The sequence below is a fragment of the Cornus florida genome, unplaced genomic scaffold, assembly GCF_030987335.1.
Source record: "Cornus florida cultivar Cherokee Brave unplaced genomic scaffold, ASM3098733v1 CherokeeBrave_3.0.0_Hap2_Chr01, whole genome shotgun sequence".
NCBI lineage: Eukaryota > Viridiplantae > Streptophyta > Magnoliopsida > Cornales > Cornaceae > Cornus > Cornus florida.
The window spans coordinates 101,902,847-101,974,652 of NW_026775571.1; the positions used below are offsets into that span (position 1 = coordinate 101,902,847).

The 71,806-nt window shown below is 35.5% G+C and overlaps 7 protein-coding genes across 10 annotated transcripts; 2 read left to right on the forward strand and 5 right to left on the reverse strand.

Annotated features, from left to right (window-relative positions):
- Nucleotides 1–4,462: 4,462 nt before the first annotated feature.
- Nucleotides 4,463–5,527, reverse strand: LOC132279176 (uncharacterized). The gene has a single exon (XM_059781113.1). It carries the CDS (start codon nucleotides 5,525–5,527, stop codon nucleotides 4,463–4,465), a length of 1,065 nt encoding a protein of 354 aa, XP_059637096.1.
- A 1,802-nt stretch (nucleotides 5,528–7,329) lies between these two features.
- Nucleotides 7,330–15,666, reverse strand: LOC132309811 (UBP1-associated protein 2C-like). 2 transcript variants are annotated; one of them, XM_059808089.1, is made up of 2 exons: nucleotides 14,358–15,666; nucleotides 7,330–7,778 (listed from the first exon to the last, which is right to left on the reverse strand). In XM_059808089.1, the coding sequence occupies exon 1, from the start codon at nucleotides 15,565–15,567 to the stop codon at nucleotides 14,359–14,361; it is 1,209 nt and encodes a 402-aa protein (XP_059664072.1). In that variant the 5' UTR covers nucleotides 15,568–15,666; the 3' UTR covers nucleotides 7,330–7,778; nucleotide 14,358. The 2 variants fall into 2 exon arrangements, with proteins under 2 accessions (XP_059664072.1, XP_059664069.1); XM_059808086.1 differs by lacking the exon at nucleotides 7,330–7,778 and adding an exon at nucleotides 11,089–11,369 and having other exon boundaries at nucleotides 14,358–15,664.
- A 5,111-nt stretch (nucleotides 15,667–20,777) lies between these two features.
- LOC132309827 (ubiquitin-like modifier-activating enzyme atg7) lies at nucleotides 20,778–27,623 on the reverse strand. Of its 3 annotated transcripts, XM_059808100.1 has the most exons (16): nucleotides 27,465–27,623; nucleotides 26,762–27,022; nucleotides 25,671–25,888; nucleotides 25,273–25,464; nucleotides 25,130–25,184; nucleotides 24,946–25,040; nucleotides 24,589–24,778; nucleotides 24,378–24,483; nucleotides 24,161–24,305; nucleotides 23,927–24,085; nucleotides 23,637–23,825; nucleotides 23,091–23,291; nucleotides 22,889–23,004; nucleotides 22,553–22,712; nucleotides 21,694–21,871; nucleotides 20,778–21,088 (listed from the first exon to the last, which is right to left on the reverse strand). In XM_059808100.1, the coding sequence occupies exons 2-15, from the start codon at nucleotides 26,895–26,897 to the stop codon at nucleotides 21,695–21,697; spliced, it is 2,139 nt and encodes a 712-aa protein (XP_059664083.1). In that variant the 5' UTR covers nucleotides 26,898–27,022; nucleotides 27,465–27,623; the 3' UTR covers nucleotides 20,778–21,088; nucleotide 21,694. The 3 variants fall into 3 exon arrangements, with proteins under 3 accessions (XP_059664083.1, XP_059664087.1, XP_059664079.1); XM_059808104.1 differs by lacking the exon at nucleotides 20,778–21,088 and having other exon boundaries at nucleotides 21,575–21,871; nucleotides 26,762–26,941; XM_059808096.1 differs by lacking the exon at nucleotides 20,778–21,088 and having other exon boundaries at nucleotides 21,575–21,871; nucleotides 26,762–27,013; nucleotides 27,465–27,622.
- Nucleotides 27,624–30,635: 3,012 nt separating this feature from the next.
- On the forward strand, nucleotides 30,636–31,346 carry LOC132279184 (uncharacterized). Its single transcript, XM_059781123.1, has one exon. The coding sequence runs from the start codon at nucleotides 30,636–30,638 to the stop codon at nucleotides 31,344–31,346; it is 711 nt and encodes a 236-aa protein (XP_059637106.1).
- A 6,926-nt stretch (nucleotides 31,347–38,272) lies between these two features.
- LOC132309846 (transcription factor bHLH106-like) lies at nucleotides 38,273–42,628 on the reverse strand. Its single transcript, XM_059808114.1, has 2 exons — nucleotides 41,777–42,628; nucleotides 38,273–39,028 (listed from the first exon to the last, which is right to left on the reverse strand). The coding sequence occupies exons 1-2, from the start codon at nucleotides 42,095–42,097 to the stop codon at nucleotides 38,546–38,548; spliced, it is 804 nt and encodes a 267-aa protein (XP_059664097.1). The 5' UTR covers nucleotides 42,098–42,628; the 3' UTR covers nucleotides 38,273–38,545.
- Nucleotides 42,629–57,307: 14,679 nt separating this feature from the next.
- On the reverse strand, nucleotides 57,308–62,567 carry LOC132279195 (uncharacterized). The gene is made up of 5 exons (XM_059781130.1): nucleotides 62,267–62,567; nucleotides 59,850–60,724; nucleotides 59,328–59,435; nucleotides 58,005–58,610; nucleotides 57,308–57,351 (listed from the first exon to the last, which is right to left on the reverse strand). Exons 2-5 carry the CDS (start codon nucleotides 60,718–60,720, stop codon nucleotides 57,308–57,310), a joined length of 1,629 nt encoding a protein of 542 aa, XP_059637113.1. The 5' UTR covers nucleotides 60,721–60,724; nucleotides 62,267–62,567.
- A 3,809-nt stretch (nucleotides 62,568–66,376) lies between these two features.
- On the forward strand, nucleotides 66,377–68,445 carry LOC132309855 (plant-specific TFIIB-related protein PTF2). The gene has a single exon (XM_059808119.1). It carries the CDS (start codon nucleotides 66,660–66,662, stop codon nucleotides 68,238–68,240), a length of 1,581 nt encoding a protein of 526 aa, XP_059664102.1. The 5' UTR covers nucleotides 66,377–66,659; the 3' UTR covers nucleotides 68,241–68,445.
- The last annotated feature ends 3,361 nt before the right edge of the window (nucleotides 68,446–71,806 follow it).

Sequence of the window (71,806 nt, forward strand, 5' to 3'; positions counted from 1 at the left end):
ATTTTCATTTAGTACAATTGCAAGTCTTTGTATTTTGAAGGCGATTACAATCATGTTTATCGAATTATAATAATAATTTTAAATAAGAAGAAAAGAAATAAAAAAAAAATAAGAAAAGAAAGTTACATACCACATAAGAAAGAAAAGTTAAAGAGAGAATTTTACAAATTAAAAATTTTTATATTTGTGTGTATATGTGTGTTGTAATGAATGTGTGTGTGTATATATAGTAATATTTGTTATAGAAAGTTTCACACACACACAGATAGAGAGAAAGTGAGACAGAGAGAGAACACGAGAGAGATAGAGAGAGAGGAAAGCTTTTTCATTCCAGTGTCCAAGTCTGTATATACACAATGCCTTTTTATAGGCATAAGATTCAGCTTTCTGTGTACGCCACTCATGCTGTCTTCTTTTGTAAGCTTCAATTGTGATCACATGGATGACTTACTAGATTTGAGAACCCCACATAATGACTTATATATATAACACTCCCCCTTAGGGTCCACAAAACTACACTAAGAATATGCCTCGTTAAAACATTACTAAGGAAAACCCAGTGGGACAAAACCCTAGTGAAGGAAAAATAGTACAGTATTCTTGTGTATGGTATTGTATAGATTAAAACTGCCTCATTAAAACCTTGCCAAGAAAACCCAGTGGGATAAAACCTGGAAGAAGGAAAAAGAGTACAGTATGTTAATACCTTTTTGATCAATTGCTCCCCCTCATTAGTTCAATCCTGAAGATCCTTTAGTTGACGCATTCAAATGTTGTCCACTAACTTCTTGAATGTTGTAGTTGGAAGCGGTTTAGTGAATAAATCTGCTCGATTATCACTAGAGCGTATCTGCCGAACATCGATATCACAGCTCTTCTGGAGCTCGTGTGTGGAAAAGAATTTTGGTGAAATGTGCTTAGTTCTGTCACTTTTTATATATCCTCCTCTTACTTGTGCAATACATGTTGTATTATCTTCATATAATATTGTTGAACTATCTTTGATTGAGGAGAGTCCACATGATTCTCGAATATGTTGTATAACAGATCTCAACCAAATACATTCTCTACCTGCTTCATGAATTGCGAGTATCTTAGAGTGATTTGAGGAACTTGCAGTCATGGTCTATTTCATAGATCGCCATGATATAGTGGTACCACCACAAGTAAACAAGTACCCTGTTTGTGATCAGGCTGTATGTGGGTCAGAAAGATAACCTGCATTTGCATATCCGATCAACTGGAGCTTTGATTTTCTTGAATAAAACAACCCCATATCAGTCGCTCCCCGAAGGTAACGCATAATGTGCTTGACTCCATTCCAATGTCTTCGAGTTAGTGCAAAACTATACCGTGCTAGTAAGTTGACTGCAAATACTATATCAGGTCTGGTACAATTTGCAAGGTACATTAGAGCACCGATTGCACTAAGATATGGTACTTCAGGACCAAGAACTTCTTCGCCTTCTTCCAGAGGACGAAAATGATCTTTCTTAACATCAAGTGATCGGACAATCATTGAAGAACTCAAGAAGTGAGCTTTATCTATATAAAAGCGTTTTAGGACTTTTTCGGTGTATGTTGACTGATAAATCAGAATTCCACTTGGTAAATGTTCGATCTGCAGGCCGAGACAAAATTTTGTTCTACCAAGATCTTTCGTTTCGAATTCTTTCTTTAAATAATTAGCAGTCGTGGTGAGCTCTTCAGGAGTTCCCACAAGATTTAGGTCGTCAACATATACAACTATAATGGCAAATCCAGATTTTGATTTCTTGATGAAAATGCATGGACAAACTTGATTATTCACATATCCTTCTTTTAGTAAATTAATGCTGAGTCGATTGTACCACATGCGTCCGGATTGTTTCAATCCGTACAAGGATCGTTGTAGTTTGATTGAATACATGGTATGTGGTTTCAAGCTATTTGCTTCAAGCATTTAAATCCTTCAAGGATTTTCATATATGTGCCACTATCTAGTGATCCATATAAATAAGCTGTAACCACGTCCATCAGACGCATATCCAGTGCTTCTAAGACTGTCAAATTGATTAAAAAACAAAATATGATTGCATCCATCACAGGAGAGTATGTCTTCTCATAATCAATACCAGGTCTCTGGGAAAAACCTTCGGCTACAAGTCGGACTTTGTATCTTACAATTTCATTTTTCTCATTATATTTCCTTACAAATACCCATTTGTACCCTACAGGCATGACATCTTCAGGTGTCTGGACTACAGGTCCAAATACTTCACGTTTTGCTAATGAGTTTAGCTCTGCCTGTATTGTTTCTTTCCATTTTGGCCAATCATTTCTACATGACACTCTTCGACGTTTTGAGATTCAGGATCCTCATTATCACCTGCAATATCAACAGCAACTACAAAGGAGAAAAAATTGTTAATAATAACTGTATTTCTATCCACAATTCTCTATAGTTTATTGAGATCTCATTATTTTCAGGTACCAGTGCCTCTTCCGGGGCTTGTGCCACTTCCGGGGCATGCATATCTTCTGGGGCTACTTGCTTATAAAATTTAGATTGATCAATCATTTTCGTTGTTCCTTTTGCAAGTGTGACCTCTTTAGGAGCTCCAATTTCTTTATTTGATTTCTCTTGTGCTTTCCTTTTCCGGAGATCAGTATCTTTTGCACCGACTGGTCTACCACGCTTCTGGCGTGTCTTAGATGCATTTGCAATAACACTGACAGACTGTCCTACATGGACATCAATTCTTGCTGGAATATTTGCAGCTGGTATATGTGATTTCATCACTTTCTTTGTGTCAGTGAATGCATCGAGTAATTGATTTGCAATACTTTGCAAATAAATGATCCTTTGAACTTCTAGTTCACATTGATTTGTGCGAGAATCGAAATGAGATAAAGTCGAGACATTCCAATTAATAACTCATTGTTTTTCTGGCTTTTTCTTTTCTCCCCCTAATGGAGGGAAAACAGACTCATCGAAATGACAATCAGCAAACCGCGCCTTAAACACATCACCTGTCATAGGTTCAAGATATCTAATAATAAATGGAGAATCAAAACCTACATAAATACCAAGTCGTCGTTGAGGACCCATTTTGGTGCGTTGTGGGGGTGCAATGGGAACATATACAGCGCAACCAAAAACTCGTAAGTGAGAGATACTTGGTTGTTGACCCATCACAAGTTGTAGTGGTGAAAAACTATGATATGCAGTTAGTCTAATACGAACTAGTGATGCTGCATGTAATATCGCATGTCCCCAAGCAGAAACAGGTAGTTTAGTTCTCATGAGTAATGGTCTAGCTATTAACTGAAGACGTTTGATAAAAGATTCTGCAAGACCATTTTGGGTGTGAGTGTGTGCAACAGGATGTTCAATAAGAATGCCAATTGACATGCAATAGTCATCAAATGATTGAGATGTAAATTCTCCGGCATTATCAAAACGGATAGTCTGGATTGGATAATCCGAAAATTGTGCTCGTATTCGGATTATTTGAGCAAGGAGTCGAGCAAATGCAACATTATGAGTAGAAAGTAAACTTACGTGTGACCACCGTGTTGATGCATCAATTAAGACCATAAAATACCGAAATGGTCCACACGCTGGAAGAATTGGTCCACATATATCCCCTTGAATTCGTTGTAAAAATGGTAAGCATTCAACGACGACCTTGGAAGGTGGTCTGACTATTAATTTACCATGTGAACAAGCGATACAAGGATAATCATTTGCTAAAAGAATCTTCTAGTTCTTTAATGGATGACCATGTGAATTTTCAATGATTCGGCGCATCATTGTTGATCGAGGATGATCAAAGCGATTATGCCAAAGTATAAAAATATTTAGGTCGGAGCACTTCTTGTGCGTCACTGCATGTGACTTAATTACTCTTATATTTGTATAATATAATCCAGAAGATAAAGCAGGGAGTTTTTCTAATACATGCTTCTGGCATGTAATACAGAGATATTCAACGCCCCCTTCATTTATAGTCTCAATATGATAACCGTTGAGACATATATCTTTAAAACTTAATAAATTTCTTTCGGATTTGGTAGAGTATAGAGCATCATCAATATTCAATTGTGTTCCACATTGTAACACAATGATAGCTCTTCCGGAGCCTTCAATTAGATCTGCTGGACCTGATATTGTATTGACACGAGCTTCAACTAATGTTATACACGAAAAGTATTTTCTATTTCGAGTATAGTGTGCATTGTTGCACTGTCTGCCAGACATATATCTTCATCATTTATCTTGGGTACAGTCAATGCCTTAGTCAGATCCATGCTTCTTCATATACACAAAATATATATTTCATTACTTCAAACTTGAAATACAAACTAGATTTACATGCAAGATAGCCAAAATAAAAACATACTAGTACAACCTAGATAGAGACATATTGATACAGATAAGCTAAAACACACAAGGGATAACATGTTAGAGAAGGACACATTAATTGGTATGGACATTTCCATCACCAATCAAATGATTAATACTATCACTAGGATCAGCAAAGAAGTCAGAAACATCAAGGTGAGTAATATCAACAGGCAAGTCGTCATCCATAAAATTTATTTCAATTTCCTTTCTTTTTCCTTTATCATTCATTGAGGCACGGTAAAGATCAACTAGATGTTTGGGCGTACGACAGGTACGCGACCAATGACCTTTCATTCGACATCTATAGCAAGGCTTGTCATCATATATCTCATGAGCTTTGTTCTGCAAAGCTTTTTCTTTTGCCTGCTTGGTCGCATTTGAATTCCACTTCTGGTGGGACGGTGTAGAGTTCCTTCTGGGAACCAATGAGAAATTATGACTACCATGATTATTATAATTATTTCTATTGCAACCATATCCACGACCACCACGACGTTTGCGTCCACGTTCACGTCCATGGCCGTGAAATGATGACATATTCGCTTCTGGGAATGGTACAGATCCAGTGGGACGGGACTGATGGTTTTGCATCAAAAGCTCATTATTCTGTTCAGCCACCAACAAACAAGAAATCAGCTCAGAATATTTGGTAAATCTGCGCTCTCTATATTGCTGCTGCAGGAGCACATTTGAGGCATGAAATGTGGAGTATGTTTTTTCCAACATATCATCATCAGTGATTTTTCCTCCACATAATTTCAATTGTGAGCTGATTTTAAATAAGGCTGAATTGTATTCACTTACACCTTTAAAATCCTGCAATCGCAGGTGGATCCAGTCATAGCGAGCTTTTGGAAGAATCACAGTTTTCTGATGTTCATATCGTTCTTTCAGATTTTTCCACAGTGTAAGTGGATCCTTAACTGTGAGGTACTTTATTTTTAATTCCTCATGGAGGTGATGGCGAAGAAAGGTCATGGTTTTTGCACGGTCCTGCAGGGACACATTATTTTCTTCCTTAATTGTTTCACCGAGATTCATGACATCCAAGTGGATCTCAGCATCTAGGATCCATGACAAGTAGTTTTTTCCCGAGATATCAAGTGCCACAAATTCAAGTTTGGTAAGATTTGACATTATGAACTATAAATGGTAAAATAACATAGTTAGTATTATTTCACAAAAAGAATAATCAATTTGAGATTATAAAAATACTACAGTAACTATAATGTGATTTGTCAGTAAATAAATAATGTCAAAAGTTAATCATGTGCTTTCAGTAAACAAAACAATAACAAAAAGACAAAATATGTTTACACTAAAAGGCACATATAATTTATATTTCTACGTTTTACAAAACTTCAGGTTTGTAAGGGTACTCAGTGTAAATGACTTCAGGTCAAAGAATTTCAGATTCATTTGGACTTCAGGCCAACAAATTTTGTGAAACTTCGGGTTTGCAAAAAGTACCAAATATTTGTGAAACTTCAGGCTCACGAAGTGTATATTAATATATGCAAAACTTCGAGTTTGCAAATTAAATAATTTAGTATTTGCGAGACTTCGGGCTCAGCAATTTACTTTTCAAGAATGGAAAAAAATATTCTAATATAAATAAATAAATAAATAGTTGCGAGACTGCAGGCTTAACAATTTTAATAATATGTAAATTTTGAACAACAACAATTTAATATAAATAATTATTTTTTTTACTCTTTGAAGTGAGAAAGAAAAATAAAATTTTCTTCTCAGTTGATAGAGTCTCGTGCTGATAACGTGTAATGAATATGTGTGTTTATATATATAGTAATATTTGTTATAGAAAGTTTCACACACAGATAAAGAGTGACTGTGAGACCGAGAGAGAGAGAGAGAGAGTGTGTATATATATGTTGTTACCATAATATGTCGTCTGACCAAATCTTCTCAAGCCGATATGACTCCCAAACAATTTGCAATTACTTTTGCCTCATTTTAAAGTTATTATTTTTCAGCAAAAGTTATAGTCTGACAGTGTTTGTATAGGTGATAAAAAATAATAAATATAAAAATAATGGATGGTCCTTCTTTTAATTGGTTTATGTTGTAGATCTCCACACCCATTATCCAAAAGTGTGATAAAAATTTGAAACGTATACGGACACACTGAATGATTTTTTTATCAGAACTCCTAAAATAAATTAATTATTATATATCATATCATATATTCTTAAAAGTTAAAAGGATGATATAACCGAACGTTCTATGATACTTTTAGGAAATGACTAACTTAAATTTTTTTCGTTAATACTTGAAAAATATGTTTAAAAAATATAAACTTGATTAATTAGTAGGGATGCAAGCTCATGCAGAATTAACCCTAAATACGATGGTTCTGATTGACCTAATCTGGAATGGCTTAAATAAATTTCCGCCACGCTACATATCATTTTAAATTGCCAAAATTGTTGTAACACAATGGTTGGATACAAGACATGAAATCTAAAAAGGATGGGAGTTCCAATTGACCAATTTAACCATTCGATTAGAATATTATACTTGATTCTCATTGATAATTTCGTTATATTTTCGTTGTAAATTTTAAGCTCAACATAAATTACCTCTTCTTTTTTTTCTACCTTCTTTCATTTTTTTGTGCTAACTACCCTAAAATAAATAAATAAATTGCTCTTCAATTTAAAATTACTTTGTCAAATCGCCTATGTTAATTAATTAGTCCAAATTAATACAATTGTTTGTTTATTACAGCAATATAAAAGATGAGCTCCCCATAATAATTTTGATAACCATGGCAAGCAATTTACGATTTCATAGACCAAAAATGTTCAGATAAATTTGATAAAATCTTAGAAATTGCAGACTAAATGTTGGACATCAGGTGTGAAGTGAAAACCCATGTACATGAAATTAAGGCAAATATAATAATAACAATGACATGCTTGCAAGCCCTCAAAAATGACCATGAGTGTCACATACCATCACTTCTATCAAATGTAACACTTTCTCCAAAGCATAATTTGGACAAACACAAAAGTTGTTTGCATCATTTCAATTGAATAATGTTCATCAACAAATTAGCTCCAACTTAAGTTGCACAATTCCTCTAATAGAGTGGCGCACACACTCCAGCTCTCATGTTCTATGCGTGCTTGCAATCTTGTTTCTATTCTATGGAGCACACAATCTTGTTTCTCCAGCTCTCATGTTCTACGTGCGCTTGCAATCTTGTTTCTCTTCTATGGAGCACACAATCCTGTTTCTTCCATTCTGTGCTCCACGGGAACTTCCATAGTTTCTAATATGTGCAACTTAATTTTGCTGCTCTCGCGCTTCCGTTCCAGCACTCTCGAATGCTTGGACTCCAACAAGCAGCCACTGTTTTACATTGCTACAATACATCAACAATGCAAATTAATTAACCAGCTTATATATTTCTGTAACATCATCCCACCCAATTTAGTTCTCCCTTTTCCGTCCACCACTAACAATACTTTTTATTGTCCTATACCAAGTCAATCTCGTCGTTTTCATTATTTCGGTAAAATTTTAATGTTGACGAGGCTTCATGCTTGTTTGGGGCCGGGAGCGACCGAAGTTGAAAAATGTTATGATCCACCGAGAGATCATTTTGATTTTTCCTTTTCCTTTTGATAAAAAGGAGAGCACAACGCTGTCAAATATTGAAAAGGAAAATGGCAAGAAAGAGATGCAACCACAATAACAAAATTGTTACAATATTCCTGGTTTATTCAAACTAAATAAACATATACATATATATACCCTCTTGTCAAAAAAAAAAAAAAAAACTTCATAATTGAAAGCCTGTAAATTTAATAATTAAAAAGGCTGCAAACACCCTTCCATTTCCAGTAAATTAGAAATACAAAAACTTGGTTCTCACGGACCCATCATATTTAGGATTTATTTTAGACTACAATGAGAGTGACTAACAACTATGAAAAGGGTAAAACACAACAAAAAGAAGATTTAAGGATGTAACTTCACAAAAACGACAAGTGACAAACAAATTACATTATCCATGAAATAAACTCACAAAGCCAAAAACAAATAGACCTAACATTATCACAAGCTGATAGAAAACCGGTCTCAAATTTAATAGTACAATTAAGTTGCCAGGAAGACAGAGATCCATGTATTTAAGAGGAACCATACAACATGGCATCAATAATTTACCTCCACAATCTAAAATATGGAAAACACCAAATCAGACACCAAATCAGATGGTTTATTGTATACAACTGAAGTGCAAGACTATAGGTCATGGTCATGGGAAATAGATGTGACACCTCCATAGATGAATAGAACAAAGATAGATGGATGGATATATATATAATATAAGCACACATTACTGAGACTTCTCTCCACCCACTCCGGTTCTTTTGACAAAAACCACCTTGTATCCAACTTATATTTTCTAGCGAATTTAATAATAACATCCAAGGTATTTTAGATTACATGTTGGGCTGTCCAAGGAGGGCTGTCCAAGTGTGTAAAATCATCATTGATTTTGCAGCAAAAATTATTAAAATTTACTTTCTCATTGCCGGCAAATCAGATATGTTCCCTACACATGACCAGAAATTTCAAGGAAATTTCAAATATCTGACACCAGCATGTATCCACGACAAAAGCATCCATGCTCCTAAGGGAAAGCACAAAGGCGTATATTTGAACTAGAAAACTTAGATGGTCTTTAGAACGAGGGGGAAGGCACCTCTCTCCAATATATAGAAGAAACCTTAATTCCATTCGCCCGTGCTGAAAGGGCGCCAACAAAACCATAACCCCCTAGAATTTTGAACATTTGGCCTTGATAAAATCCCAAGACCATTTAACCAATAGGGGGGGAAAGTGAATAAATAAAGAAAAAAAAAAAAAAAAAAGGCACAAACACATACACATTGTATTTTAGCAAATTATTATACGTGCAACCATGACTGAGATATACCACCAAATGGCCAGGAGCACACACCGCTCCAGCAAGGTGTGACAAAATTAAAACTACAACCAAGGTGTCTTGTTCGTGCCAAACACATATCAGACACTTCAAACTCTCACATTGCTCGTGCCAATTTGCCAAACACATATCAGACACTTCAAGACAATGTGTACAACTCAAACAATTTACATACTTTCATGTTGCAGCATGAATACAAGCGAGTAAAGGGAAAAGGAAATACAACCTAAATAAAATCAGAGATGGGTAAAAATAGATGCAAAAAGGAAAAGGTTCACCTACCATAGATAATCATCCAAATAGCAAACATGCATATTCCAAAGACAAAAATATCCATAGATCCAAAGAGCAAAACTAATAACACTCAAAAGTCAAGAAATTCAGGGCCCCTTTGAATCCACTGCAACTACAGATTGAAGTAAATAAAGAGAATTCAGGTTGAATGCATCAATAGCCAACTGTAAATACAGCTAAACAGAACAGTGGGAAAAAAAATCAGGTTCAACAACCCTTAAAAAACAGAAAATTCCAGCCTTGCAAAATAGCCCTTGAAAAATCAGATTCAGACATCTGATTTGTCAGAAGGAAGACAGAAATAGAGAGAGAGAAGAGACAAGAAATAGAGAGAGAGCTTTAAAGAGAAGGAGGATGAGAAAACAGAGAAGCTTCTGAAGAGAGAGAGAGAGGGGAGGGGGGCTGTCTTTACTCGCCTCTGTAGGTACTAGAAAGGCACAAAGGCTGTGCCTGAGGCACCTACCACCCAGCACCTTTTAGGCACACCTTTAGCAACTATGGACCCTTCAGCCCATTGACTTCGATATTCCTCTTTTTCTTTGTTTTGCATCTAATATGGAACACTGTATTATAGCTACTGTTATATAAATTTTATTTCTTTATACTAATATAGTTTTATTTTATTGTGTGACGGTTTATGTGCTGGCTATCAGGCGAGGTTTTGGAAGTTTAAAGTACTCAAAAGTAATTGCCTTAATTTTTCTATCTTTTTCAATTAGTTTTGAGGCTTGTTCATGTTGTAATTTAAGAATTCTTAATATGCTAATTCTTTCTCATTCTGTATAATCTTATTATTCGCAATCCAATCCTAACGACCTCTACGATCCAACGTAGGATCCCAGTCTCAACAACCTTGATGTATGTGTGTGTATAATATACCAAAAGAATAAATAATTAGCCTACATATAATGAGGGGTAAGGTAATTTACAGACTTGAAAATTTTCAGTGCATATTTCCAAGAAATTAGCATATATATAAAGATATATATTTTCTCCCCGAGAAATCGTAGTAGCTGTGAAGCCTCAATTTTTATAACATAGACAAGTGCACATGGATTGAAGAATGTAAACACGAAGCAATGTTCCAGCTATACACAAACAGAGACTGGTACGTGCACCAATTCTTGTCAAGGAAACAACAATTGCAAAACAGTTGCCAGAAAATGTAATCTGCCTCATTATCAAGTTATAGCCACAACAATTATTTCTCAAAGAGAATTCATGCATGAAAAAAAATGACAAATAGAAAGAAATGCTTACTCATTTAACATAATATAATTATTAATGAAGCAACAAAGACCCATGTAACTGAAAGCAATGTTCTTCAGTTACACACATTCAAAGACTCGTACGCCTCACTAATCCTTGTCATGGAAACAATAATTGCAAAGAACAAATAATAAATAAAAAGAAATACTTACTCATGTAACATAACATATAATTACTATTCACGTAAATATCAATAGGAATTATATTAAAGAACAAAGATAGTTATCAAAATACCACAATCATATTTAAGTAAATTTAAACTAACTCTAGGAAACTTTAAATAACAGCCGTCACAAAAACCACAATTTAGAGGGGCAGATAGAGTGAAGCAGCAACAAGTATACAGCAGTCCATTTATCAACCAAAGATTTCAATGTCTGCAATCACCAAATCACCACAACCATTTAAAGCATTTGCGCCCAAGAATCTCTCATACACCTGAACCAAATACCCATTTAGAACTCAATCCATAATTCAACATCCAAACAAACAAAACAAGTTCATGCTAACAAAAAGTAAGATAGTAACCCAACTGTTGTATAATACGAGTGTAGGCCTGATTCCAACAAATCTATCATGGCAAATGGGAAGCAAGCACCCGATTTAATTAACTCAAATAATCACAAATAAATAAATAAACATAAATTCAATATAATCATGAAGTTTTACAAAAGACAAGTTGAGCCAAGCAAATTGAAAAACATTATATTATATTGTAAAGAAAGGCAATGACAAACATATAAGAAGTAAACTAGGTGGGGGCAAAACGTATCTTACACTCCCCAATAAAACTTGCAGAAGACATGTAGAATTGGCAAACCCAAGTACAACCTCAAAAGCACCAAATCTGACTATGATTGCAATTTGCATGTATTCAAAGACAACCACCTTGAAGCCATAAATGTATTTCATGAAGAGAGAGCAAAAGGATAACACTAATGTTGACTTTACAAACATACCAAAAGTAAAAATTAAAATATACTACAATCTATTTTGAATAACAATATGCACATATCAGTTGAAAAACGATTGCTAATGTAGATTACAACGCTCAACCAACAGAACAAAACTGACGTATTACCAATAGGCACAATGGCAGAATTATCGGAAAAAGAATGTAATACTTAGCAAACAATAAATTAGTTAATGAATTTAATTCTTTACAGCCCAGTTAATAATTAAGCAGCTATATTCGACACCCCCCTTAACACCCCCCCCCCCCCCCCCCCCACAACCAAAAAAAAAAAAATTGAAGTACTGTTACACCCCAGTTAATAATTGAGCAGCTCCATCCACTAGCAACACCCACCCAAACTCCATCCTATAATTCAGTCAGTTGAATGTGTCACAGCCTGATCTTAATATAACCAATCTTACAACAAACCTTACACATTACTTATCGGAAAAGTCTTATTAATTACATTATGATTATCACTTAAATTTCAACTAATAATTAGCCCTTAAATTTCAGTACTTAATTTTCATTTTTATCAAACAGCAACTAAGTTGTCACTAAAGCATGAACAAAAATAAGAAAAGGTAATAGACATGGTCAGATGCTACCCTTTTCAATGCCTAACCAAACCAATTAAGTACTAACGGAGTCGCTAATATTCTCTTCTTAAAGCAGACCTATTTACCAAAAGAAAAAAGTAAGATGCTACCAATCACAAACTAAATAGCAACACTGGAGACCCATAAACAACAAGGTTAACAAGGCACAAAGACATAAATACATACATAAGTACCACAGTAGATCAAGATGGGTGAGAATTTATTAACAATTGGTATTATTTGACATCAAAAAAATCCCTCCTATTTTTAATAATTATTTTGCAATACCAAGAGAATTATCTAAAGTAAAACAGATATCTTCATGCTAAGATTGGATTCATAGGTTAAAGAGTTCCATTCGGTGAACAGTGAAACAAAAGAAGTTGGCTTACAAGCAAGACACAAAGACTAACCTTTGCATATGTGATCAATGTTACGCAATACATTATCACATTAACCCATGAAAAAAATATATATATCAAACTGTATTTCAGGTCTTGATGTGTAGTTCCACTAAATCATCAAAGAGGCAACAAAAGTAAACATTATGAACCACTACACGGTCCCATGTCAATCTAAACCAACAAAAATGAAAAACATAAAAGGAGTTGCATGTCCACTAAAATACCGCCATGATCACAAATACAACATAAAAGATAGCTAGCCCTGCCATCTCTCCACTCTCCCACCACTAAACCCATCCAAAATAAGTATGTTAACATTGTGAATACACTACAATAGAGAAAAAAATAAAGGAAAAACCCCAAATTGTTACGTGCCAATACAAAATAGTACCAACATAATTTTATGTCATGTCCCAAAGCTCATATAAACGTCCTAGCTTGTATCCGTTTAAGCATACCCACCCCTAGTTAAAAGCTCTCTCAACTTTCAAACTTAAAGTAGATAATACAAACAATGTCCAAACAACAAACAACAGAAGTCTCTTGTCAAATAATTAGCAAAGTGGCCACAATTTATCAAATTTGAATGTATGAAGCAAGTCAAAAAGTCTAAATGGAAAGAATTCAGTGAGGGCAAGAAGCAACATCAAAGAAACCTTCTGAGACTGGCAGAAACACAGAACAACAAAACAAAGACACGTCAAATTAACTCTTTCAGTGACGGCAAGAAGCAACATCAAAGAAACCTTCTGAGACTGGCAGAGACACAGCACAACAAAACAAAGACACATCAATTTAACAAAGAGTTAACAGTGACAGAACAACAAAACAAAGACCCATCAAATTAAGCAAGAGTTAACAGTGGCAGAAAAGGTCCCACTAAGGAGTTACATCATGGTCAAACCAGATTTTTCAGATTGGATTTTATTTAGAGGGTTAGGCCCAAAATACTAAACAATAAGAAACCACTTCAACCAATAAAGCAAGAAACATGATCGAAGCAATGACACCATTGGAAACAAGGGGAAAGAGTAAGGGAATGACCAACGGGCAATGGCACATGATAGGATGAGGAAAGACAACAAATAATGGAATGACCAAGGAGATATATTGTGTAAAACAACATAAATTGGGATCAATTAAAGCCCATTAAAAAAAAATTAAAAAACCAACAACGATGTGCCCCAAGTAGCATAATCTTGGATACCTTAAATTCATTACAAATACAAGCATTCAGGAAACAATTCAGAAAATATTGAAAAACCAGAAGTTCAGAAAACAGCATTAAGGTAAAAGTAAAACAAACAATTTGATCAACCACGATCCTGTTATCAATGCAAACAGGAAATGGTGGGAAAAAGGAAGGGAACTTAAGATACAAACAGGAACAAAATTTTATACTTAAATTCAATTTGTAAAGGGAAGAAAATGCAAAAAATGTTTTCTAAAGAAGGAGCAAAATTTTTACCTTAGTAATAGGGTGGCATGCCCTGATACATCCCACCAGGTGGACCCCTAGGACCTTGCGATGGCTGGTGCACCTGGGTTGGATAGGCAGACGATGCTAAACCATAGTTTCCACTACCTGGGTATCCCCCAGAAGGCATTCCAGTGGAACTTGAAGGCAACCTATACATAGAAGACCCTGTATTGTTCAACCCTCCATACTCACCAGAAGCAGACCCACCAAACTGTGAACCGCCATATGCCCCAGCGCCATACCCACCACCAACTGGCCCATGGCTCCCGTACCCAGTACCACCAATCGACTGGGGATTTTGATGGGCCAGCGCCGGTGGGCCACCAGAGAACCCTCCATACGAAGCTAACCCACCTGGTACGCCGTAATTCGAACCTGGCACCGCCCCAGGAGGTGGCACACCAAGTCTATCGGCACCACCTATATCACCCCCCATATTCGGGCCACCTGGCTTCCCTCTCTTCCCGTCGGCAGCCAGTTTACAAATCACCTGTTGCCCATCAATCACCTTCATTTGATCGACGAGTGAAGCCCTAGCCCCTTCTTCGGTCTTATAAACAAAAAAGGCGAAGCCTTTTAACTTTCCCGGCTGTTTATCGAACCCTAACGGTCCCTCCTCAATCTCTCCGTAGATTGAAAAATAATCCAACAATCTCTCTGACGAAATCTCAAACGGCACATTCCCAACATAAATCTTTCGCAGTGAGACATCCACAACATTACCTGCATTCGCACCCGAATGCCCCAACGAAGCGAGCTGCGTCACGGTCATTCGGCCGTCGATCTTCTTGCTCGGCTCTTTTAGGGCCAACGCAGCGCCGTCGACGTGCCGGAACGTGACGAAGCCGTAGCCCTTGGGTTTCCCCGTGTTCTTGTCTGTGATCACAATAGCCTCTTCGAGCTCGCCGAAAGAGGAGAAGACTTCACGGAGCTTCTCGGTGGTGGTATCGCCCCCGAGGCCGCGTACAAAAAGCTTGCGCTTGGCGGGATCGGCGTCAGCGATGGATCGGACGGCGTCGAGCACGTCGCGGTGTTGGACGGCGGCGAATTTGAGGATGTCGAGGAGCTGGTCTCTGTTGAAGTCTCCCATGATTTTTAGGGCGACTTCCGGAGAGAGAACGTTCGATGGCGGAGTGGTGTCGTTGACGGCGTATGCGCTGCCGTTCTCGTCGGTCTTCCGCTTCTTGGAAGGATCCATGTTTGTTAAAACTGTCAGTGTGTGTCTTGTATGTGTTTAATAATTGAGAGAGAAGAGTAAGGGGCTGGTTTTAACAAAACCCTAAACCTAGAAGTACAGAGGACTACACATCCGGAGCGACCAACTAGGTTAACGCAAATCTGGGCCGCGATCCATAAGTTATGGGCCTTCTCCCCCAATCCATCGGACCTTTTTTGTGTTGTAGCACTTTCTCTCCAGGGTCTCTCTCTCCGAGGCCGTGTTTGGTAACCATTAAGAGCGTTTTCAATAGTTACTAAATTTAGTTGGTTTGAATGTGACTAGAATTTGAAACTATTAAAACTACTTTCTAAATAGAGAGGTTAAATATTTTAAGTAATTTTTTTTCATTAATCAATTTTATCCTTTTTTATTTTGTATAAAAACAATTGCACTCCGTTTCCGTAATAAAGTTATTATTATCAAATTTGGTATCATTCTATTAAATGATATTATTCTAAAATTTGCAATATAAATTGTTACAAAATAATTTAATTATAAAAACACTTCTTATAATGTGTCACTAAACAACTAACATATATTTTCTCTCTAGGGTCTCTCTCCAAGGCCGTATTTGGTAACCATTAAGAGCGCTTTCAATAGTTACTAAATTTAGTTTGTTTTAATGAAGCTAAATTTTGAAACTTTTAAAACTACTTTATGAATAGAAGTTGAATATTTTAAATAATTCTTTTTTATTAGTCAATTATGTCTTTTTTTATTTTGTATAAAAACAATTGCATTCCGTTCCTTAATAAAGTTGCTATTATCAAATGTGGTAATATCCTATTAAATGATATTATTCTAAAATTACCAATATAAATATTTAAAAAAATATTGTTATAAAATAAAATTAAAAAATAATTTAATTATAAAAAATACTTCTTATAACATGTCACCAAACAACTAACATGTTTTTTACTAATCACAATTTTTTGACATCTTTATTGATAAAATGTTTTTTTATTCCAACAGCAATTCCAAATGGGCTCTCCATTGGTAATAATATTATATACTTTGGAAACATTTTTTTTTTTTCCTATCAAAGAGAAATTTTATTAATAATTAAGCATTTAAACAACATTAGGGTTTATTTGAAATTATTTATAAAGTTTAGTGGAAATTTTATTTCTCTGGTAACACTTCCTGATGGAGTTTTCTAGCAGGCATGAGAGTGAGCGTATGGATCTCAACTCTCTAGGTGTATGTGGAAAGATGGGTCCAACAAGGTTACACTCTCGTACGTTAAACAAAACAAATTTGTCCAACGAAAAAATGCAATTAATGGAAACGGTATAACTATAACCCACTTGTGAAAACAGTTTCATATGTTATTGTCACACGCAATGCTTCAAATGTTTTAAGCTCTCTCTATGCTCATTTGTCATACCCAAAAATTTATCACTGCCACCATATTGATTATGTGGCTGTGGGCTTCTCAAACTATGTTCGGGACACTTGATGGAAGATCCATGTTGGAGAGACACGAGCGATGAATGACTCGTCATGGACGTGTTTTAGAATATTTAAGGACAAAACGGAGTTTATAGAATCATTCAAAAGGCGCTAGCAATCGCCCTTACAAGTACATACCAAACTAATGAAGAATTCTGAGTCTCCCACAACATATTCAAAATTTTGTTGAATTCAAGATACCAAAATGTGTCTGCAGTCCCATCTAACCTCAATTGGAGGAAGAAAGGGGCTGTGACCCCAATTGATTATTAATACAATTCACCTTTTTCAAATTTACCATTAATTACAATTTTCGCACCAATCAGCATTTACAAATAGAATCTCTCCAAAAGGGTAGGTTGAGTGTTTGAGCCTTGTTAGTGACAATATTGTGTCACTAGACCACTGGTGCTTTGGCTGGAGCACTAGGGCTGCTAAGTCTTGATATGCTTCAACCTGAGCTCATCGGCTAATATTTCCTTGCTTGTACACAAAATTCTCATTAGAAAAATATAAAAATAAAACGAGTTCAATTCAGAAGCATTTTTATTTTACCTTGCGCTATATTTATAATTTGCCAACTTTATTTGATATTCAACCCAATTTCTTTTTATCAAAATGGACATGGATAAAATTAAGGATGTGATAGTAGGACTCAAGACACTTCCTTCTTGACTCTAAAAATAAAAAAACAATGGAGCTCAAGACACATTTTTTTTTTTAGGGAGTTCCTAGTTTCATTTCCCGGGAAAAATTATTAAGCAAAAACCAACTTCTAGTAAGTTGAAAACAGCAAAGGAGAAGTGTGTCCAACTCCTAGATCCAATGTCTCGAAGTAGTAAAGCGGATGACTTGTTTGAATCTTTCCGTTTTCATTCAATATAATGATCATTAAGAATATACATGACATTGTTGGCCTAAGGATTTTATCTAAAGGTCAATCTTATGTTTTGATGATTACAAACCATTAATGATGTTTATGTACTAATGTTTTCATTTGAGTGATATATAGTTGATCAATATTCAATCCTCAATGTTGAGCTAGAAGATCCATTCCAAGCATTACAAATACTCAAGCTATAGATTCAAGGAAGCCTTAAAAGTTGCAAAAGATCAAAGGCATATTCAATCAAAGAAAAACTCGAACTTCAAAGATCATTCAAGCATTTCAAAGAAAGAAAACAAGTCTTCATCAAGCCTAAACGATCATGGTCAAGAATGAAGAAAAGGGGTAGATAAGATGGTGAGAGCTTAAGATTTAATGTCAAAGTATTTTTGAATTCATTTGAAACTCATCTCTATAAGACCATGCATATCATACATCATATGCTCCTACATCATTAGCAATAGACTTTGAACTTCAATACACATATATTTAACATATGGAGTCTTTGCTAAGAATGAGTTAGTTCAAGCTTGCATAAGCATTGAAAGAACTCAACTTAAGCTAAAAATGCTAGGACCATGCACATTAATCACAATACTTATTTTGGTCTCTAAAAAGAAAAGGAAAAGGCATTGAATTAATTTTTCATCTTTAAAGCCTTTGTTGCCAAAATTTGGTAAATAACTCTTGGACACAATGCACTTGAAATTTATCATCTTCATATGTCCCAAGACTCTTAGAAATAGGCCTTGAACTTAATTGAATCATTCATCAAAGTCCTAGGTGCTAGAAAGATGGATATCTCAAAAGAAGCTATTTTCAGCTTAGAAAATTTCAGACCAGCTTGCACTAAAACTGCTATAACTATTTGTGTAGTTGGAATTTTTACACAAGGTCAGTGGCATTGGAAAGCTGACTTCGAGCCCTTGAGTTTAGACTTAAATTTCACCTAAAAAGGATTTGAATTGAGAAAGATATAACCATCACAAGATGACTGATTCTGCTCTGCGAAAATTCTGACCAGGTTGCACTAAAATGGCCATAACCATTTCTGTGTTTAGAATTTTTGAGCAAGGCTAGTGGCATTAGAAAGCTTACTTCAAGGTAATAAATTTAGACTCAAATTTCACCTCATTTGGAGTTTTATGGACTGAGTTATGTCCATCTGAAGTCATGAACTTTTTCTGTCCAAACCAATTCAGCAGTAGCCTTCCTGAAGCAAGAGCCACCTCTATAAGAAATAGAGCCAGCTCTCTTAAGGCTAATAGAGCCTGCTCAATGAAAAATTAGAGAAGGCTCAATGAGATGGAGAAGGCTCCATGAAATAAAAGAGAAGGCTCAATGAGATGGAGAAGGCTCCATGAAATAAAAGAGAAGGCTCTTTTCAATTCCAGTAGGCTTTTTAACGAAGGACTAATGTTTCCAACCAAAGAGCAGGCTCCAAAGAAATATAGAGCAGGCTCTCAAAGCTAGGGAGCCGCCTCTCTTGTTTTACAGAGCAGGCTCTTTCTAAGGAATAAATGAACAAAGAGACGACTCACTTGTTTTAAGAGCAGGCTCTTTCTGGGTTTTGAACTGCAACGGAATTATTTTCATTAAATGTTTCCCAACAACCTGTAACAGCTATATTGAGTCTCAAAATTCTATAAATACAGAGGGCTAGCATGCTAAATAAACTACCATTGTTGAGAGACATTATATTGCATCAAAGAGAGCTGTTGTTCTCATATCTTCTCTTCTTCTCTCTCATTTCACGCTTATTCTATTTTGAGAGATTCAATCAAGCATTCAAAGGGCTTTTGCTCTTATTTGAATCCTTATAGAGTTTGTGCTTTATTATTCACTTGAGAGATTATCAGAGCTTATTTTCTTCACATATTTCATCTTCTCTCATTCATTTCATTCATAGAGTTTGAGCTTCATTTATATTCATCAATACTCTAGTTGTGAGCAAAAAATTGTACTACTGTCTTTAAGAGATTCATTATACACTTCATTTCTATTACAAGTTATTATAAAGGGTTGGTGTGACCCAAAAGGAAGCCTAGGAGAAGGGTGTTCTCCTACCAAGAAAGAGAAGCAAGGTCTTGCTTCAATTGAAGGTTTGCTCTCCACCATTAAGGAGAAGTTCTAAGGAATTTGGGAAGTCTCAAGAGGGATCTTGAGCCGAGGAGTAGGAGTTTCCGAACCTCGCAAAAATCGCCTTGTTATTGTTTGCAATTTCTCTTCCCTTATCTCTTTTACAAATGTGTTAAATTGATTACTTTCTTTACTTGATTATTACATAATTGATTATATTGTTGATTAAAAATTGTATTTTTATAATTTGCAAAAATTGACCATTGACTCTATTCACCCCCCCCTAGAGTCAATTCTTGGGTAACAGACATGATTGTTCTCTTGAATCTGGGATGATGCCAATTTTCAACAAGTAATCATACTTAGACCGATTTGTCAAACTTTTAGGTTTATATCTGGACGAGTTCAAATGTGAGTCTCATTTCCTACATCTACGGGATGCAAAGCATTCTGCTAGACAAATCGGTTTACGAATCATTATCCTTTTTCAATATACATGACATGCTTGTTCTACTGGGGCTAGCTTTACCCTCGTGTGAGTTTTAGGGGCAGTTGCTTGGCTTCTTCCTTCTAATGAATGTGCTGCAAATGCACTCAAGCCAGCATTGTGCTAGTCAAGAACTGAGTTCTAGTTCTTCCCTGAGGTGTGACCATACCATGCCAAAAACATAAGCCTTTCTGGTGTATTTCTGGTTCCATAACTATTCCATTGCATTATGATCTCAAAATGGGCCATCAAAAAATTACATCCACATTCACAAAACATAATATATGACGTCAGAACAAAAAAAAATTCAGCTGCCATTGCAGGGACGTAACGAAAGCCACTCGACTTGAACTGCACACATCACATGAAACTTTCATGCCTAATATTTTATAACACAATTTCAATCTGTACAAACCCATGTTGATCTGCTTAAAGTGCCATCTTAAGGCGGTTCTGTTCTCTAAGAAACATTTTCATTATTCTATATAGCAGAAACATGAACACAAATTATTATAGGATAACCAACACCTCAATTGTGTAAAGAATTTAGAACTTGCTCCATCTTGCAGTAATATCTTCCACTTTCTTGGAGAGCTCTACGGACAAAATTCTCTTATAGTTTCTATTAAACACGCAACATTATATTCCTAATTAAAGAAGATATGGTCCGGGTGAAGTTTTATTTAGAAAACTTTATTCACCATTCAAAGTTGTCAGAGAGAACTAATAGCATCTACTGTCACAACAAAGAAATATGAAGGAAAATTCCAATATTCTGGTATATTTTGTAGGGTATAATTGCAGGTATTAGCTATTAGCACCACTAAAAGGGTGGGCCTACCTCCTACAAGCTAACCTCAACTGATATCTCTTTTAGTATATTCAGATTCCTAACGATCAATTAGAGCAATGGCATTTAGAAAACTCATTTAATAACCTCATCACCACCTACTTTGTGGATTATAGTGATACAACCATATTAAAGCAATTGTCGGGCATTTAGATTCTAGAATAACACAGTTTATTAATTTAATTATCAAAACTCCCCGAACAATCCCTAAATTGAAGGTAAAACTGAAAAATAAAGAAAAGAAAGGATTTCATTCTAAACTTTAGTTTTTGTACAATTGGCAAAGGTATTGCAGCAGATGGAAATTCATAAAATTAGAAGGGCTGGGATTCGATAAATTGAAAATGTTACCTTAGATTTCAATACAATTGTCATCATCGTTATCATCTATCTCATTATCCCAGTCCAAATCAAAAGCGCTTGCTGACTTCATCAATTCAGTTAGTCCTGTGAGATCCTCTAAATAGGTAGGATGATTAATGGCTTGAAGGACAAAATCCATCCCTCTTTTTTGATATTCTGATACCACCTGGACAGTGTGAAAATTTATAAATATAACCGGAAAGAAAATAAAAAATACTAATAATAAGAAGAAAGATAAAACAATCCATCTATTACAACTTCACACTGGAAATCTAAATGTCAAAAGATCTTGAGAACGTCAATTATAATGCAATCTATGTTACATTATATACTAGATATGCTCAATGGAAGAGGACTGAACTTAAGTCCAAACCAAGTAGGAGAGCATTAATGAATTTATATAATTATTTTTGTTGTAATCGAAATTCCTGATAGCATAACAAAAAATTATTATTATGTGTTTCACCATTTTCTTTTCTGGATACTGTGATCAGTTTTGCCCCAAACATGGAAACACAGTTTTTGTGTTTTTAAATTCTCCCAGCAGAGAAAGGCCCAAGGGTATTTAACATTCAAAACCCTAACAATGTCGACATAGTGAGCCAGCTTCAACAGCACCCACACACATACCTATTTATTATTGACTACCAGATATTGGCTTAGAGATTACAGGTATTTGAACCACCAATGCAGATTTTGAATGAATAATTAAGTAGAAGAACCAAAGAGAACTGAAATCAAAATCAAGAAGACTAACGGGGGACTATAAGTCTATAGCACATTAGCTTGCAGAATAACACCTTCTCTTAATTTTTTCCTTAAGAGATTGCAATCAGCTGATACTTACAGTTGAACAACAAGCTGTGCAACTATTTGACGAGTGACCCACGAGCGTCATCTGTGAAAATTGTGAGAGGGAGCCTCGAATTTGATGCGGTAAAATACCAAGAGGTTGTTCAGTGCTCCCACTGGCAGTAGAGTTCGCAAACTCAGCTTTCGCAAATATCCTGCACATGTACAATTGAACCAGGATGTAGATAACATGGCAAGCAACCAAAAATATAATTTCTTTTAAGCTACTAACTCTCCGATAAATAAGTCCCCAATACTCCGTTAAATAAGTCCCCAATACTCAGAACTTAGCAAATAGCTGAGCTTAGTTCAAATAGTTTTCAAGATTTACCCATGAGGGTGATGCAGAATGCTGACTAAAAGTTCAACTGCGAGGGAAGAAGCAATGGGAGCAAGCCCTGGACGTGTAACCGTGCATTGCTGGTCCAAAGTGCGGTTGGCAGTTGACTGCATAAAGAACGGAAACGTCAATGCTGCGATTAATATAACTACCGCAAATATAATATCATATCAATTTCATTTTAGAATATTACATCAATTGGGGCAACCACATCATTGCAGAAGTAACAACCCAATCTCTGACTTCCTTCTCTGTCTGTCAGGGAAAAGTCTGCCACTTTAGCAGATAAAGCATTCACAGCTTCGGGTTTACCATCATCATTAGTGCTGATAGGACCAGCACCATGACGCATAACCAAGAAGCTATCGAACCCTAAAGCTGCAGTGATGGTAATCTGCAGATAAATTAATAAGAGCATATTAGTAAAAATTAATCAACAGAACTAAATCCAACTATTTTAGAGACAGAAACATGAAGCGAGATGGAGACCAAGTTTGACACAAGAATTAAATGCCAAAAAACAAAATACAAGGTATGGGACTATATTCCAAACTCAATTATGGGTGTAGGTGTGGTTGTGTGTCCAAGTGTTGGATTCCTCTACTTTGCAAAGATTGTCCATTTCTTTAAGCATCGTTTATGAATCTCATACCCACGGAAAATCAAGTCAACATGGTACCCTAGGTAAAGCAAAAGGCCTGGCCAGACAGGTATAGGTATGAGACAGAAGGAGATCAACCTTGTTAGCATTGGCACAAAGAAGTGTAGGGAGCCATCGACTTTCTCTAGTATCAGTCAGCAAGAAAATTGCATCATGAGAATCAATCAAATTATGTAGGCATCTGCAATCCTCAATCACACTATTCTCTTCTTGGCTAGGCACTGGGTGCCCAGGCATTGGTATAGCCATCACTACACCTTCTGCTTCCTGAGAACAAAAAGAACCCATGTCCATAATTTTTTTTTTTTTTTTTTTTTTTTTCTTTGTCTTGAATTCTGCATACACTTATAAGGGACAAAATAGATTACCACGGCTGGAAATATTCGCTTCAGACTACTAACTGCTGCTGTGGCTTTAAAATTACCACCATTGAGACAGTCATCCAATGTATATAGGGATTGCCTCAATGGATTAGACATGGCTACCTTGCCACTGTCAAGTAGTGTAATTTTACGGACACCCCAAGCCTGCAAATACAAATAATCTTTGTCATGACTAGAAGCAGAATAAGAGGTTTTAACCTTGAATTATCAAACACTCACCATAAGCATGCGTGCAACTTGGCAACCAAGTGTACCTGCTCCAAGGAGAAGGCACTTGGTAGAAGACAACATATTCAGGTTCAGAGATGGCAGAGCACGCCATCTCATTAGTCTTAAATTCAAATCCGCAGCAGATATGGCTAACCTGTCAGTCTATAAATGTTAAAGAGGAAGTTGAATAACTATAGACTATTGTGCGATAACCAGGACAACCTACCTAGTTGGATCCATGGATTTAGCAAGGGTAATACACCGTGGCACTTTCTTCCCTTTGTTAAGTTCCCATCCCACAGCATTAGGCACATGTTGATGATCTTTCCATCCTGTACAATTAAAAAATTCAGGAAAAGTAGTGCATGAAAACCACAGCAGTAAGGAAACAGGATGTATCAATCAGAAGAGCTGTTACCCATTTTCTGCCGCTCTACCTTGTGGAACTGATATCGAGGCTTCACCAACCAAAGACAACCCTAAATCAGCAAAACCACGGTTCTCACGATAGCATAAAAACCGCACCATTTCAAGACCCCATCTTGAACTAATAAACGCAAGGAAGTTGCGAAGAGGCCAACCGGGATTATTAGGAAGATGACAAGGATCGTAAAAACCAAATAGGAACTGCCAGAAACATGCAAGTATCTTAAACAGAGTCATCTGGAGCTTCTTCAATAATTTATAGCAGGTTCTAATCCACATTAACATTTAGATGGAAATGTTTTATTCATGTCAAATCAGTAAAAGCTAGTATAATTTTCCAAAGAGTCTGAAAAGGTATGTAAACAAACCTTATGACCATCACATTGACAGGATTCCCAGTCCTTCAGATGCCTAATAGTAGCACGTGAATTTGAAGCAATATCAACTAGAAAGAATGGCACATCTGCAACAGACACATATCCTTATGCTTTCATTTCAAAGTAATAATAACTTGTGAACTAATAATGTATGAGATGAGAACAGACACTGCACCTGCAGTTGAGTTTGAGTTACGCCAATCATTACAAGCTGCTGACAGGGATTCAGCCTACATGCCACATCAATAACGTTGATGTCAAAAATCATAACCAATAAGGTAACTGCCAAAATTCCAATAATATTCATATTCATAGCACCTCTTCCAGGCTGAACCACTGGGATGCTGACCTCAGATCCATTAAGGTTGCCGGAGGATCAAGCATTAGAGCAGGGAAAGCAAACCAGTAATGAAAGCTCCATTTCTTCAGGTCTGAGAATGAGATAAGAAGGAACCTTGAAAGCACTGCGCTGTCCTCCTGGGCTTTTCCGGAATGAATGTCCTCCCAAATCTAATATTGGACAATAATAAAACTTGAAATTCAGATCGCTTTTGGGCCGGTCACTCATTGTCTATTTACATTCTCAAGTTGCTTGGTCTATTAAATTGAAATAAATCCTTGACCAAGGTGAGAATCCATTGCTGAAGTTCTTAAGAAATAATAAGTGCATTTTACAACTCAAGAATATGACCTTTTTGAGTAAAAATGTTCAATACCTTCTTTGCTTCTGCCTTCAGCAAACTCTGTTTATCAAGGGCGTGGAAGCTCTCCAATGTATTTGTGTTGTAAAGAATGCCAGGGACAGAACATTTGTTCCTGTTTCCACGAGTTATTGCTGGTATTGACGTTTGTTCACTCCGTTCAGGAGGCAAAGATTCAGCAAGAAGAGTCAAATGATTTGACACTTGAGAGTGCGAACAAGGTGCATAGAAGCCTGCCCAAGATTATTTTACACCTCAGACCATTTAAAGTCTCCAAGTCAGCCGTCAAAAACATGTAATTTTAACTTATTTTCCATCAATGTAATTGTAAACAAAAAAAAAAGCCTGTTGTTACAGATCCCAAAGCTAAAGGACCAAAACCAGCAAACTTTCATTGCAACTATAAGGTGACAGCTATATAAATCAAATTATAATCAAGGTCTGTAATTAATTTCCACAAGCTCCCAGCATAATGTCACACCCATATGAATATATACCAAGTTAACGAGCCCAGATGGTTGCAGAGTTACAGGAGAAGGACTTGCCATGATCATAATGATCCTAGGCCGGCACCAGTTGGCAGGCATGGAAAATTAACATATTGGTTATGCACATTTAACTCAATTTCTCAAGCAACCTAGGAATGACCTGACACATGCATTGTGTTCAAAAACTCTCTCACTATTATATCCTACTTAATCTCCACATAGCTTCCTAATAAGAAAATCTAGTTTAAACAATAAAGTAAGAAAAAACAAAAGGAACTACGAATTTTTGCTAAGAAGCTGTGATGCTGATGCAAATCACACCTTAAATATTCAATTTTGAAGCACTTCTGTAAGTCTATCTCAATTTCAAAAATAAGAGAGTGCATCACCCGATATATGTGGCTAAGAAATACCAAACCGTTGGGATTATTTTGCATGAGGTGGCTAAGAAATAATACAAAAAATTGCTAAAAAAATGCTATCAAACGACATCATAACTGAGAACTTGAACTAATCTCGATCTGGCACACAATGGAGGAAGCAGTAACTCACAATCCAACCATAACAGAGCAATGCCACAAAACTCAAACATGAATATAGAATAATAAAGTCGCATACCCGTGATGGGAATTGGGGATTCATCAATTCCTAACTCATTGAGCTTCAATGAAGATAATCTGTGCCAGAAACCTTCATCTACATGACTCTGGAAAGGTGCAAACTGTAAAACAGATTTATTCTCATGCCCAGCCATAGTTGTGATGTAAAAGTCGCCTACTTTTTCTTCAGCTCTCAAATCTATTTTAAGCTAAGAAAAGCCCACTTCAGTTCCAGCTATTTGGTTGGCAAAGAAAAACTAGACAAGAAGTCCTGCACAAACTAGGTAACAATCAATTCATTACATGAGGTTTCTGCTCATACCCACAGCTATGTTCATTGGTAACCCATCTTGAAAAACAAAGAAAAAAAGTTTATTGCTAACCCCAGATGGATTATTAAAAACCCCAAAAAAAGTCAGAAATCAAATCTACTCAGCACAATATATATAAAGGCGTAACAAGAACCTCCCAGTTCAAGAAAAACAAGTGCGATGATACATAATAAATATGATAAATTTGATGAAATTACTCTGATATGAGCTATAAAGAATCAAATTCTATCCAAATTCGAAACACCCAGAAGAAAATTTTGAGAGAAGTCGATTAAAATTAATCAGAATCGCAGAATAAACCGAGTTCAAACTAATTTGACACAAGATAAGAACTAAATAAGAAGCGGAGACTACAATAAAGTCAAAAAATTAATTGAAGAAGAAACTCACCTTTCTTTGTTTGATCTGAAGAAGGGCTACAGAAAGAAATCAGTGTATGCTGAGGTCTCTGATCGTTTGGGTTTAAGTGCCTGGGAATAGATCCCGTATACGGCAGGACAACTCTACGTTAATGGTCTCTTCCAACCGACCAATAAAATATTGACGCGTCACCATGGAAGAGTTAGCAATTTAGTAATTTTTTAGGTAAAGGTTTGGTCAATATACACTACTTCACCCTTCTGATTGGAGGGATGGATGGATGAGAGGAGGGATAATAATTGTTTCATATTTGGTTGGAGAGAAGAGAAGATAGGGTTGGAGAGGAGGGAAGAAACAACCTGCTTTATCCCTCCATTTATTTTTTTCCTCGAAATTGGAGCGAAGAGGAAGAGAAAGAAGGTTATAATTACAAATATATAATTTACATTTTTAATTTTTTTAAAAGCTTGTTTGTTAAGCTCTATTACATTAATGATGGTAAATTGCTAAAAATAATATAAAAACTCATTTTTTCTTCCTTTTAATCAAATTAAAAAAAAAAATGTTACACATCTATTTTTTTTATTATCCATTTTATCTGACCAAATAAAAAGAATGAGGGAGGCATCTCCCTTCCCTAGGAATTAGACCTGTCAATGGAGCGAATCCTGATCCAAATTCGATCTGATTAGTCGGATATGGATTGAACAAAAAAATTCGATAACCCGATTAGTATTCGAATCCGATAATCCGTTAGCTTAACAAATCGGATATGAATTATACTGATCCGATTCGATCCAATTAAAATTATATATATAATTATTTATCAATAATTTTACATATATAAATAACAATAATCCTATTAGAATTGTATTAAAGTTAACCCAAAAATCCAAAAAAAAAAAAAAAAAAAAAATCATAATGTTATATATACAATAGTGTGGTGTTCTCATCCACATGCTAATAAATCTTTTAATATATGTGATACCCCTCGATTCTAAAGTCACGGGTAATCAAGTCCGAGCACAGAATACAAGGGATATCAAATAATTAATATTTAAACAAGCATTGGAATACAAGATGAATTAAGAATAAATAAATAAATTGAAAAGAAAACTAAATAAATAATTCTCAAATAAATAATAATTAAATAATCCCATAATAAAATCCTCTGATACCAGTAATTATTTAGACTATAACTCGGGAATCCATATTATGGACCCCTAATAAAACAAATTGAAAATAAATAAATAATCCAAATCCATAACTAAAAATATAAAGAGGAATCCTACGTAGAATCGGAAGATTGAATAGACTATCTCTGCTCAGCACGAACAACCTCTAGGTCTGGAACTGATGAACGCCTGAAAAATAATAGTGGATCAGGCCTACAAACAAGTTCTGATCTAGGACATCCCAAACAGAGACCTGATACACGTATACATCCTAATTAATTCAATAATAACTAAATAATCTATATATAGATATATACACACTAAAGGAACCTCAGTAGACCTACCAGGACATGCAAAACTACACATATAGTGGGTATGAGTACTTAAACCTACCAGGACACACAACTACACTATATCTAACTACACATCCCTGATAATATACGCACCCTAACCACTGATCCTGAGACTCAAGCTCATATCATGCATAGCGCATAATTATATATATATATATAATCCGTCCTATCCAATCATCAAAATAAACTATCTAATTGTTATTTTAATAATATATCATCCAACAGTTCCATTGACCTGACATGAATAAATAGGACTTAACACTATGGTTAATCCGTTCCCTTATTAAAAATAGGTAGAACTTAACTCTTAAGTTAATCTATCCCTAATATGCCCACATACCATAATGGTGCTTTAATCCATATGACAACCAAATAAAGGTTTCCAATCCAATGATAATGTAAATAATATTTACATCTAATAATCCAAATAAATATGATATAAATCATATATATACATCATTTGCATTTACTTGAGCAAAAATATCAATTCTAAGTAGCATGCATTTAATTTACATCACAAGAAATTGACATGCATCTCAACTAAATTGTACATCTCCATATTCTAATTAAATTAATTTAAATCTAAGCAATTGATTAAAATAATTTAATCCAACCATATTTAATTAATTTATTCTTTTAAAATTAATTAAATTCCATACTTAGCATGTAAACTTAAATCTTGCATTCCAATCCTTAATGAACCCTTTTTAAATCAATTAAAATATTTAACAATAGGTCCATTAAATTAATTAAACAATCTAGAGTTTAACATCCAAGATAATTAAATCAATTTAAAACTATTCAGTACAAAATCATCAAAACATGTAATCATAATTGAACAATCTAGAGTTTAACATCCAAGATAATTAAATCAATTTAATTATAACCCAGACCTCCCACCAACAATAATTAACTATATAATCATAATTGCAACACATAGACTACCATTCATGTACAAAATCATCAAAACACGTACTATTAACACAAACCCATTAATATATACATAAACTGTAAATTTAGATTTAATCATGCAAATAGGTTCAATTAATTTAATTAAATTACTAGAACTAATCTAAGTATGTATAGAACACAAGTCAAAGGCTATACATAAGTCAAAGGAGAAGAGTAAGAAAAGAAACTTGCCTTGAGGATTTTCAGATTGAAAACCCAATTATTTTCTCTGCTTTCTCCCCTAAATCTGGCGACACCCAATTCTTTTCTTTTTCTCTGTTTCCTCGCTCCTCACGTTGTCTGCTAATGGGTTTTTTGCCAACCCTTAGTAGACTCATATACATATATATATTTATATACAATTCCTAATCAAACCACAAGTCCTATTTCCTCGTAGAAAAAGAAAAAGAAAAGGAAAAGAAAACTATAGAAACTAACGTATACATATATAACTTATGTCAATCAACCCACGTGATAACATGTACATATATAATATTAAAATATTAATAACCTATGTCACTAACTATTACATAAAATGGGACTTCATCCTAAGATGTCTCACTCTTGCAAACTTCCCAATTAAGTTTATCTCCCTCATTAAGGCCTGCATCTCCTCACCATCTTTCACCATTGCTCTAAATGGGGAATTTCAAGGGTACTTCAAAGGGAAAGGGGGCTTAAGACAAGGTGACCACATTTCACCATTCCTTTTTGTCATTGTAATGGATGCATTATCCTCTATCATCAATGATTATGTAAGAAGAGCTAAAACCTTCAAATTCCATTGGAGATGTGGACCTTTGAAGATCACACACATTTCATATGCAGATGACCTCATGTTATTCTGTCATGGAGACATTACATCTGTTTCAGTGCTAAAATTTGCCCTTGATCACTTCTGTTGCATGTCTGGATTGGATATTAATCTCTTTAAGAGCAGTGTTTACTTCTCTGGAACTGATCCTTATACAAAGATTACAATCACATCCATCTTTGGCATTGGGATTGGATCCCTCCCAGTCATATATCTAGGGGTTTCTCTCATCACTACTAACCTGAAATCATCTCACTGCAACCAACTAATTGAAAAGATCACAAATAGAATCTCACATTGGTCTTCGAGATCTCTTTCTTATGCAGGTAGACTCCAACTTATAAAAGCAGTGTTGGTTTCAACACAAGTCTATTGGTCAAATATCTTCATTCTCCCCAAAGCAGTCATCAATGAGCTCAATAAAATCTTCAGAGCATTCCTTTGGTCAAGGCCTGAAATGAAGACAAGTGGAGCCAAAGTGACTTGGAGTAAAGTTTGCTTGCCAAAAGAGCAAGGAGGCCTTGGCATTCCAAATTTGGAGCTGTCTAACAAAGTTGGCATTCTAAGGTACATTTGGGACCTCCACTCCAATGACACTGAAAGAATCTGGATCACTTGATGTAGAGTTCACCTCATTAAAGCAAGGAATTTTTGGACAATCAATTTTTCACATCCCTGCTCCTAGAGTTGGAGGAAAATCTTGCAGCTCAGACATCTTGCTAGGCTACTTCTCAAGCACAAAGTTGGCAATGGTTCAGAGATTTCATTCTGGTTTGACAACTGCCCATAGGAGGTCCTCTTTGCACTCGCTTTCCAAAAAAAATTCTTACCAATGCAGGATTCCATGAATCAATCACAGTGGGGAAACTCATCTTGGTCATTCCCCACGTGCCTCACTTCTGCAATCCCAGAGCTACTATTACTTCATCCCCCTTGTTCCTCAAAAAGTGATAGTAAGTATTGGATAGCATCACCAACTGGCAAGTTTAGCTTCAAGCATACAACATCATACCTCACAGAACACTCTCCAGTTGTTTATTGGCACAATTTAGTCTGGATATCCCTTACAATTCCTCGAATGAAGTTCAATCTATGGCTTACAATTCAGTCCAAGCTACCCACACTAGACAACAAATCTATGTCCAGCCATGATAACATATGTGCTTTATGCAACTCTCAACCAGAATTCCACCAGCACTTATTCCTCACTTGCTGTTTTGTTTCCCCAATTTCGTGCTTCATCAAACTCAAATGTCAATTCTACAATGCGATTACAAATTGGGATGACTTGATACACCTGCTCTCTACACATTGGAAACAAAATTCTCCAGTAAACCTCCTTCACAAATTATGTTTCTCATCAATGGTCTACCACACCTAGGAAGAATGGAATGATCGAATCTTCAAAGGGAAATCTTCTACCCAAAGAATGGTTCTCTTTATAATCATCTCCACCATCACTGCTATTCTCAAATTGGGGTTCCTTCGTGACTGCCCCTCTTCGAGACAAGTCCTCTCCGACTGGAATCTTCCTCCTGACTATTGTCGTCCACCACTAAAACCACCGGACTGAGTATTGCTCTGGCGTCCTCCTTTAGGTTACAAACTGGATTGTCCTCTAATAACTTCCATTAATGGCCAAATAGGTTGTTAATTGTTGTTATTAGGTTTGAAAGGTGGTCCTGGGCTCTCCTCAGTTAGGCCTCCATTTAGGCTTGTTACCTTTTTGGGTTGTATTTGGCCAAATGGCCCACCATTGTAATTATCCATATTTATATATTTATTTGCTTAAAATCCAAAAAAAAAAACTATCACATATGTATCTATATATCTATATATAGGTTTGTTAAAACTGACATATATATAAACTGTAATACCCCTAATTTCAAAAGGGATAAAAATGGAATTTAAATTTTATTTTTGTGCATTTTAAATTGATTTTGTATCTATATGCTTATGTGTCCAATTGTTTGTTTATTTTAATTCATTATGTTATTTTTTTTTAATTGTTTGTTTATTTTAATTAAGGGTGTAATTCTTTATTTGTTTGTTTATTTTAATTAATTGTTTTATTTATTTTATGTGTTTTAAGTGATTCGTTGCTTGCTTATTTGATTTAATTAATGGATTTTATTAAATTAATTATTTATTAAGTATTTAATTTTTGAATAGGGTAATTATGTAATTCCCATTAACTGGGGTTTTAGATACGTTTTAGTTAGGGTTTTTGGAGCCGTCTCATAAGTATCTGATATGTAACTAAACTGGGTTACTTTGTGGGCCGACGAAGTTAGGGCTCTGTGGATTAGGGTTTTAATCTTGCAATTATAAATACCTCAGTATATGTTAAACCTAGGGTTACATATTGTCGTAACTTTTACACGGAAAAGTCTGCCAAATAGAGAGAGTTACAGAGGGAGTTTTGGTGAGAACAGAGTAGTTTGTGAGAATTTCGATTGGGGTTCCAAGGTTTAACTAAGGAGAAAGAAGGAGCAGAGGTTCTAGGAAGTTAGACAAGTTCAGTGGATGTCGAAAAAAAAAACTGAGACCAACGGCAACAAGGGTTTGTTTACAAACCTATTCAGGCAAGTTCTATCTTCCTCTTTCCCTTTGAGCCGTGTTCTGTGCACCTAGATATGCTCTAGGGTTTTAAGGAAATTAACAACTAAATCATTCATGTATGTTATACATCAAATTAATCATATGTATGCTTTGAATTATTTCTGTGATGATTTCTGCAATATCTGTTATAGTGCATGCAGGTTGGTTTAGTTTTATGTCCTTTAAGCATGAGGGTTTTTGTCGTAGTTTTTGTCTCTGTTTTTATTTCAACTACTGTAAACTAAGTATGGAAAGACTACGGGAGTTATGTAAATCTCATAGGAAGGTTGTTATTTCTGTTTTAGATCTCTGTTGCATTTTGCTTCGTTGTAATCCATGCATGAGGTTTCAGTTTTTGCACAAGTTTACTTCTGTTAATTGATTTAAATTGCTATAATCAAACCTTGGGGATGCTATCAGGAGGGTGTTAGATCCTTTAGATCAGTTTAAGAAACAAGCAGAGGGGTAGGAATTGATCGGAGAAGGAGCAGATTGACGGAAACGGAGCAGGGATGAACTGGAGGCTCTCAAGAGGGAGAGAGCCGGCTCTAGGAAGTCAAGAGCCGGCTCCCCTTCAGCAAGAGCCGGCTCCTAGGGAATTGGAGCCGGCTCCAATGGGGGAAGAGCCGGCTACTCCATTCCAAGAGCCGGCTCCAATTTGTTTTACGTCCATAAAGTGTTTTCTAGGGCTCTGTTTGGTGTTTTGAGCACTGTTTGAGCTTCTGAGTGATTCTAATGAACTGTAGGGACTTAACAGAGGATTGCATAGTTTAAGTCTCTAAGACAAAGGATATAGCAGTGTAAAAATATACAACGGTGTATGCTACTAACAGAGAAAGGAACTAAATGGCTTGATTAAATTTTAGAAATTTAATGAGACTTTACGGAGGGATTAAATAGTTAATTTTTGGGTGTTATTAAGACCCTAAATTGATTTAAGGTTAATTCTAAATTAACGGACCAAACTGTATAACACTTATGTACATTGTATACGGTTAGTGGATAGATGAAGTTTTAAATACTTAAGCTTATTTTTAGGCATTCCAGTGGGATTTAATATATTTATAAAATGGTTTTAAATATATTATAGGGTCGTTGATGTGTTAGATGTGATCTATGCAGGCTCTGGATGTTAGTTGTTGATTTATTAAATCATCTCCTGCAACTATATGGTTAATTGTTTAGATTTAAATTGCTGAAACACTTAAAAATCTTCTGTAATTATTTGGATATTGGTTTTGGATTTTAAATTATTGTACTATTATTTATAGCCTGTAATTTACATGGTTTTGGATTTAAGTTATTGGAATACTAAATACTATTCTGCAATGATATGGATGGATGGTTGGTTTTGGACTATAAGTTACGTGCTTATTATTTATGCCTTGTAATTTACCTGGAATTATGTATTGGAACATAATTGCTGAATTCTTATACTTAATTCGGTCAATTATTTGGAATCATATATTGGATTATAATTGCTGAATTCTTATATTAAATTTGACCAATTATTTGGAATTATGTATTGGATTTTAATTGCTGAATTCTCACATTAAAATTCTGTCAATTATCTGGGTTTAGTTTTGCATTGTAAATTACTTGCTTATCATTTGAATGTTGTAATTTACATGGATATGGAGGATGGTATGCACCGGTATGGGACGGTGGCAAACTAGGTATGGTTTAGCTCAAAATGCTAATTCCTACCTTATGGATTTTAATTGGTGAACAGTATGACTGGTTCTATCAATTATATGGACTTTGTGGATTGTATGCACCGGTATGGAACGGTGGCCTACTAGGGACAGACTGATTTAAAATACTCAGTCCTACCTATTTTGGAATAAGGCAACGGGTTGTTAAATAAATCCTCCTTATATATATATAAGTCGGTACGGTTGAATACGCCAAATGACTTATTGGATTTCTTGTGAATGGTTAGGAGCGGAGTTTAGATATATATGTTTATGGTACCACGAGTTGAGCTTGAGTCTCAAACTTATTGGTTAGGGTGCGTATGTGCAGTGGATGTGTAGCTGGTTATAGTAGGTTGGGTGTACCCTGTTAGGTCTAGGTACTCATGCCCACCTTTGGGTGTGTATTCGCATGTTGCCTTCTATTCAGGTTGAGATCCCTATTGTAGTTCAGTGAAGGTCCCATAGTGTGGATATATATATGTATAGACTAGATAGATATTGTGAGGTATCTATGGTGTATCTGCGTATCGGGTCACTGTATGGATTGCAGTTAGATTAGAACTTGCTCGTGGGCCTGACCCACCCTTTTATTATTTTTTTCAGGTGTTCGTCAGTTCTGGGCTGTAGAGCTTGATCGTGCTGAGCAGATACAGTTATTCACTCTACTGATGGCGTATGATTTTATTTCATGTTAAAACTTGGGTTTTGTTCCAGTCTTTGGAGTACCATTGGATATTTTAGGGGTCCACTAGATGGATTCCCGAGTTGTATAAATTGGAGAACGATTTCCATTCGTGGTGGATCAGTTGTATCAAAATAGTTTTAATTATCAATGAAATTATTTATTCTGAGGTTTTCAATTATTGGATTATCATTCTAGGTTCTTTTCAGCAAAATTTTATTCATTCTTATTTTCTATATTGTATTCTGTGTTCATTAAATTGCTAATTGTTTTGATATCCTCGGGTAATCGGGCGTGGGCCTGGCCAACCCGCATCCGGAAATCCGGGGGTATCACATAAACTAAACTTTAATAACCTTCTACAACTAACTATCCTTTTAATCAAAATACCATTAAATAAATAAAATTAAATAAAAATATTATAATAATAACAATCTTATCCTTATATATATATATATAAACTTATAATCCATGGGTAATCCTCCACTCCCATCAAGCCTCATATCCAAGTAGTCTATGTGACCCAATTGATTGGTCCATTACTACTATCCATATCCAATTCCTTAAAAAAAATAAAAATATAAAATAAAAATAAAACAATTAAATTCCTAAACAAATACACATCATCACATACAATTTAATTTAAACAAAGAAATCGAATACATGTTTTAGCACACAATTTAATTTAAACAAATAATTCAATTAACACATAAATAATTAAATCAATTAAACAAATAAACAATTAACCAAGAAATCAAATAAACAATTAAAATGCAATTAAAATAATTAAAATAATACTGAGACTATCCTTTTGAAATTAGGGGTATTACAATATACATACTAATAATATCATACTCTTTATTCATTAACAAAGAGTAAATAATTTTTTTTTTTCTTTCCTTCCATATTAGAGTAAATATATTTTTTTTCTTTTCCTTTCATATTTTATTTATCTCTTATTTTATATCTTTTTCTTATAATCACTGTTTTTTTATTCTCTTTTGAGATTAATTTATATATTTTTCTTTTTATTTAAAAAACCTACATTTTTATTGGATCGGATCGGATTATTGGATAGAATATCCGTTTATTAACAAATAGGATTCGGATTAACTTACAAAATATCCATCGGATTTTCGGATCAAATCGACTAAAATGCTTATCGGATTCAGATCGGATCAGGCCTAATCCGATCCGTTTACAGGTCCACTAGGGATGCCTCATCCATCCCTCCTCCTCTCCCTTCTATCCCTCCAACCAAACAGAATCCATTTTGGACGTAAAATATATTTTTTTATTTTTTATTTTCCTTTTTTAAGTAAAATAAATTTTTTCTTTTTCCTTTTTTCTTTTTTCTTTTTCGGTGTTTAGTAAAAATTTAGGTCGAAGTTGAGATTGAATTCATTAGCTGTGAAAAATAATGACATCAAATATAAATATATAAATTTTTTAAAAAATATTTTACATCCAAACAAACGAGATATCACTATATTATAATCTAACGTTAGAATATTTTTCTTTGGCACAATAAGATTTATCACCTATGCATTGCCCTAATAAAAATCTTCAAGTTTGTAAAAGAAGAGAAAAGAATTGTGAATGGCATAAAGTTGTGCATGACATAAAGTTGTGCATTGAATATTTGAATTGTGAATGACATTAAGTTGTGCATTGAATATTTGAATTGTGAGATACCCCTAGCAATCAGTGTTAAGAAATTTAAGTCGGTTGATGACAGATCTTATTGTCACAAAAATAAAAATAAAATAAAATAAAAAATAAATAAAATTATGAATTGATAGTTTGGAGTCAACTTATCTTGTAGCCTTCTAAATAGCTTATAACTATAACGTCAGGCTTGTCGTCTGAGGGCCCGTTTGGGTCGTTGTAACTTAGATTAATAATAAAAAAAAATATTTTTAAGTTACCCAAAAAATATATATAGATTTGTTTTTTGGTAACGTTATTTCTAAACTCTTTTCATATACTCCGTATTTCCCAGGCTTACTTGAAAAAAAAAAAAAAAAAAAAAAAAAAAAAACCTCTAATTTTTAGCTTTGACTAAAATTTTACTGATAAACTAAAAAGGTTTCCTTATCAAAGACTGTCACCTAGGGTTACTTTTTTATCTGCTTTCAAAGTAAAAGGTCAAGAGCTCAAATCTCCATATAAGCAAGTGGATGTGCAAATGCATTTCATGCCAAGGTGGAGAAAAAAAGAGTTTTTTTTTTTTTTTATTATCAAGCATATCTAAAAAAAAAAATCAGATTCAAAACACTTTTTACTCTCTGCAACAGTAACACCAAACAAGCACTAATATTGTCAAAATAAGCTAAGTGACTTATAAATGGTGTGAATTCCAGTTTAATTAGAAGCTAGTTGAATAACAGTTTAGCCCAACGATAAAAAGTCACGAAGAAATGTTAAAAGATAGTCTGAGAGGGAAGTTTAAACTGAGAAAAAGAAGCAGCTTAGGAACTGATCTTGTCCCATTCATTGTGTTGAGCATTTCCTTGAAGTGATCTAAAACAGAAGTTGTATCATTCCATTTCCATCCAAAATCCAAAAGCAAAATTATCTAATACATTATTTACAACACGAGTAACATGCATTATGAGTCTTATTTTTATACATCCACGTCCAGTAACAGATGGGGCAACAATATATCGAATATACATGGTCATCATCAAATGCACAGTTGAGGTGTTCTATACAACTGCATGAAAATAAGCATCGATGACTCTATTCTTGCGACAATCCTATTTGCAAATAAGATATAGGATCACTGCGATAGATGAACAATAAACTTATCATCTTAACCCACCAGAATCTATACCCTCATGAAGATGAGCTCCAAGAATCGAAAAACGAAACCCGTCGCCTCTTGGTTGGAAGTGTTGTTCGAGGAGAGTATTCTGATGAGGCAGAAGAAACCTTGTCCAGGATTGAAGTCAAAGCCTGATGAACAGAACTCACAAGAAGTTGGCATGCCTCTGCATCGCTACTATTCATTTCTTTGCCGCTGGTGAATATGAATTCATTCTTCACCCGGCCTCCCAAGGTTGAGACCTCTGCCCTCACCATTTTCAGATGAAGGGAACCAATAGCTTGTCTCAGATCAGACAGGAGCTCGGGCCTGTAATCACAACAGATAGATGCCCTGACAGACAAAGTTCCATCCTCTACTTCACCGTTATGTGGTTCAACTCTCACTTCATCAGTGTCCATGGGAATGAGTAAATCTTTACTAGCCTCCATTGCGTTCTTTTTCAGTTGTTTGACTTCGCTGATAACTTCAGCAAGCAACGTGGCTTTGTCCATCTATGAAAACCAGTTCAAATTTAGGGGTAAGTTCAAGACATATCATTGAAATTCCCATTACCAATAGTCATTATATGTAAAGACAGAAGAATTGAATATTGACAAAGCAATAGAAATTAATTATAATATCACAATAACAACAAACCGCCCGAGCAGATCTGTTTATGGTAGAGAATATTCCCAAAATTTCTTCATTTTCTTTAAAAATATTCGAATTGTTTCCACTAAGCACTATGAAATTATTCCTTTCGGAGGAGAGGAACTGAAGGAGTCCTAGGTTTTTCAATAAAATAGTGAAGAAGACATTAAGTATCAAATCACGTAGAAAAAATAAAAGACGATAAAATAGATAAATCTATAGTTGTGATTTAGAAAGACAACAAAAAAACGATACTTCTATTTTTTGAACTAATCAACTAAATCTAGCTCCACTTATCATCAGTTTCAGTAAAACTGACTTTTTCACAACAGTTTAAAAATAGTAAGTTAAAAGAATCTTTTTGAACCCATCTAACTAGCTTGCAGCACTGCCTGCATACAGATACAGACAAACCTCATGACAGCATCCATGCAACAGTTTGATGTGATTTCTTATCATAAATGTCTATTGTTGCTTACATTATTAACAATTGTAGAATATCACGTTAATCAGTCTACCAACACATATATTAAACAAACAGATAAACATCATGAGCATCCATACAACACCAGCTGGCATGGCGCCCACCTCCTATCACAATCAACACCTATACCTTTCAAATACATATGCCGCCGCCTAACAACTGTAACCTTTGACCCAAAAATTTAATAATTATTTTAGTTAAAAATCTCTTTCCTAGATCTACTTTAAGTTATACAAGCCAAAGATCCTCAAATTCAACAGCAGCAGTGCGTTGAGTTTTTCAGGACATTGTAGTTTTATTTATTTCTTACGTAGGGGTCCAGTATGGGACCATGTGACTTGGTCTTCCGATAAACTAAGATAACAAGAGTTTTTATGCCGCAATCTAGATTTCTTTTCTCCTTTTCTCCTTGCTTTTAAATCAGTTGCATGTAGAAAAACAACCACAAAAACAAAATGTTCCTTCTTCTAAACAATGAAACTTCAATCATACTTCAGTTTATGTTAAATATACTTCAAACTATTTCCACTGTGTAATACAGGACAACTTAATAGAAGACACAGAGAACTCATTTGTCTATCAATAAGTTTTTCTTGTTAACTGACCCCGTGGTGTTTTTTTTTGTGCTTTGTTTTTAGATTTCAAGTTGGGATTACTGTAATGCTCTACATTATGACAAAAACCTGAGTTTAATCAACTGCAACTTCTCAGCTATTAAAAGCATATTACAGTTTTAAAAAGAAGAAGAAGAGAAGAAGAAGAAAAACTATAATATCTCCTCATGTTGACTTTAGTTATCTCCAGAATCATTACAGTTTTAAAAAGAAAAAGAAAAAAAAACTATAATATCTCCTCATGTTGACTTTAGTTATCTCCAGAATTCAAAGTGAAAACAACTGGCATGGCTGCCTGAATATACAAAACACATTTTAAATTTGAAGTAAACTTTGAGTGTAAAGATTAGAACCAAAACTGCATATTGTATTAAAAACATATAAACACGACACAAACAACAATTTTTAAAAAAGGTCTGATTAAGTGAATCAGATTGTGTCAATCGCATAACTTTTTCGCAAATAGCGGTGAAGAAATCATCAGAACTGCAGCTACCAAATAAATTTCAATTTTTTAAACAAGGAATGTGATATGATTGTCTCAGAATCCCCAGTCATTCAAGAAAACTCAATGAGTATAATCAATAAAAGAATTACACATTTGCCATTCAACAACTCAAAATTGAGCAAAATGTTGAAAAAAAAAAAAAGTTAAATTCAAATTAATCATTAGCTTGTCTTACCATTAACTCTAACATCCGTATTAACTGTATGCATCAAAACAAAGGCAAAACAAAATAAAAACAAAAAACGAAGTACCAACAACACTTTGCATGTCATAAATTTTCCTAACACTATGTTTGGGAGGAGGAAAATGGAAAAAATATGCAGGGGGGAGAAAGAATAAGTGGGGAGAGAGTTGTTCTCCTCTGTTTGAATGTTTTGTGTGGGGAGAAATGAGAGTAAAATTGGTGTCCTCCACATGCACTCTTATTCTCTTTCCAGAGTGGGGAAAAAAATGAAGAGAGACAAAAATGAGTTAGTGATTATTCATTTCGATGCTAGTTCATATAACAAGTGCAATTTCCATTTTTTTCATCTCCCCGCACCAACTCCCAACAATATCACCTACCCTTTCTAACAACAAATTAAAACATTATTTTCTTTTTTTCTCTTCGTATCAACTCCTAAACGAGGGAGGTTATCAGCTTCCCTTGCTTCCTTTTCTTTCTTCCTTATCATTTCTCTAGGAATAACCACTATTTTCTTTTCTTTTTTATTCAAAACCCCCCAAACAGAGTGTAAGACATCTCTTAATGACATTTCTTCATGCTAAAGTGTCATAAAAGACTAATAATGTGAAACTAAGTTGCCTGCAATAAAAAAGAACAGAAAGTATAAATTTATCTAAATTCACAACAACAACAACAAAATACTGCTTCATTATATTTCATGGTAAGCAAGCTGAACTAAAAATGAATCTGCAACAAATAGAATGAACTAAACAGACAATAACAATCACAATTAGCAATACTACCATTGATTATGACCTACATGGACAATATATTAACCTTTTCATTGCAGGGCACGAGCCCACGAAGTGTATTGAGATGAGCATTGATTCTCTCTCTCCTCCTCCTCTCTGCCTCGCTATGACTCTTCAGAGCCGCCACAGCCTTAGCCTCTGACACCCCACCTTTCTTCCCCACCCTTGCCGGAGCCTTAACCAGCTCCCCCTTCTCACAATCCAATACCAAAGACTGCGACGCCGACGTCGACCCATTTCCCCAATCTCCACTAAACCCACCTAAATTCTCCGAAAATGGATCGAATAGTTCCGATTGATCGGATCCCAAGTTCGAAACTTTTGAGTCCCAAGAATAAAAAGTCATATTTCAGTATGAAAATAGAAGTATATATATGTGTGTATGGAACTATGTATAGAATCTAAGGATCGACACCAGGAGGACGAGTGGTGGGTGCGAACCAGAAAGAGAGGATTCGAGGGCGACGATTGAGTACAGGGACTGAGGTTAGAGCTGCGGTGGTGGTTGTGTGTGTGTTCATACCTTCCATTACGCGAAAGAAGACAAGAGGGCTGGGTTTGGGAACGAGATCAATAAGAGAACATCCACATTTTCTTCTTTATGGTCTTTAATTCGAGCATTTCGATGTCGAAAACGATGAATCTGAGTGGTGGGAAGGTTTGAATCTCTGACCCCAATTGAGGGAATCGATGAATATACAACTAAAGATGAGCAAAACGAATCGAAACCCTAGAATATAAACAAGTGTATATATTTGGATGTGTGTGTTTATATGTACACAAACGGACAGAGTAAATGGGGTTTTGCAAAGACTTTTGCAGAAGCTGCTGTTGGAGAGTTGAGACAAACAGCTAAATAGTAGTTTAATTAGTATTGTATAGATATACAATACTTGTATAGGGTCATATACTCCATATTTTTCTATTTATAAACGTGAATGGATTATTGAGTCCAGAGTGAAAGGACCAAAATGTCCAGCTAGAACTAGAAGTATCTTTCGGTACCAAAAGATCCAAAGTTGTGGATTAATCATTTGCATCATGGAAGGATTTACAATTATTAATTTTTTTTAATGGTAATGGTTTATATTTTGTAATTGATTGTTCAACCACAGCCTCACTATAAATTTTCTTCAATTTCTTGATATATGTAGTTTTTTATTTTAGTGTGTGGATTATATGTGTCAAAATTGAAAGGTAAATGATTCAATTCTCTCCAAGAACATTGTGAGAGCCCTCATATTAGGACAAAAAATAAAATAAAATTGCATGAAAATTAGCTGCTATTAGATCATGACATTAATTTTGGAGATTAATGTTGATGAAAATTTGAGTGTCAAATTTGCAATTTGCAAGAGGGAAAAAAATCTAGAAAAACTTTTTCACGGTAGATAAATATGATAATATGGCTCACGTAGATAAAAACTTGGCAGTTGTCCCTGGTGCCTTATGAAGTATCATATCTAAGGTTTGAAGAATGTGAAAGTCTGGAATACTCCGAAGGTACCCGAGGTTCGCAACTGTTGCATGTGGTGGTAAGACTCACTTGATGGATGATCTAATGGTTAAGAGGCCCCCTGTGGTAGGGTATTCCCGAGGTGTTGTAGACTTTCTTTAAAGTGAAGCGTCCTCACGAAGCATTAGGGGCCTGTGTTGGGATGCACTTTTGTTTTGTAGTTTTTTTGTCTTGCATCGCCACTGTAACATTATCCTAGGTCGCAACATATTGGTGAATAATGTTTTATTTTGTACAGTAACAAAGCGTTTCATAGATAATGGCCTAAAGTCGAAATACCAATTTCGTGTTTTTTCATTTTTCACACCATAGTAGCAATACTTTAGCGATGAACAATACCAAAAAAAATTAAATTGAAAATAAAAAATGCTGAAATAACCTTTTTAAATTAGCCATTATATTTTTCAAACTTGCAACAATTTTTTACTAAACATGTTTTCATATTTTTGTTTTAAAAAATCTTATAACAAATTTTAAGTTACCAAACATACTCTCAATCACTGTTAAATAAATTACCCAACAAAAAAACATTATTTCAGTTTCAAATGAAACAAGAAACACAAAATATTTTCCCTCACCAAATAGGCCATCAGTGAGTCAAACTTATCCTGACGCTATAAATACTCCACCTATTATATATGGCGTCCAAGAGTGCTTTTTTTTTTAAACACAAGGGATATATTAAAGGAACCTTTTGACATGTTCTCAATATCTCATGAATTGACTTAGCAAGAAGTGTATACATTTCATGTTTTGATTGACTTGATGGCCCCTCCTCAACTAATGAGGACAGACTTGGAAGTATGAACCTTTTGCAGTTGTGTGGGCATAAAATTAATGTGTTTAATGTGTTTGAACTTTGAAGTCGATAAAGTCTTCTTAAGCAAACCAATGGACAAAATAGTTGGAAGTGACGAACTCCAACTCCTTTTCAGATGACCAATTAGCTTCTCAACAACTTCCCACTGACAACAAGATTCCATGTATAATTTAAAACAAGAGCAAAAACAAAAACTTGCTTCCACAAATGCTCAATAAATTTATTGTTGGACTTTGCTTCAATGGCAATTTGCATGGAAACAATAAATATAATTTTTTTATTAGGGTTCTTGTCTAGATTCAATTCATCAAACTAATTTAAAAAAATGAGAGTTTTGTCTAAGTTTATTCCTAAACGAAAAGCTCTGGATCAATTTAATGAGACCATCTCCTTTAGCTCCAAAGTCCAATGGCATGCATGAACAAAGCTCCAAATGGTAATTTCTCCTGGATTAGTTGTGTTGCTTGCAGAAATTGATATCCATTCATTTTGAAATGTCAAAATTTATATCACTTTTTCTTTTTTCTTTTTTCTTTTTTCTTTTTTTAAAAGGAAGGCAAAAAAAAAAAACTTTTATTGAGCATTCAAAAGAAGAGTAAAGTCATTGTTCACTTCCTCAACTACTACAGTGGAAGAACACATTAACCTACTCAAACTCTTGTTGAAGGCAAATAAAGGCAACTAATTAATGAAAATTACTTTAATTTTCGAAAAAATAAATAAATAAAAAAGTCAACTAATGAGCAGTTTTTTTCTCACGCTTTGGTTTCATCAGTTATTTGCAGCCGCCCACATAAGATGTCACCATTACGGCTCTTTTTATTAAAAAAAGGCAAAAAGAAAAAAATCAATGTAATATTGATATATTGCAATGATGTTTTGTTGGCACAAAATATAACAAGTTAATTCCCTCGCTGCTTGTGGTGAGCGTGGTAAAAGAATTTGTGTATAGTACATGTCCACACAAGCATAACTCCCTCATAAAAGAGCTCTTTGGCTCTACCGGATGCATCAAACACGATGGAAGTCTTAGATTTGAAGGTTTTTAACTTTGCAAAAGACAATAAAAAATATTGTAAAATTTATAAATTATCACTTTTAAAATAATTTGAATCTCCTACTGGTGCAAAATAAATAATTAATCTTGTAAACTTCAGATTTTCACTTAAGTCTAAATGCATCATATGCTGGCTCCTAAAATTTTTGGAATTTTGAATATATGGATAAGCATGGAATGCAGGGAGTATTGAATTCAAGGTCATAGCATAATTTAATTTATTTCATCAAATACTGATTTTGTAATTAGAAGTTACTTTTAGCAACCTGCAACATATTCCAGTAAGTAGTAGAAGTGACATAAAGATAAAATCAAGGTGGCTCACCCAATTGAGCCAATTGAAAAGAAGTTATTTGGACATTGAATTTTTTCATATATTTTTTAAAAAAAATTATTCATATACCTGTTTTATTTAAAGTAAAACTCTTAAGAGGTCCCTCACGCAGTCGCATGAGAAGAATTATGAACTTTCTCCCTATTTAACAATTGGATAAAATAATTTTTTAAAATGTATAAACAGTTAAATCAATTATTTAATGCATTTGGGTTAAAAAAAGAGAAAGCTCCGTCTACTCATGAGAGGGACCTCTAAAGAGCACTAATTTATTTATACCTTAAGTATGTATATATTTATATACTCTATTATCACTCTTAGCCAAGTAATCTATTCCATATTATATAACATCATGTACTCTTCTTTTTGCTTAACTTATTTTGTTTACCCATAATATATATATATATATATATATATATATATATATTATAATTATAATTATAATATTATATATAATGTATACCATTAAATATTATTTACACTATATTTACGTTTCCAACCAACCTCAAGTTCAAACACACATGAATTGTGCTAAAACACTGCTAAAATAGTTTCAATAACACCGATTAAATTTTAAGACCTTTTTTCCCTTTCAGTTACAAAACAGTGTCTTACAATGCTGAAGCTGTAAATAAAACAATTTTGAATGTCTAGTACTATGTTATTATATCAGAAAATGTTTTCAAAAAATTTCCCTTTTAAAAAAAAACAGTTTTTTATTATTTATTATTAAGTTAAAGAATGTTGAAACCAAAGATGTTCCCAAATTGCCGTGTCTACTAGTTGGATGAACACATATGTTGTGCAAACTCGAGCCATTACGAAAATCACCAACATCACAATCAAGCATAAAAGGAGAATATATGACATTATTTCTTAAAAAATCCCAGAATTACCCTAATTCATTTTTTTTTTTTTTTTGAAGACTCTAAATTATAAAATGTAAATACAAAATTAACATAATTAAAATAAAACAATAAAAACTAACATTAAATCCTAAGATATAAAGAGTAATCAAATTTCACAGCTTTCAAGTGTTTGATTATGGTGTTCTAAGTAGAGATAAATTCTTAGCCGAAAAACATAGTTTAATGCTAAGATGCATATACTATACATAAATTGAGTACTGAATTGGGTATTGAACCAAATTTCCAAATTCGCCTAAGGGGTATTTTAGTCAATATATATTTTAGTTCCCTTTTTGCTAACATTTGTCAACTAAGTCATCTTCCTAGATAGTTTAGGGATTTTTTTTTGGCCAAAAAAAAAAACCCTAAATTAAGGGTTTAGAGCAAAACACAAATAGAAATGGACAGTTTAGGGCGGTTCACTTTTTATTTAAAAATGTTATGAAATTAAGGGCAGGAGTTTTCAGTTTTCTTTTGATTTCTTTTCACATGATAAACGAAGATGTATTTCGTCTGTCCCAATTAAATGTTCATCTTTTCATTAAAAAGTAAACATTACATTATTTAGATCCACTATGAACATATTTGACAATTGTTTATTTATTTATTTGACAATTCATTACCTATCAATATAATAAAAAATAGTAAAACCTATTTTCTTAAAAAATTAGACTCTAAAAAAAAGACATTTAATTTGAAACGAAAGAGTATTTTTTAACTCAAATTTAAAAATCTAAAAAATAATTACCAATGCCATAATATTATATAATTAGGTTCTTACGTGATTGGGTTCAGTCGGAGAAATTATTAGTTACAACTACAACTAAAACACTTTAATAAAGCAAAATGATTGATTTTGTAATAATTTATCATTTCAGTCTACATATCACTATTATAATTAAAAATATTACTATCCCCGGCTTCATAAATAAGGAGTACTCAAATAAAACTAATTTTTAATTGGCTATTTATATCAAATATAATTTAGTGATAGTTTTACTTTCTTATTTGTTGCATAATTGACCAATTAAAAGAGTAGGTCTAGCAACTACGCGGTGCAAGAATCATTTTCTTTTATAATTATTAGTGTCTCCTCCTAAAGCATAAGATTTGCAGAATTTTCTAGAAATATTCTCTAAACCCTAACTGGCACGACAATAAAGTGATAAGTGTCTCTCTAATAAAAAATAAAAAAATTTGAAAAGTTATTTAGGTTAAACCCAATAAAATCGGAATCAAATTTTAATTTGGTTATTTATCTTTCTAATAAAATTCAAATCAAACCCAAAAAAAATATGTAGAAGGAATTGGATTAAGCTTTTTGATGATGGTGAGACTTAAGAGATCAGCTATAAACCTAGTCACTCCCTGCTAGAGTATTTGCATTAAAATATGCAACACCCCCAACATTTTCCACGTATAAGTTGATCAGGCTTATACACGAAAAACGAGGGATATCAAAAACAATTGGCAATATACAAGCATGGAATACAAAATGATAATAATAAAAGAATTTAGACAGGAAAGGAACACTAAATAATAAAACATCCATCCATCCTTTATTTAATACAGTACTCCGTTATAACTTGGAAATCCTATGTCAAGGATTCCTAAATATAAACCTGAGAGTTCAACGTCAAAAGTAAATAAAAACTGAAACTGAAGTAATACATAGAACTTCTACCCTGAACTGGATCGTAAGAGTAGATGAGTTCGGATGGTGGTCCCACACTGCTAACCTCAACCTTGGAACGGGTACTGACCATATCCTGAAATAACAACAATGGTGGGTCAACCCCACGAGCAAGTCCTCTCTACTATGACCCAAATCAGAGAATCAAATAAATTAATCATTATGAATCGGATGAGTACTATATCTGTATACATCCAAATAGAACTACCCAATGTATAATATGACCTCAACCAGAATAGACGGGGATCACTTAGACTCACACTAGGTGGTTAAGTGTCTCCTTTCCCTACCCGGGAAATCAGCTATTATACACGGTGCACGGTACTGACAACACAGACTGTAAAGACTACACAGTAGTAACGCATCTCAATGTACTAATGAGTTACTAAGCATATCAATTAGGCAACACATGCCAATAATAATACTAAATATACTGAGTATATCAATTAGGCAACACATGCCAATAATATTAAACCACATACCCCGACAACTACACATCTGTCTATTGCAACGAATGCATATGGTATAAATGAGTTTAAACTTATTAGCCAGCTCACATGGTTCTATATGGCAACACATCCATATAATATAAATGTGACATAATTTAAACAGTCCATTTATTCTCTGAAATGCACACAGCATAATAATCATGGTTTATATATGATTAACAGTATAAACATCCCATAATATAAAATGGATAATTGATATGACTAAAACCATGGCATTTTTTAATTTAAAAGCAATGATTAATACCATTTAATAAAATAATAACACCATCTATATTTAACAATGTCGTTAAATGAATCACAGTCATATCCGTACTGGAACGCGCCAATAAATGTTTAGAATAGATTAATCGGCCATAATAATAATTAACGGGTAATAAAAATAATAATTTCGTGACCCGTTAAACCCGTAACTACCAACACAGGCCCTAAAACTCCAAGTTTAAGGTTCTGGAATTTACAAAACGAGCCCTAGGGGTATTCTGGTAATTTCCAGCAGCTGACAGGGCCCCTCACGCGCCCCCAAGCGCCGCCCTAAGCTCCCCCACGCGCAGCCCAACCTTCCCCACTCTCCCACGCGCCTCCACGCGCGTCTGGCATCAGCTACGCGCTCCCACGCGCGTGTTTAAGTCTCCTGCAGACGTGGCACCTCCTGGTTGGTTGGTTGTATTGACTTGCTGTGGGTGCACTACACAGGATCACTTCATCTCATCTCACCTAATCCAAGGGTCAACGATCCGGGTGTACCGCGGTAACATAGACCGTGATGCACCGGATCAATCAGATTCATCTAAGGCCCAGGATTCTCGCGCACGCACCCTAAAGTACGCCGCATCACACTGGATCACTCCGGTCATCTTCCCCCCATCCGGTGGCCGGAAACCTCGCCGGAGTCTCGCCGGAAATTGCAGAAAAGCCCCGGAAAAATCTAGAAAATTCTAAAAAAATCCCTAAAGACTTATTTAATTATTTTCAGCCTTTAATAATTTCATAGGATAATAAATAAATATATACTATCCCATAAAATTAAAATTTCATTAATTTAATAAACTAAAATTAATAATTTATTAACCTCCTAACCTGGTCTCTATGCATATAAATAAACTAAACAATTAATTTATTAATTCAAAGGGGAAAAGTAGATAATAACTTGCCTTTTGGATTTAAAATAAATCTGCCGGTTGCGCGTAATCGGGTAAAATTGCCTACGCCGGTCCAAACTCCCTTCTTTCTCTCTCTTCCTTTCACTCTTATCAAGTAACTCACAATTACTTATTTCTCTTCTTCCTCCGTGAATCCTCAACCCAAAGATAACTAACTTCTATATATAACTAATTTATATAATTTAAATATTACAAATATCTACTTATCATTACTTCCTTAACCTCCCCATCCTCTCACCTATATTCCATTAAGCCTAATGCCCCTAAGTCCTCTATTTCACATAAATGAAAGTTTCATTTCAATCATACATCATGACTTTGGCTTAATAATATTATTATTATTATTTCCACTATATTATTATATTCTTATTATATTCTAATTATTATTATATTATTATTATTCTTATATTCTAATTTTTATAAAACATAATCCATAAAATATAAATACTAACCTTAGGATAGGTAGAGCACATAAAAACGTAATATACAGAGCACGATATAATATTATTTTATTATTTATTATTCTTACTTTATATTATTATAAAACACAAATAAATAAATTATAAAAATTAGCATTATAATACGTAGTGCACATAATAAACATTTCACGCACAAATAATTAATTTAATAATCTAACATTAAAAGATGAATAAACCTACACATTATAACATTAATTTAAATAATCACTTCCAAAAATACGGGGTATTACAAAATAGGCTTATTGACATTATTCAAATAAATAAAAGAAAGTATTTAGTCATGATTTGGTAAAAAAATAAATTTAGTTTTCTTAAGAATTCTTTTTGGTTGATTAATTATAAAACAATCATAGATTCATATTTTTTTCACACATGGAACAAGACACCATCTACCTTTACACAAACAAATCTTTTGTTTGTTTGTTTGTTTCATTCTTTGTCAACAAAAAAGCAACCGATGGCTAAACAACACAAGCCACACTTCAAAAGAACAAAATCAATATATATCTATACTATTATTAAAATTGCAAAGAGTTTCACTATTTCAGTATTTATTTATTAATATAAAAAAATTTAATTGATATAAAAAGAGTTTTTATAAAAAGAGATATTTATTAATTGATATAAAAAGTGTTTTTATAAATAAAAAAAGTACCTAAAATTTTATTTAAAGAGTTTAATAATAAAATTCAGATCATAACTTTCATATTACATAATAAAATTCAAATTACAAATTACCTAATAAAATTCAAATTATCTATTTATCTATTTGTTTCTAAAAAAATCTATACTATTATAAAAGAGTTTCTATAAAACTCTAACACAAAATATAAAAAAAATATTACCTGTTTCTAAAAAAATCTATAATATTATTAAAAGAGTTTCTATAAAATTCTAACACAAAATATAAAAAAAAATTTATTAATTGATATAAAAAGAGTTTTATGAAAAGAGTTTTTATGAAACTCTAACACAAATTACCAATTTATGTATTTGTTTCTAAAAACTATTTATTAATAGAGTTTCAGTCATTCGGTATTTCAGTATTTATTTATTAATATAAAAAAAGTTATTAATTGATATAAATTTTTTTTATATAAAAATAGATATTTATTAATTGATATGAAAAAAGTTTTTATAAATAAAAAAAATTACCTAAAAATTTATTTAAAGAGTTTAATAATAAAATTCAAATCACCATTTTCAAATGTAGACACAAAAATTTTAGTAGGCTTTGGTTTTAACAAATGGACCATTAAATGTGGGCCTAATGTTTAATTAAGTTATTTAATTGGCCCAAGCTTGGTCCACTTAAATTATTTAATTAGCTCAGCCCAGATGGTTAAATAAATAAATAATTATTTCTAATAAAATATATTTGGAATAATTATTTTTAAGGATAATTATTATAATATAACTGGCCCGGCCTAGTTATTATTTTATCCTTATCAGGTGATGACACGTGTCATCATCCTATTAATCCAAGAAGCCTATAAATAAAGGCTTGAAGGAAGAAGTCAGAGACACAAATTCAGGAAGTCCAGAAATTTAGGGACACAAATTCAGAGTCCAGAAATCTAGAGACTTGTAAATCCAAAAGGTTTAGAAATCCAGAGAATCAGAAATCTAAAGGGCAAACCTGAAGGCGAAGAACACCAAGCACATCCAAAGCCGTGCCGTTATTTACCAAATTCAACAAATCCTTTCTGAAAGCGAAAAACACCAAACACATCAAGTCGTGCCGTTTTTCATCAAATTCCACGGTAATCAACAAAAAGCACATCAAATCGTGCCTTTTTTCATCCAAATTCCACGGTGATTCAAAATCAAGCTCGTACAACCCTTGGATCCAACCAGCTAAAAAGGAGATCGAATCAAAGGACCTTATTCTTTATAAAGATTATTACAGAAGATTGTACTCCATCTTTATAAATTAATATAAATCTATTTGCTCCCAATTTTGTTTCTTAGTTGTAGATTACAAAATTTGTGTGTACAAATTTCTGGCACGCCCGATGGGACATCCTCTGCCTCTCATATCTTTTTCCTACATCAAATCCTCAACAAATTCATCGTCAAATTTTATGACTTCCACCAAGATTCAGACGAAGAGTAAGAATACCCCCAAAGACATCGCAGTCGTGACGGATAATATCATTACCACCTTAAAAGGTGGCAAGAAGGTTGCAACTTCGTCAAGTGGTATAATCCCTACAAGTTCAATGACGTGAAGCATAGTCAAAGCATCCGTTCCTGTCAAAAGACAGCACGATGCGATGATAGTCAATTCTACCAAATCTGTTAAAGTAACAACTCAAACTCATACCGCCTTCACCTCGCTGGGGGCAAGAAGGAGGATTCCTACAACCTTAAAGGTTGCTCCAGTCATAAGTTCAGGTTCAAGGCTGGTCTACCCAAGGCAAAAGATTTTTTCTGACTCCATCACTGTGCCAGTCATGATGATGAGTACTACCTCGTATGAAGAACAATTGACGACTATGGCCTATGCAATTGAAAGATTACAACATTTTCTCAAGGAGCAAGATCTGAAAATTACCTCGCTGATAGAAAAGTTAAAATTGCGTGATGACAATGCTGAGTCAAGCAAAGGCCGAATTCCTCATTCTAATTCCATGCCAGAGAACACTCCAATTGATGAACAAAATGACGTGTCTGTCAATCCAACAATATATGTTGCCTTTGTCACCTCATTTTTCGTCCAACAACTTCGAGACATGATAGTGAATTGCATAAGAGAACAATAGAGTGACGTTCCTCAAAGTGCTCACATGTACTCAAAGCCTTACACAGAAAGAATTGACATCTTAAAAATGTCGATCGGGTATCAACCTCCAAAGCTTCAACAGTTTGACGGAAAAAGCAATCCCAAGTAACATGTTACACACTTTATAGAAACTTGCGGCAATGCTAGTACAAACGGAGATCTCCTTGTCAAGCAATTCGTTCGTTCCCTTAAAGAGAATGCATTTGATTGGTACACAGACCTCAAAGCTGAAGGTATTGACAGTTGGGAGCAGATGGAACGAGAATTCCTCAACCGTTTCTATAACACTCGTCGTACTGTAGGTATGCTGGAGCTTACAAACACAAAACAGATGAAGGGTGAACCCGTGGTTAACTACATCAACTGTTGGTGAGCTCTAAGTCTTGACTGCAAGGATCGTTTGTTTTGAAATTTCTACAGTTGAAGCATGTATGCTAGGTATGCGCTGTGAGCTTTTTTACATCTTACAAGGGATTAAGCCTCACACATTTGAGAGCTTGTTACTCGAGCCCACAACATAGAGCTTAGCATGGAAAATCATGGTGCTAGGAAAAATGTTCCAGATATATCCGACAACCTTCAAGAAGATGAGGGAAGTGAGTCCGAAGAAGAAGACAATATACTTCTTAACTTGGATGACGAAGTAACATCATTTTTCATTATAAGCATCAACTCGAAAGACTTGCATCAAGAAACGCACCATGGTACAACAATGACTTCAGCCGAAAGTGCAAAATCACAAGGGGCATTAAGTCAATAAAACCAAGAAGAAAATCCTCAAAGTGACGACGAGATAGTTCGTGCTCTTCAGCATAGGTTTGGATTGTTGTCTGATTCTTGCAAAGTAGAAGAATAATTAAAGTTGAAGTGCTCCCAGATACGAGTCTAAACTGTCGATGATACTCCCTGACACGAGTATAAACTGTCAACTTAAAAAAAAATGACATAGCTTGACACGAGTTTAAATTGTCTACCTAAAAAGAAAAAAATCAAGAACTCCTTGATACGAGTTTAAACTGTCTCTAAAAAAAAAAAAAAAATTTTGACACTCTTTGACACGAGTTTAAACTTTCTACCTGAAAAAAAAAATCAAGAACTCTTTGATACGAGTATAAACTGTCTAGAAGAAGAAAAAAATTAAACTACGTGATGACTTGATCCCTGTTCAGGGTACATAGGCATCTTGGAGGCCTGTTCCAAGTTCAGTCCACCATAAATAAATAAATAAATAATTAATTAAAAACTCCTCAAAGTTGCAAAATGGCAATGTAACATCTCAAAACTAATACTTTTTAAACCAAAAAAAAAAAAAAAAATTCGGCATGACCTCCCCTAAAAATAGGCCTATCACAACCTGTTTAATTGCATTTTTAACCTGTCACGGCTCAAATTCCGAATTCACGGCAATAGTAGATGATAATACACAATCAAATGACCTCGATAATACCTCAAACTAGTATTACTCTCCCCATGCATCAATAAGGTTTACATGTTATCAAATTCACATCCAAAATATCATCAAATACCTTACATTACATAACAAAGTTTTGCAAAATATACATATACACCTTCACACTTTTAGTGCTTTGCAAAGATAATGGGAGATATACAAAAGACACAAAAGTGAGCTTCTAGTATCGCTCAAGCTTGAGGTGGGTTGTTGTCCACCGGTTCTTTTTCAAGACCTGAAAAAAAATATATAAATAGTAGGGTGAGCTATATGCTCAGTAGGTGACACTTAAGACACAATTCTTGTGTCCTAGTGAATCCAATCAAAGCATAGGCCAATGGGAGATAGGGATCATACAACATAGGGGATCGAATACAACATACAATTCAATTCCAATTATAAACAATGCAATGCAATGCAATGAAATGCAATGCATGTCAATGACACTCCCCATTTTCATTCTCAAAACCATCACTTTCAAACGTTAATACAGCCCGCCCTTTGGTAATCCCGCCGCGACACGAGATGAGGATTGGCTAGTGTCCCTGACCCTTGGTAACCCCGCGGCATCATTATGGGGCCCAACTAGCTCAACCACACTAGGGCGACTCCCTAGTCCCCTCTAGGCTATATTAACCTCCGGCCCGTTGGTAACCCCGCAGCGACCGGGTTTGTCAAAACCAAAATTTTTTTTTGCAAAACATTCATTCCCAAATCCCCATTTTCATTTCAAGACAACCACTTCCCTTTTTCATGCAACCCAATGAGATGTAGGCTCATGTCATGATCTCAATATAATGACAAATGGGAACTTAGCACAATAATAAATAAGCATGTTCTCATGGCATCATTATAGCATGTTAGTAACCTCAAAAAAAAAAATGTAAACAACCATCACATAGACATACTTTTCATTCAACCATGTTATACACATTTACATAACTAGCATGTTGTCAATTAAATCATTTTAATCAAAATCAACAACAATTAAACATACTATAACACACATAGAGGAGCATGATTCATTATAGAGCAAGATTCCATGGCTTAAGATGTCCCTACCTCAAAAATGAGCAAACCCTAGAAAATGGGTCCTAAATTTCGAAGTCCAAAGGGTGCACCAAATCTGGAATTGTTGGTATGGATGTGTAGAGCTCGACACAAGCTTCGTTTTGCCTCAAACAGCACCTCAATCCGACAAAAGATGAAGGAGTAATCAACAATGGAAGCTTGAAATGAAAAGAAAAGAAAAAAAAAAAAAGACAAGAAGGAGAAGCAGAGGCGTCTGTCGGGAGAGAGAGAGAAAGGCAGAGACCAATTTTGGTCTCATAATTCACTTAAAAAGTGATGTGGGTCCCACTTCTTTTATAATTTCTTTTTCTTATTTCCTTTTTCATTTAAATCACACACCACACACACACAACTATATACAAACATCACATTCTCCCCAACTTAAAAAAAATTTCGTCCTCGAAATCAAGACATACCTGAGGAAGAAAACAACGCTGGATACTTAGAGCGAACCTCCTGTTCAAGCTCCCAAGTAGCCTCCTCAACTCCGTGGTGTCTCCAAAGAATTTTCACCATCGGTATCGTCTTGTTCCTCAACACCTTCTGTTGTGTGTCAAGAATCTGAACTGGTCCTTCCTCGTAGGAAGCATCCTCATCAATGTCCACATCTACCCAACTCAAAATGTGAGATGGATCCGGTTCGTACTTCCGTAACATCGATACATGGAAAACATTGTGGACCCTATCCAACTATGGTGGCAAAGCAAGCCTGTAGGCAACCTCTCCTACTCGGTCCAAAATCTCAAACGGTCCAATAAATCGTGGCGACAACTTGCCACTTTTTCCGAATCTCATCAATCCCTTCCGTGGAGAAACCCGTAGAAAAACGTGGTCTCCCACCTCAAAAGATAATGGTCATCTCCGCTTATCCGCATAGCTCTTCTGTCGGCTCTGAGCTGTAAGCAGCCTCTGTCTTATCAACTTAATCTTCTCAGTAGTCTCGAGTACAATGTCGGGTCCTAAGGCGGCTGTCTCACCTACCTCAGTCCAACAAACAGGAGACCTACAAGGTCTACCATACAACGCCTCAAATGGAGCCATCTGGATGCTCGCCTGATAACTGTTGTTGTAGGCAAACTTAATAAGTGGAAGGTGATCCTCCCAACTACCTCCCAAATCAAGTACGCATGCCCGAAGCATATCCTCCAAAATCTGGATAGTACGCTCCGACTGACCGTCCGTCTGTGGATGGAATGCCGTACTAAAATGCAACGCTGAACCAAACGCTACTTGAAGTCCTTCCCAGAACGTCGAAGTGAACTTAGCATCCCTATCTGACACAATGGTTACAGGAATTCCATGCAACCTTACAATTTCCTTCACATAAAGAACACCAAGCTTCTCTGCATCATCTGTTGCCTTAATAGGCAAAAAGTGAGCCGTCTTGGTCAATCTGTCAATGATGACCCATACGGCCTCATTGCCCCTCTGTGACCTTGGAAAACCTGTCACAAAATCTATAGCAATATGCTCCCATTTCCATTGCGCTACAGGTAATGGTTGCAACAAACCAGCTGGCCTCTGATGCTCGGCCTTCACCTGCTGACAGGTAAGGCATCTAGCCACAAACTGTGCAACATCATTCTTCATCCCGCTCCACCAATACTGACGTCTCAAATTGTGATACATTTTAGTACCACCTGGATGAACTGCAAAACGGGAAGTGTGAAACTCCCGTAGGACATCCTCACGACAAACTGTAGGAACCACCAACAAACCCCTGAACCGTAGACCCCCATCTGTATGTAAGGCCCAATTTTTCACTATCTCACCACTAGAGATCAAAGCGTGGATGGCATCTAAGTCCGGGTCCTGTCTCTGTGACTCAATCACTCGTACAACAAGAGTAGGCTGAGCCACAAGACTAAATAAGAATACCGACTCACTGCAACCATCATCATCACAACACTGTAATCCCATCTCTGCCAGATCTTCAAGTATCTTCCACTTCCGAATAGCTAAGCTGGCCAAAGTTCCACGAGATTTTCGGCTTAAGGCATCAGCTACAACATTTGCCTTGCCCGGATGATATTGCAAATCAAAGTTGTAATCTTCCAAGTACTCAACCCATCGTCTCTGTCTGTTGTTCAAGTCCTTTTGGGAAAAAAGGTACTTGAGACTTTTGTGATCTGAAAATACCTCGAATCTCTCACCATACAAGTAGTGTCTCCAACACTTCAAGGTAAACACAACTGCCGCTAACTCCAGATCATGAGTAGGGTAGTTAAGCTCGTGAGTCTTCAACTGTCGAGACCCATAAGCCACTACTCTACCATCCTGTATCAACACACATCCCAACCCATCACGTGAAGCATCACAATAGATCACATAACCCAAGCCTCGCTCAGGTATCACCAACACTGGAGCTGTAGTCAATCTCGTCTTCAACTCCTGAAAAGATGAATCACAGGCCTCATTCCAGACAAACTTGACCCCTTTCCGGGTCAAACGGGTCATAAGAGCTGCCAAACGGGAGAAAGCCTTCACAAATCTTCGATAGTAACCCGCTAAACCAAGAAAATTGCGGATCTCAAACACATTCTTGGGTCGCTCCCAAGTCAAAACTGCTTCAACCTTTGATGGATCAACTGATACTCCACCTTCTGAAACAACATGCCCCAAAAACTTCACCTCCTGTAGCCAAAACTCACATTTCTCGTATTTGGCATACAATCGGTGCTCCCGCAAAATCTGTAGAACAATACTCAAATGGACCTCGTGATCTTCCCGAGTCCGTGAGTACACAAGAATGTCATCCACGAAAACTACCACAAACTGGTCCAAGTAATCGTGAAAGACGCGGTTCATTAAGTCCATGAATGCCGCTGGCGCATTAGTCAAGCCAAAAGGCATAACAAGGAACTCATAGTGTCCATACCGTGTACGGAATGCTGTCTTCGGGATATCCTCATCCCTAACCCGCAACTGATAATAGCCAGACCTCAAGTCAATCTTCGAGAAACAACTGGCTCCCCTCAACTGATCAAATAAATCATCTATCCTTGGCAAAGGATACTTGTTCTTGATGGTGGCATGATTCAACTTCCGATAATCAATGCACAACCTCAACGAACCATCTTTTTTCTTAGCAAACAAGACCGGTGCACCCCACGGTGACACACTCGGTTGGATGAAACCTTTCATCCTCAAATCATCAAGCTGCCTCTTCAATTCTTCCAATTCAACTGGTGCCATACGATACGGTGCCATAGAAATCGGCGCAGTACCAGGCATCAAATCAATAGTGAACTCCACTTCTTGGTGTGGAGGCAACTCTGTCAAATCTTCTGGAAAAACATCCAAGAAGTCACAAACAATCGCCGGATAAACTTCTCCCACGACATCATCTTCTTCAGCTAAAAGGCTAGCTAAGAAGTAATCACCACGACTCCGTTTATGAATTCCATACAACGACGATGATTGGGAATCACTCCGATCTCCCGTGAAAAAGAAACAGTCTCCTTCTGGAGTGCAAACTGTAATTCTCCCTTTGAAACAATCGATCGTGGCATGAAAGAAGGCCAACCAATCCATCCCGAGAATGACATCAAAGCTAGTCATCTCCAGGAGGATAAGGTTAAACACAAAGGTCCGCCCGGCTATCACAATGGGACACTCCTGCACAATTCGGGTCAAAGACACTGAAACCCTAACTGGCGTATCAACACTCAACGCCTGTTCCAAGAAACTAACTTCCAACCCCAATGCAAGTGCAAATGATGATGAAATAAAAGAATGAGATGCACCAGAGTCAAATAATACACGGGCCCAACAACCAAACACTGGAAATATACCTCGAAGGACTGACGGTCCAAAAGATGCATCTGTCTGTGCCAGTGCAAAAACACGTCCCTGTGGTACCTGTGCCTGAGGACTGCCAACCTGAACATCTGACTGTTGCACTGACATAGTAGGAGTATCCCTCCTAACTGATCGTGAACCCTGTGAAGACATAGTAGGCTGTGGTGGTGGTGGTCTGAAACCTGACTGAACTGTAGCCGATTGTGACGGCCTCTGCTGTGACCCTTTGCCACTAATGGTGCCTGCTCTCTGACTCGGACAATCACGAATCAAGTGACCCTGCTGGCCACACCCATAACAAGCCTTCGGAGCTGACGAAACTGAAGACGATCTCATCGGACAACTGGACTTGTAATGTCCGGGCTGCTGACACTGATAACAAACAACTGCACTCCTGTCAGATCTAGCTGGCATAGGAGTGGTAGGAGCAGATCTTGTAAACTGTTGCCCCTGAAACTGAGATGGACTGCCCCTGTTCCTTTTCCAAGAAGATCCCTCTGAGGATGGCCCTGCACCCCTCTTTTGCTTCAATTGCCCTCTTCTTGCATCCTTCTCTCTATTGTCAGCCTCTAGCATCAAAGCCCTTTCCACTGCTTCAGAGTAAACCTTAATAAACTGTGCCGTGATCAACGGCCTCATTCGATCATTAAGACCCGATACAAACTTCCGAGTCTTGTTAGCTTCATCTCTCACCACTTCTGGAGCAAAACGGGAGAGTGAGGTGAACTTGTTCTCATACTCCGCCACTGATATGTTCCCTTGAATAAGATTATGAAACTGGTCTTGTAACTCCCATCTTTTGGAAAGCGGAAAGTACTTTTCATAGAACAGTTCCTTGAACTTGTCCCAACTCATCTCTTCAATCTTGTACTGGTTAGTGATCGACTTCCACCAAACCTTGGCATCCATAGCAAACTTGTAAGTTGCTAGGATGATCTTCAAGTGATCCTCTGTCACATCCATTGAGGTCAACTGAGTTTCGACTTGATCCATGTAGTTGTCGGCTACCATTGGATCCGCACCGCCCTCAAACATAACCGGCATCAGCTGAGAAAACCCCTTAATGATCTTGAGACGCTTCTGAGCTGGAGTCTCCTCAACTCGAACTGTAGGTTGTGGTACCAACTGCGGCTGAGCAACAATCGTTGCCCTCACGACATTTTGCAACAAACGATTAAACTCCAGTGCCACAGAACCTTCACCCACTTCTACGGGTACGGGTGTTTCAACATTCTCTCTTCTTGAGGGAACAGCTCTTGGGGGAATCAAGTCCCTAAGAAGCATGTTCTCATCAACTGGCTCCGCCGGATTGGAGCTAGAGCTCTCACCAACATCACCCCTTGTTGGTCTAGGGCCAACTTCTCTAGGTTCCTCACGCCGTGACATCGTGCTATAAAATGAGAAAACGATTCAGAAACATGACACTAAGGTCCACTGTGGACGACTCAACAAGAATTAATACCGTACAACACTTAGCATGCAAGACTATGCAAGAAACATTTTAACATAAACAAGTAAGCAAGTAAGCACATAGGCAGTTAAGCATGCTCATTTAAATAAGATACCACGTAGCAAGTAGTCAAGTAAGCAACACAAACAACATTCCATGCGACTCTATGTAGGCCTCTACCCGTCGTCCTAAAGGTTTTCGAACCTTGGCTCTGATACCAAATTTGTAACGTCTCAAAACTAATACTTTTTAAACAAAACAAAAAAAAAAAAAAAAAAAAAAAAAAATTCGGCATGACTTCCCCTAAAAATAGGCCTATCACAACCTGTTTAATTGCATTTTTAACCTGTCACGGCTCAAATTCCGAATTCACGGCAATAGTAGATGATAATACACAATCAAATGACCTCGATAATACCTCAAACTAGTATTACTCTCCCCATGCATCAATAAGGTTTACATGTTATCAAATTCACATCCAAAATATCATCAAATACCTTACATTACATAACAAAGTTTTGCAAAATATACATATACACCTTCACACTTTTAGTGCTTTGCAAAGATAATGGGAGATATACAAAAGACACAAAAGTGAGCTTCTAGTATCGCTCAAGCTTGAGGTGGGTTGTTGTCCACCGGTTCTTTTTCAAGACCTGAAAAAAAATATATAAATAGTAGGGTGAGCTATATGCTCAGTAGGTGACACTTAAGACACAATTCTTGTGTCCTAGTGAATCCAATCAAAGCATAGGCCAATGGGAGATAGGGATCATACAACATAGGGGATCGAATACAACATACAATTCAATTCCAATTATAAACAATGCAATGCAATGCAATGAAATGCAATGCATGTCAATGACACTCCCCATTTTTATTCTTAAAACCATCACTTTCAAACGTTAATACAGCCCGCCCTTTGGTAACCCCGCCGCGACACGAGAGGAGGATTGGCTAGTGTCCCTGACCCTTGGTAACCCCGCGGCGTCATTATGGGGCCCAACTAGCTCAACCACACTAGGGCGACTCCCTAGTCCCCTCTAGGCTATATTAACCTCCGGCCCGTTGGTAACCCCGCAGCGACCGGATTTGTCAAAACCAAATTTTTTTTTTTCCAAAACATTCATTCCCAAATCCCCATTTTCATTTCAAGACAACCACTTCCCTTTTTCATGCAACCTAATGAGATGTAGGCTCATGTCATGATCTCAATATAATGACAAATGAGAACTTAGCACAATAATAAATAAGCATGTTCTCATGGCATCATTATAGCATGTTAGTAACCTAAAAAAAAAATGTAAACAACCATCACATAGACATACTTTTCATTCAACCATGTTATACACATTTACATAACTAGCATGTTGTCAATTAAATCATTTTAATCAAAATCAACAACAATTAAACATACTATATAACATATAGAGGAGCATGATTCATTATAGAGCAAGATTCCATGGCTTAAGATGTCCCTACCTCAAAAATGAGCAAACCCTAGAAAATGGGTCCTAAATTTCGAAGTCCAAAGGGTGCACCAAATCTGGAATTGTTGGTATGGATGTGTAGAGCTCGACACAAGCTTCGTTTTGCCTCAAACGGCACCTCAATCCGACAAAAGATGAAGGAGTAATCAACAATGGAAGCTTGAAATGAAAAGAAAAGAAAAGAAAAAAAAAGACAAGAAGGAGAAGCAGAGGCGTCTGTCGGGAGAGAGAGAGAAAGGCAGAGACCAATTTTGGTCTCACAATTCACTTAAAAAGTGATGTGGGTCCCACTTCTTTTATAATTTTTTTTTCTCATTTCCTTTTTCATTTAAATCACACACCACACACACACAACTATATACAAACATCACAGGCAAAGTCACTCATCATGCGATATCAAAAAGTGCTCGTCGCACCTGTCAACTTGGCACGACACCAAAGTATAGCTGCAAGGAAGAAATTTGGCCTGCCGCCAAAGTGTAGCTGCAAAGAAGAATTTTGGTCTATCGTCATAGTTGTAGCTACAAAAGAAATTCTGATCCGGCAGAGTGTAGCTGCGAAGAAATAAATTGGTTCGTCACCAAACTGTAGCTGCCTAGTAAATTTCTGCTCATCGCCGAGGTATTACTGAAAGAGAAATTTTGTTTGCCGCCAAGGCTTTGCTGAAGAATCTGGTTCATCACCAAGGTGTTGTTGCAACAAAATTTTGACTCACCACTGAAGTGTCGTTGAAAGAAAAAAATTCTGCTCGCTGCCGAGGTGTTGCTAAAAGAAAATTTTGGCTTTCCGTCGAGGTATTGCTAAAAAATATTTGCTCACCGCCGATGTATTGTTGAAAGAGAATTAAGCTTTCCGTTGGGGTGTCGTTGAGGAAAAAAATAATTCTGTTCATTGCCGAGGTATTGCTGAAAGAGAATTTGGCTTTTCGTTGAGGTGTCGTTGAAGAAAAATTCTGCTTGCCGCCGAGGTATTGCTGAAAATGATCTTTGTCCTTCTACTGAAGTGTCGAAGAAAAAATTTCGCTCGCCGATAGAACCATGAAGAATATTACTGGCTGGGCACCAACATTCGAGTAATGCTATGAATACATCTCCATGGTGATCATATAAAGACAGCTCGCTGATAGAACCATGAAGAATGTTAGTGGCTGGGCACCAACATTCGAGGAATGCTTTGAATACATCTCCATGGTACTCATATGAAGATAGCTCGCCGATAGAACCATGAAGAACATTAGTGGCTGGGCACCAACATTCAAGGAATGCTTTGAATACATCTTCATGGCGATCATATGAAAATAGGGAGGCAAATAGAGCACCATATAATTGTTGTTTTGATAGAAAGTCGTGGAAACGCGCCAAGACATCTTCTAACCACTCCTAATATAGTTCGGTGTGTGAAAATTCAGCAGAAAATATACAGGGAATACTCCATGATACTTCCTTCGCCTGAACATTGAGACCCAAGAAGGAAAATTGGTTTTTCTCAACAACTTTATCATGAAGTAAAGAATTTAATATCAAGGCTTCCGAGACAATGGATTCTTCATTAATCTGATCAAGACCAAAGTTGGTGAGGTCGCCTGTAACCTTGCGTGTCCAATGAGAAGAACAATGTTCATTGTCTGGATCAAGCATTTGAATGCGTGTCCAATGAGAATAACAATGTTCATTGTCAGGATCAGGCATATGAATGGCATTGCGACCGAGAAGTGAGTCGGATATGCTTAATGTGATTCCTTGGCTTCTTCAACTATTTTTGCTCTTTAAGATAGTCATCTTTTGCTTCATAAAACACTTGAATACTACCATGATGGAACAACAAATAAATTTAAAGCTCGATCGGTGTTGTCTAAAAGGACGATTTCAATTTATGCTACGGCTGGTAAAATCAAGTTGATATATCCAATCAAGCCCTTAAAAAAAAAAATAGGTTAGAGGAACATGAAAAAAAAAAGGGGGGTGAAAAAAAAAAAAGAGAGAAAAAAAAGGAAAGAAAAAAAAGAATCGTGAAAAAAGAAAGGAAAAAGAGGGAAAAAAAAAAAAAAAAAGTCGTGAAAAAAAAAACGTGGGAAAAAAAAAGGGAAAAAAGGAAAGAAAAAAAAATGAAAAAAATTGCGTGAAAAAAAAAAGAGAGAAAAAGGAAAGGAAAAAAAAGAGAGAAGAAAAAAAAAGGAAAGGAACGAAAAGAGAAGAAAAAAATTTTGAGTGAAAAAAAAAAGAGAAAAAGGGAAGGAAAAAAAAAAAGGAGAAGAAAAAAAAGAGAGAAGAAAAAAAAATTATGTGAAAAAAAAGAGGAAAAAAATTGCGTGAAAAAAAAACAAAAAGAGAGAAAAATTGCGTGAAAAAAAAAAAGAAAAAAAGAGAAAAAGGAAAGGGAAAAAAAAAGGCGTGAAAAAGGAAAAAAAAAAGAAAAAAGAAAAAGAGAGAGAAATATCCTACCGATTATTCAAGCAGAGACTGCAATCTAACAAGTCTGACTTTAGAATTGATGGCAAAACTTATAACATTGGTGGTATATATAGGCAATAAAATATCTCCTTGAATTATATAATTCAGTTCAAATAAGAAACTAAAATTCCAATCCAAAGTTGGACTGAAAAACAAAAGAGGAAATCTTACAATCCAAAGTTGGATAGGAAAAAAAGAAGAAGAAGAAGAAGTTGAATGCTTCAAGTTCTATTTGAAAAAGAAAACAAGTCCTGTTAAACTTGGGACTCAAAGTGGGAGCAATTTGTAGACCCTAAAATTTTAGTGGGCTTTGATTTTGACAAATAGACTCATTAAATATGGGTCTATATTTAGAATAATTATTTTTAAGGGTAATTATCATAATATAACCGGCTCGGCCCAGCCCGGTCTACTTAAATTATTTAATTAGTCCAGCCCGGATGGTTAAATAAACAAATAATTATTTCTAATAAAATATATTTAGAATAATTATTTTTAAGGGTAATTATCATAATATAACCGGCTCGGCCCAGTCCAGTTATTATTGACTTTTTAAAAATATCTAACTATGTTAAATTACAAATTTACCCACATCAAAAAACTTTTTTTTTCACTTTTTCCTCTATTTCTTCTCTCTCCCATATATAACACACACACATATATATACACACATCTACAGATTATATATGATTCAACTCTTTTCTTTACTTTTGAGTGTTGAATCAAAAATTTTTTTTTTTTGGTCAATTCCAATTAAAATTGTTTATGATCCTTCAACTTCTATTTATATCCGATTTAGGAAATTCAATTATAGTTCTCCAATAATATATATGTAAGAGTTTGAATAGTTTTGTTGATTGCCATCACCAAACATTGGAATTATTAATTGATTCGAAGGCTTCAAGTTTGAACAATTTTGTTAATTGAAGGTTTGAAGAATTTGTTCTTCATTTGTCAACAGATTCTTGTGAACCCAATTTGATGAGACACACAACTCTCTAGAACGATATATAAATAAAGAAAGAAATAGGAGGTTTGAGAGAGAGAGTTGTCAATGACGGATCAAGAAAAGGAGCAAAGTGGGTCTGTTCTAGCCATGTTTGTGTGTATAAATATTATATATAGGATATGTCTTATATATAGGAGAGAGAAGGAACAGGAGAGAAAGAGAAAAAAAGTTTTTTTTTTAATGTGGGTAAACATGTAATTTAATATAGTTAGATATTTTAAGAAGGTGCAGTAACTTTTAATATATTTAGTGAGTCAAAAAAGTTATTGATGTGACGTCTTAATACCTGTAAATATTTATTTGAGAGGGTCCGTTCCCAAAAGAAAAAGATCAATAACTAAATTGAAACGGAGGAGGGACTAATTAGACACGAGTTTGATTTGGATCTTATTTGATTTACCCAAATAACTTATTAAATCTTTTATTAAATATTTTTTTTTTTAGAAGACTTGTCATTTTGTTGTTCATAGATGGTAAGCAACTAAGCATGAACTTCCAGCTGGCAAATATTGTCCCTTAAATAAACTCGCGTATGGACTAGGATTTCTAATTTTTCTCTCATCGAGGTCGTGAAAACCTAATCTGTGGCTATTCAGAGAAAACAGGGTCACGATCTGGATTTTGAAAGGCTTCAACTATATAAAGGTGCACAAATCTCTCCTCTTACATTATTGCTTCTTTTATTATATAGTCTCTCCTCCTCAAGCCCTAATCCTCTTATTATATGGAAGCTTGATATCGCGAAGTAGATGTTTATTAAGGAAATCCATTCTCTCCTCCTCAAGCCCTAATCCTTTTCTTATACAGTCTCTCCTCCTCAAGCCGTAAGATTTGCAGAATTTCCTAGAAATATTCTCTAAACCCTAAAATTTTCTGGTCAAACAAACAACAAATCCAAAATATAATCTGGGAAATCGTGGGGAAATATGGAGATTTCTCGCGCCTGCCGGAGCTGTAGAGAGAGGACTCTCGAATCCGACTATGTTACGGGCAATACGGTCTGCTCCTCGTGCGGTGTCGTCCAAGACTATGACAATTTCCAAGCCGATTTTGGCGGTTTCAACGGCCCGGCTGGTACATTTGTCCGAGTCGGCACCGCAGGGACTGGCAGTGTATGCAATTACAAGGAGAAGAAAGTATACGAAGCCAAAAGGCTTATAGATGAGTTGATGTCTGAATTAGGGGTTTCAGCTTCGGATGAGGTTAGAAAAATGGTTGAAACTATTACTGAAGGTGAATACGGGGAGGGCCATTGGTTCCCTATATTTGTTGGTGCCTGTGCTTATGTTGTTATGCGGAGAGATAATAAATCGTTGCCAATTGTTGAGGTGGCGGCCGTGATTCGGTGTGATGTTCATGAGCTTGGTCGAATGGTTGCTCGGGTTGTTAGTAATCTTGGAATGAAGTTGCCGGAGTTTGATATTGTGATTGCATTTAAACGGGCGATTCTTAATAGCCATAGGTTTAATGTTCTTTCGGAGGATAAGGTGGAGAGAGTGTTAAAACAGGGGATATTTTTGTTGCAGTGTTCGGTGAAATGGTTCTTGACAACAGGGCGGAGACCACTTCCAATGGTTGCAGCAGTGGTGGTATTTGTTGCAAAATTGAATCAGGTTGATGCTCGAATTGAGGATGTGGCGAAGGAATTACATGTGGCACTTGCCACTACTCGGTTGCGGTATAAAGAGCTTTTAGAGAGTCTTGTGAAAGTTGCACAAGCATTGCCTTGGGGAAAGGATATTACAGTTAAGAACATTGTAAAAAATGCGCCACATGTGATTCAGTATATGGAGTTGAAGTCGATGGGTAAGCGTGACAAGACGAATAAGAGTTTAGAGCATGTTGGATTTGATTTAGATGACATGGTTAGTGACATTACCAGCAAAGAAATTGAATACGGGACCGACGACTATTGCATACAAAGTGATTGTCAGTATTTTGAGGCAGGGCGTTCCTCGAGTTGGAATATTGATGAATTGGACAAGTTCAAAATTTCACCTGAATGCTTGTCCATGATTTATTCAAAGTTCTTGGATGAGGTTCCTCATGTCAACTCTGTTGGAGAGAGTGGAGAGGAGAATATAAGGAAGGGAGGGAGAAAGTATGTCCATGCATGTACAGAGTGGTGGAAAGGACAATCAGAATTAAGCAAAAAGCTTTTCCTAAAGCAAATATTGGGGAAAGATGTAGGATTGAATGCAATGCCTCCATCTTATGTCACTGGATGCTTAGCATATCAAAGGAGGAGTGAAAAGATAAAGGCTGCTAAGCTGCGAATTGATAAAGTTATGCGCCCAGCAGGTCCTGATTCAGGTGACAGGGATGATTCATTTTTAACAAAATGTGTAAAGACTGGGAAGAAAAGGAGGAAAATGCAAGTTGATATTGATTGGGAAGATTTTGTTATTGAAACCCTTCTCCTTCATCAGGTGGAGGAGGGGGAAATAGAGAAGGGGCACTACAATACTTTACTGGACTTGCATGTTTTTAACTCCGGAATTTTGTAATAAGCTTCAGCATGAAAGGAGTAATGATTAGAATCTATTCAACTGCACCAACCACTGCACTATTGGAGAGAGTTTGCAGCCTTTTTTTGTTTAAATTCTTTCAACAGAAGGAAATCCTATTTTACTATTATTTTGTAAATTGATACAAGATCACATTTTTGTTGCAAAAGTTTGTTACCTACACAATTACATAATATAAAATCTCGTTTGTTCAATGTATGTTTCTTATTCTTTTGACTGTAAGGGTTACACTTTCTGTATGCTTCTTCCTTATTTATTGTAGTCTGACTTTTTATTGTTCTGTTCTTTTCCTATTCTCTTTGTATTATTCGCAGTTTTCTTTTCCTTTTCGTTCTTCAATATGTACTGTCAAGTGATGGCTTACTTTCTGCCAGTCATCTGATTCAAACGGCAACTTTTGGCTTCTAACAGTGCTGAGAGTTCATGGAGCTAATTGAGTCAGTTCATCATATTTTCCATTTCGTAAGAGAAAAATTTACTGCCTTTAAGAAAAATTATGCAATTTCTGCGATATCTTCGTGAATCTCTTGGTAGAAAGCACTTTTGATTTAATCTTGACTGAACTTCCTATTCCATATAAAATACAGTGTTTCTTATTGGAAGCCTTTTTCTAATAAGCTTCCATCAAGATTAGGATTAGTGGTATCCAATTGTGGCCTAGATGTTAATACTCCCTTTTTGTGGTGAAGCTGGGGAGACCTACACTTCTGTTAGAATGCAATATCTTTGGGTGGTTTGGTTTTGCAATCCTCTATGGTTTCTTCCAGATGTGAGCATGCTAGCTTCTTTTGGTGTATTTCCTTGAAATTTATATTTTCATTTTCTTTCTTTCGAAGTGGCCAGTAATTTTTTTTTTTTTTGTTCTAAATTTGCATTTGGCTTCCATAAAAGGATTGTTTCTGCATCATCTCCAAACAATGAAATCAAAGTTTGCGATCTCCTTACACTGGTTTCTATTTTCTGAAGGTTTGGAAGTTCCTGAGAGATGTAGCTTGGATTGTGGTGTAGTTTCCTCTATGGATTTTACTGCTGATGAACCTTTATATCCCCTGGTGTTATGTTTAATTTGCGTTTAATTTGCTACTATGAGCATATTCACTATGTTTCTTTACATTTACTGCTGATGAACCTTTATATCCCCTGGTGTTATGTTTAATTTGCTACTATGAGCATATTCACTATGTTTCTTTACATTTCCTTGTAGAATTTTTGTTGCTCTTGCATCTGTTTGTGGAAGTAATGCCACTGTCATTACATCTGTCATTTTGGAAACTGGCTTGTGAGATATACATTTTGATAATTCTCTGTTTGTTAAAATTCCCTGAAGTTTGCTCAGCTTTGTTCATGATCATTATCTTTGCTCCAAGATATGTTCAAATGATAAACTGCTTTCTTTTCTGAAGTTGAACACTTAGTTATGCTATAATTTTGCTATTATTTTGAAGTTGTGTTCCTCTTAACAAGAAGGAAAGAGGAAAATGTTGAACACTCAGTTAAATTTTATTCTATGTTTAAAAATTCATAATTCTAACTGGTTATCTTGCTTTAAAGCCAATTTTATGGTGTACAGGGCATATACTTGTTTCAGATTCCTTGCATTTCACTATGTTTATTATCATTTTGGCCTTTTCTTTTTCCCGTAAATAATTGCTGGGGAGTTTCTGGTTTGAATTTCAAGGGAGATGTATGTAATAATTTAGCGCATGCATTGCTCCAAAATTTGAACTGCTTTAGACACTTAATATAGGGTTATCGAAGCCCCTGATATCATGCATCCTTACATCATAATACTGAAGTATTTTATTTCCTAACATACTCTTAAGAAAAACACCAAAACAAGCCCTTTGTGGGAGAACAAGCGAATATAGATGACAAAATATATAAAAAAAGTATCATAATAATATAATTATATAGAACTTTTCCAGCGCCTGGTGGAACATGGAGTCGGTGCTGCTTGTATTACTGGCCAGCAGCAAATGCCTCAACTGGGAAAGTTTTGGTGATGCCAGCAAGACTCTTGAAGTGGATCTTTCCGGTGGGTGGATCATCCTCGACTATCTCACTGACTGGAGGCCATAGCATGAGTTCCTTAGCCTTCACTCCCTTGAGCTTCTTGATCCGTTTCTTCTCAACATAACCAGTAATTTCAGTGTCATAGCTCACAAGCTTGCTAATCACCTTGAACTTGTGTTCAACCTTCTTCTGTTGCAGGATCCACATGTAGCCTGTGTTCTTCACGAAACCTACTTCAATCACATCGGCAAGGGGGAGAAGTCCTAATGGGAGTCCAAACTCTTCAAGAAGAGAGACCGCCATTTTCAGCCCCTCGTCGTGGCCCTTCTTGACGATTCCTCCTTCTTTCGGATCTGCCATGGTAGATATTTCTCTCTTTTCGGAGTTAACTATGACAGTATGAGTGACTTAATGAGGCAAGCAGAGCTTCAATTTATAGCAGAGTGCCTACATGCATGAGACAAACATATTGGAGAAACCAAGGTGAGCAGCGTTGTATTAACCACCAAAATTGTAATTGCTAGATTTCGTTTGGTCAATTATCTTTGTCTAATGGTTCATGTTAAAGATCTAACAACCCTTTATCCCGATAAATGCCGCATCTTTCCAAGTACAAAATGACAAGTTTATTGGATGCACTGAGTCATGGTTTATTGGACTCTACTTTACTGTTATGATTTTTTAGTTTACATGTTATGGGTTGTAAAGTTTTCACATCTCATTTTTGCTTCTTCCACCATAGGACATTTGAGGTTTTAATGGATGCATGTTATTTTGGAATTCCTTAGACGTCTTGGTCGGTTGGTAACTTGAATTCACTTTGGAGTTGGAGACATTGGTTCACAAGTTCTTTGCGACACAAACATGTATGTCTTGTTATTTTAATACACATCTAGACTATGATATGGTTTCTGACCTCGACAAAAATTATTATTTTTTGTTTTTTCACAGACAAAAATAACAGTTCAATTCTCCTAGGATTTGAACAGACATTTTTTTGCTCTTGGATTTTGAGAAATGTTGTACGTTTTCTTCTTTCAACAACCTATGCTTTACCCGTTCTCTAGCATAATCATTTGTAGAAGATTGTTCGATATGTCTATGACTTGTAATATGGTAGACTTTATGTATTCGGCTGTCATAATTATTACGCTGAGTTTAGTGCCTTTTTTATATTTTCTTGACAAGAAACTTATGCACCTATTTTGTCTTTACAAAGTTTTGAGAAGTAGAGGACATATCACTAAATTACATCAGCCTTGAGTTGAGTTTAATTTCTTTTGAGTTGGCAATTTTTGTGAGTAAAAAATAAGTACCGTAATCACCGATCTTTGTTTTATCAAGTTTTAGTTGGATCAACTTGGTTCATTGGTTGTTAATTGAAGATTAAAAATTGTACATGTACCGAACGGCCAGTGATCAATTTTGTACGAACCAATTAGTTTAATCCAGTTAAATACCCTAATTTGGCAATCTTTGACCTTACCCATCTAACATAGAGCTTTTTCATAAAACAGGTATATATTCTACTA

What these genes read in the sequence shown, in the direction of transcription:
- LOC132279184 (XM_059781123.1), top strand. Translation starts at nt 30,636, where the DNA reads ATGGATGCATTATCCTCTATCATCAATGATTATGTAAGAAGAGCTAAA.
- LOC132309811 (XM_059808089.1), bottom strand. Translation starts at nt 15,567, where the DNA reads ATGGATCCTTCCAAGAAGCGGAAGACCGACGAGAACGGCAGCGCATAC.
- LOC132309846 (XM_059808114.1), bottom strand. Translation starts at nt 42,097, where the DNA reads ATGACTTTTTATTCTTGGGACTCAAAAGTTTCGAACTTGGGATCCGAT. An exon ending in TCGTGCCCTGCAATGAAAAG is followed by an intron (nt 39,029 to 41,776) that starts GTTAATATATTG and finishes TGGTTTTCATAG; the next exon opens with ATGGACAAAGCCACGTTGCT.
- LOC132309827 (XM_059808100.1), bottom strand. Translation starts at nt 26,897, where the DNA reads ATGGCTGGGCATGAGAATAAATCTGTTTTACAGTTTGCACCTTTCCAG. An exon ending in AGCGAATATTTCCAGCCGTG is followed by an intron (nt 23,826 to 23,926) that starts GTAATCTATTTT and finishes TTTTGTTCTCAG; the next exon opens with GAAGCAGAAGGTGTAGTGAT. An exon ending in TTTGTGCCAATGCTAACAAG is followed by an intron (nt 23,292 to 23,636) that starts GTTGATCTCCTT and finishes ATTTATCTGCAG; the next exon opens with ATTACCATCACTGCAGCTTT.
- LOC132309855 (XM_059808119.1), top strand. Translation starts at nt 66,660, where the DNA reads ATGGAGATTTCTCGCGCCTGCCGGAGCTGTAGAGAGAGGACTCTCGAA.
- LOC132279195 (XM_059781130.1), bottom strand. Translation starts at nt 60,720, where the DNA reads ATGTCACGGCGTGAGGAACCTAGAGAAGTTGGCCCTAGACCAACAAGG. An exon ending in GCAATTGAAGCAAAAGAGGG is followed by an intron (nt 59,436 to 59,849) that starts GTGCAGGGCCAT and finishes CTACTATGTCAG; the next exon opens with TGCAACAGTCAGATGTTCAG. An exon ending in TGGACCGTCAGTCCTTCGAG is followed by an intron (nt 58,611 to 59,327) that starts GTATATTTCCAG and finishes CTAAGAAAAAAG; the next exon opens with ATGGTTCGTTGAGGTTGTGC.
- LOC132279176 (XM_059781113.1), bottom strand. Translation starts at nt 5,527, where the DNA reads ATGTCAAATCTTACCAAACTTGAATTTGTGGCACTTGATATCTCGGGA.